This window comes from Salmo salar, chromosome 09, assembly GCF_965601325.2.
Source record: "Salmo salar chromosome 09, fSalSal1, whole genome shotgun sequence".
In the NCBI taxonomy this organism is placed as follows: domain Eukaryota; kingdom Metazoa; phylum Chordata; class Actinopteri; order Salmoniformes; family Salmonidae; genus Salmo; species Salmo salar.
In genome coordinates this window covers 80,931,130-81,003,218 of record NC_138299.1, presented here as the reverse complement: position 1 = coordinate 81,003,218, position 72,089 = coordinate 80,931,130, and the positions used below count along the sequence as shown (strand labels likewise).

Below are 72,089 nucleotides of genomic sequence, written 5' to 3'. Positions count from 1 at the left end.
TCAATGGGGGCCCCATGCCATGACAAAAAGAGCCCTGAAGATATAATTTTTATCATTTTAGATTCTCCCTGACTGTCTAGCTTTTATTTAAGTGATTAATAGTCCTCAAATATGATCTTATTGAAATAATACATAGGTCCATAATCTTTTCTACATACATTATATCTGGTTTTAGTTGTTTCAAGTGTACACTGAAAATGTCTTTCCATACAAATGATAATTTTTTATTACGTTTTTTTACTGTATGGACTTAGGCGACCCAAAATAACACTTAGGAGGCCCGGCCAAACTTTTCTATGCAGGAAGCGTGATCTACCTACCTATGATCTACCCTGTGATCTACCTATGCATAGAAAGAAGCTTGAACAGCTTGAGATGAATGCATGATTGAGAAGGCATTATTAGTATGATGATATTGTGGATAGCCGACAGTCCCCCACCTGGAAGAGAGTTGATCCCAGGTAGTACTCTATGAGGATACAGCCCAGACTCCACACGTCACAGGCATGGTCCCAGCCCAGATCTACACAGAGAGAGAAGCATTACAACCCAGACTCCACAGATCTACACAGAGAGAGAAGCGTGACATCAGCAACAGAGAAACAGGGATGCAGCCCAAATGGTTCCCTATGCCACCTGGATGCAGCCCAAGTCTGTATAACGTCGCTGTCTGATGAAAACCCTGGAACTCTGTTAATCCTCATTTTCAGTTTTGTACATTTAATGAAATCAGTAACTCCCCTTAATGTACTCTAAACATTTCAGGACTCTAAGACCAAGAAAATGTATTACAAATAGCTTCTGAAGTTTTATAATTGTATGTTTGTTAATGGGAAAATGTGGTAATTTTTTCAATTTCCTGAGAAGTTTCTGTTTTGAAGATGTTTTCATCAGACAACGACGATAAGTAGCATTAACACATAACATCAGTAATATCATGAATTAGCATTGAGGAAGTATGTGTCTTACCCAGAATGACCTCTGGAGCGCGGTAGTGGCGTGTGGACACTACGGAGGTGTGGTGGTTGTGTTCATAAGTGGCGTTGCCAAAATCAACCACCTTCACGTCCGGGTTCTTCAACGTCCTCTCGTCGCGCTTCTGTAGGGCAGATATGAGTCATGACAAATATTCATTTGATTGAGTCAGACAGTACACAAATTCAAATAGGGCTGACACAAACAAATCAGTGAACTTCACAGTTCATTCACGGTGAGTGTTTTGTCAGCAGAGATCAATGTGGGAGAGTGGGCAGGTAACAGACTCATACCATTTTGGCGTTGTACTCGATATCGTACTCTGAGTCCACAAACAGAATGTTCTCGGGCTTCAGGTCAGTGTGTGTCAGCTTGTTCTTATGCAGGACTGAAACAAACAGCCACCATGGAGAACACAGTCAACACAGGCAGGAGAGTAGACAACCCTTCCTTCTATTACACCATTTGTACAATGGAATACACTCTGAAGTCACCACTAGAACCCAACAGCTTTTCATTTACAGTGTCTGCCTCCCAAACGGTGACATGTTCCCCCCCAAAATTAAATACTTAGTGCACTATATTGAGAATAGGGTTCCATTTGGGAAACACACAACCTTTAAGTTGAGACATGTAACATTGCTCTTATCCAGTGTGGGTGGTGCTTACTACCACAGAGATACAATGAAATGACTATTCCAGTATGTTCTAATGTGTAACTCTATGGTAACTACTCACATCGTACGGCTCGGATGATCTGGTAGGCCATGATCCTGATGTGTTCTATCGGGAACGGCTGGAAGTTGTTCTCCTTCAGGTAGTCATAGGTACTGAGCCCCAGCAGCTCAAACGATATACACACGTGACCGTGGTGGTCGAACCAGTCCAGCATCCTCACACATCCACTGAGACGGAGGAGGAGAGGTGGAGGGAGGGGATTGAGGCAAGAGACAGAAAGAGAGAGAGGGGAGGAGAAGAAAGAAAGAGGGAGGAGAGAGAGGGGGAGATAAAGGAGGGATTTACATCTCAGTAATTTAGCAGAATCTTATTCAGAGCCAATCACAGTTAGGGATTAGCTAGCTAGGCAAGACAACCAAAGGTGTCTGATATTGATGACACACTGATCATTAAAGTGGGATATTTAAGTTCTATTCCATAATTAAAGTGTACGCCTGGCAGATAACCAACTACGTGCAGTAGTTGAGACTGCACATCATCCTCGTAATGGAAAGTCTACATGATTTCTGCTTACGTATGGGGCATGTTCTAATAACATGTCGTGACTTACTATCTCCGGTCACAGTCCAGAGAGTTCATCTGCTCCAGCACCTCCACCTCAGCCATGGCTGCCTCGCGGTAGCGGTCAATGTTTTTAATGATCTTCAGTGCCACGCGAGAACCAATTCTGGAATCACAGACGAGACACACATATCCAACTGTGAGAGAGATTGAGGCTTTCAGATTAGAACGAGAGAGAGAAACAGAGAGATTAAGTTTGAGAGCACACTGTGGGTATACAGAAGATAGCCCTATTTGGTAAAAGACCAAGCCCATATTATGGCAAGAACAGCTCAAATAAGCAAAGCGAAATGACAGTCCATCAATACTTTAAGACATGGAGGTCAGTCAATATGGAAAATGTCAAGAACTTTAAACATTTCTTCAAGTTCAGTCGCAAAAACCAAGTGCTATGACGAAACTGGCTCTCATGAGGACCACCACAGGAAAGGAAGACCCAGAGTTACCTCTAGGGCAGAGGATAGGTTCATTAGAGTTACCAGCGTAAGAAATTGCAGCCCAAATAAATGCTTCACAGAGTTCAAGTAACAGACACATCTCAACATCAACTGTTCAGAGAAGACTGCATGAATCAGGCCTTCATGGTCGAATTGCTGCAAAGAAACCACTACTAAAGAACACCAATAATAAGAAGAGACTTGCTTGGGCCAAGAAACACGAGCAATGGACATTGGACAGATTTCCATCGGTCTTTTGGTCTGATGAGTCCAAATTTGAGATTTTTGGTTCCAACCGCCGTGTCTTTGTGAGACGCAGTGTAGGTGAATGGATGATCTCCACAAGTGTGGTTCCCACCGTGAAGCATGGAGGAGGTGGTGTGATGGCGCTTCGCTGGTGACTTATTTAGAATTCAAGGCACACTAAACCAGCATGGCTACCACAGCACTCTGCAGCGATACGCCATCCCATCTGGTTTATGCTTAGTGGGACTATCATTTCTTTTTCAAAAGGACAATGACCCAACACACCTCCAGGCTGTGTATGGGCTATTTGACCATGAAGGCGAGTGATGTAGTGCTGCATCAGATGACCTGGCCTCCACAATCACCCGACCTCAACCCAATTGAGATGGCTTGGGATGAGTTGGACCGCAGAGTAAAGGAAAAGCAGCCAACAAGTGCTCAGCATATGTGGGAACTTCTTCAAGACTGTTGGAAAAGCATTCCAGGTGAAGCTGGTTGAGAGAATGTCAAGAGTGTGCAAAGCTGTCATCAAGGCAAAGGGTGGCTACTTTGAAGAATCTAAAATATATTTTGATTTGTTTAACACTTTTTGGGTTACTACATGATTGCGTGTGTGTTATTTCATAGTTTTGATGTCTTCACTATTATTCTACAATGTAGAAAATAGTAAAATAAAGAAAAACCCTTGAATGAGGTGTCCAAACTTTTGACTGGTACTGTATCTATCAACGAATTGGTGAGGGCTCTAGAACAGTCTGCAGCATCCAGTCACACCCTACTAGAATCTGAAGTCAAATGTCTACTGTTTGCTGATGATCTGGTGCTTCTGTCCCCAACCAAGGAGGGCCAACAGCAGCACCTATATCTTCTGCACAGATTCTGTCAGACCTGAGCCCTGACAGTAAATCTCAGTAAGACAAAAGTAATGGTATTCCCCAAAAAAGTCCAGTTGCCAGGACCACAAATACAAATTCAACCTAGACACCATTGCCCTAGAGAACACAATAACCTATACATACCTCGGCCTAAACATCAGCGTCACAGGTAACTTCCACAAAGCTGTGAACGATCTGAGAGAAGGCAAGAAGGGCCTTCTATGCCATCACAAGGAGCATAAAAATCAACATACCAATTAGGATCTGGCAGAAAATAATTGAATCAGTCCTAGAACCCATTGCCCTTTATGGTTGTGAGGTCTGGGGTCCGCTCACCAACCAAGAAATTCACAAATTGGGACAAACACCAAATTGAAACAGAATTCAGCAAAAATATCCTCAGCATACAATGTAAAACACCAAATAATGCATGCAGAGCAGAATTACGCCGATAGCCGTTAATGATCTTAATCCAGAAAAGAGACGTTCAACTCTACAACCACCTAAAAAGAAGCGATTCCCACGCATTCCAAAACAAAGCTATCATCTACAGAAAGATGAACCTGGAGAAGAGTCCCCTAAGCAAGCTGGTCCTCTCATGACTTGGTTGGGTCTAATTGTGTTGCTGTCCTGGGGCTCTGTGGGGTCTGTTTGTGTTTGTGAACAGAGCCCCAGGACAGCAACACAATTAGACCCAACCAAATCATGAGAAAACAAAAAGATAATTACTTGACGCATTAGAAAGCATTAACAAAAAAACATAGCAAACTAGAATGCTATTTGGCCCTAAACAGAGAGTACACAGTGGTAGAACACCTGAACACTGTGACTGACCCAAACTTAAGGAAAGCCTTGACTATGTAGACTCAGTGAGCATAGCCTTGCTATTGAGAAAGGCCACAGTAGGCAGACCTGGCTCTCAAGAGAAGACAGGCTATGTGCACACTGCCCATAAAATGAGGTGGAAACTGAGCTGCTCTTTCTAACCTCCTGCCAAATGTATGACCAAACTAGAGAAACACATTTCCCTCAGATTACACAGACCCACAAAGAATTAAAAAACAACCCATTTTGATAAACTCCCATATCTATTGGGTGAAATACCAGTGTGCAATGACAGTAGCAATATTTGTGACCTGTTGCCACAAGAAAAGGGCAACCAGTGAAGAACAAACACCATTGTAAATACAACCCATATTTATGTTTATTTACTTTCCCTTTTGTACTTGAACTATTTGCACAATATGACATTTGGAATGTATATTATTTTGTAACTTTTGTTCGTGTAATGTTTATTTTACTTTTATTTATTATCTATTTCACTTGCTTTGGCAATGTAACATATGTTTCCCCATGCCAATAAAGCCGTTAAATTGAATTGAAAGGGGAGAGGGGTAGCATTGTCACCGTGACATCCAGACGTTTCCAGTGAGCAACTTACTTAGAGTGATCGATGCATTCCACAACTTTCCCAAAGGCTCCTTCTCCTAGAGTGGACACAATCTCATCTACAGGGAATAAAGAGCATTAGTTAGAACCAGAGGAGTGATGACTGGCATCCACAACCATCACACCTGATCTGCCACAAAATGTCCTAGCTGCTTTGTTCGATATGGATTTAGCATTATACTGTCTAACTAGAACAGGACAGGGCTCCAAGCCAACAAAACATAATACACAGTACACACATCACACTAATAATGATGTTATGTAGCGTGGTGTAATAACTAATCCACATTTAACAATACAATGATAAACCCTACCCGCTCAAATACAAGTGTCTACAATAGAATAGTATTTTGCAACAGTACACCATATGAAAAAGCAACAACATAACAGATAGCTAGTTGACAGAGAGAGAAAAGGGATATATTCTATACATCTGGCTCTTAGCATGTCTCCCCTGTGATAGATCAGGTGACCCTCGTCATCATCCTCAACACTCCGGGATCTTTTCCTGCTCCTGCGATGATGGCTCCTCTGTTGTCCCATCACCACCACCATCAACCATCAACCACCATCACCGACCCAGAGAGAGCACCATCATCAGGCCAGGCCACCACAACGGGACGGAACGTGCCATTCATTCATTCAGCAGGCAGAGGGGGGGATCGGACGTGGGGGAGAGATTTCGGATGGATCGGCCCATTCAGAGTGGGTAGGTTGCGAACCAGGCAGCGCCAGCGGACCACAGCGGGAGCAGCACATTCAAATTCAGCCCCACCAGAGAAAGGCATAGGGGGCGTCACCACATAGTGGGTGTTACAGAAGAGAAACATGGCAACAACAAGGTTCATGTGAGAGACTTTCTCAAAGTAAGCGGTACAAAACATTATCAACCATCAGTCTAGTAGAATAGGCTAATATGCATTTTTGTGTCTTTCAAGTTACAGTTTTGGTTATCTTCTGACTTAAATGATAGATATAAAGTTTCCCTTGACTCTTCTTATTGAAGCCTTGTAAAGGTGTTTGCGCTTAGTCTGCTACAGTTATGCCTAGATGGTATTCAGTGAATTTTGGTACTAACATTGGATCCATAATTCTAACCCATCTGTTTTTCACTGTGGTACATATTGAAAAAGATCGACAAAGAAAAGCTAACACCACTAATAACCATATAGGGAGTTGGTTGGAAAGGAGAGAAGAGCGTGTAAGATGTTCTCATACCGAGTAAGAGGAGCGTTGATGAGAAGGGCTGCGTCGCCGCCCTCGGCGGCTACTGCGGCCACTCTTGCCACTCCGCCCGGATGACTTGCTGTAGTGGTGCCACTCCTTGTCCTTCTCCCTCTCGCGGTCTCTGTCCCTGGTGGCGGCGGCCCTGTTGTCCTCGCCGTAGCCCATCTCCAGGCTGGCTTCTCTGGCCCTCCTGTCCTTAGACTCTATCCTCTGCTGGTTCAGGCTGTGGGTCTCCAGGTAGTGCCTGAAAGGGAGAAACAACAAGACAGCTAAGTGACTGACTCCTCCTCCTGCCTACTTACCCACTGCTTGGTTCTAATGGCCAGGACCTACGTCTTCCCCGTCATCCTATCCCAAGGGGCTTAATATATAAAAAATTTAATTAGTAACAAGCTTATTTACAACTACAGAGTGCAACATCATCACTCCAAGGTTCTTGGTGTGAAAGCCTAACATAGTGGAGGATAGTGTAGATTCCTAGTTTTGGGGGTAAACTGACACAACAAACTGGACAGGCAATATGTCTCAAGAGCTGTTAGAACAGATCATGTAGCAACCTTTCACATGAATCTATCATATAAATATGAGCAGCCAGCTTGAATGTATGTGTGCTCAAGCACCCCCCCCCCCCCCCAATCCAGCAGAATCCCCTTCTACCTCTCACACACACCAACACACACAAATCGAAAGCACAGGTGTCTGCTACGACAGTTGTTTTGGCTCAGCGAGGAATCCGTGAAGCCCTTTCAGCAGAGGAATGTGATCCGAGTCTCTGGACCTCCAGAGCCCCAGAGTCAGAGAAAGCCATGATGGCACCCTGGTGGTGTCAGGTCTCTTCCAGGAAAAGGTCTGCGTTGCCGGGGGACTTATTATTAGAGCTTCCTTACCCGTTCTGCCCTGGAAACTTCCACTATAAACCTCCATCTCTCACAAAGCACAAGCTCAATCAGAGACGGACACAGAAACCAGACACGGTTTTACCTTCCAGCAATAAAATGTACAGTGAAATATTGTCAAATGACAGTGACTTCCAATAATAAAGACTTCAAACTTCCAAAATGAATTGTGACCACATCTGTCAAGGGCAGGGAAAGAGGCAGATTCTCCTGAAATAAACTTTGGCCTAAAGTATGCTGTGAGCTTGGATTTCACTCATTATTTATAAGATGATGGCTTGTCCTCACCACATTAATATATTGCTGTGAAAACATTTGGCATGTGTATAGCTGCTGGATCCTACAAACCTAATTGAAGAGACAGAAATGACCAGACAGATGTAAAAAGGATGATCTCGGGGTTGCTTGTGGATGGGTGGGGCCTATAATAGTTCTGTTGGGGGGGGGGGGGGGGGGGGGAATTGGGTCAGAATATTTACCCTTCATGTGTTTTGAGGGGTTGTTGACGTCTTCGAGATTTATTCTCCCTTACACTGCTATTCGAATCATCTCGTTTCTGGCGCTTTCGACTCTCCACCCAGCTGAACTCACTGAGCCAAACGCCTGGGGAACGAATTCGCTTTGCCTGTCGCATCTGCCACACAAGTGATAAATGTTCACATTAATAGCTAAAACGAGCTAACGTTACATGGCTAGCTGCAGTGCCAACAAACTGTAAAAAAAATAATTCAAATCTACATATAGATAGCGAGTTAACCTTCTGGATGACATGAAGTAAATTCAACCATACACCAGTAAATAGCGTACATTCTTTTCTAGCATTCGCTAGCTAGCTAATCATGGTCAATTTATCCTCTACAGACACCGACTGGTGTATTTGTTCTAACATGCTAGCTACGTTAATTTACCTAACGTTAACTTGCTAGCTAAATGAATAACAATCCCACGTGAAACCTATCTAGCTGCTTGACTAACTTCAGATAACGCTAGCAACATGCATCTGATAAATGTTAGCGTCATCAATTTTCAGAAAGTAATAACTAGCTATCTGTACATTGGCTAGCCAGCTTACTAACGTTAACTTCCTGGTTCGTCGACGAAACCTGAAGGCTAGCAAGATAATGTTGAACAGATGATATATTGTTTACATTGAAGTATTACATATTAAATCATCTGTCCTCACTTTATCTATCGAAGGATGTACCCCAAACAACTAATACGTTTTTTTTTAAATAAAAAAATAACCCAAAAAACGATGTTTTATCTGTACTTTTGTGTAGGAACAAAGCTGCCTTCCAAAATGGCGAACTCTGCTGCTGCTGCTGGAAGTTATTGTCATAGATAGAACAATGAGACAGATATTTCACCGGATGTATAAATGTGAAGCATCCGGTTGGCGTTTCCTAGCGCAACCAAATATATTAGTTAGAGGAAGCCCAGTGGGCAGCAGTGGGAGAAGATGGATTATGGCTGACATTCTGCTAATTTTCTCATCAATGAAACCTTTGATCTCGATTGATGTTTTCTGTTTCCAAAACATATGTAATCAATAAATACCATGTTTAATGTAAACTGTTCTCTGTTAGTTTGTTTAAGGGAGGGGAAGCAGTATAAAAAACGAATCATTATGCAAAGCTAATTTCCAGCTTGATTGTTAAATTGTTGAGCTGTAATCTCATGTGTTTGTTGTCAAAGATACTGATAACTATTACAATTATTACGGAGATACAAAGATGAAGCTATGTGCATTAATCGGCTGCAATACTGTGCAGAGCAAGGGAGGAAAATATTTTTTCCAGTTTCCAAGGTATGTAATAAATAACGAGAAGATGCATTTGGAGTAATTATTGCATGGTGAGGCACACGTCGTTGGCTGTGTAATCAGTAGTGTGCTGTATCCATGACTACCCATCGAATCAATCACCAAAGAAACGATCACTGATAGATTAAACCAACTAGCTACCAATAATGAAACAAAACTATAGCTGGGTTTAACACAGCTAGCATGAGGCAGCATGGCTAGTTAAAGTTTGTTTACCAATGTGTCCAGCTATATTACATATGAGGCTATCCCAGGGTATGCTGTACAATCAATAGAAGCCAGCATTTGTCACACTGAGTCATTGCAAAGTAATTTATCGAGTTGTAGAACACCATTAAGTACCTCCTTGAATGATGGTAGATGTCTGTAAAACATTGTATAGGAGACTACTTAAATACTGTTGCCCTATGATCAGATTAAGTCAGAATACCATAAAATATAGTCTACTATAATTATATGCATCTTCAGAAAATAGACAAAACTCAACAGGTTGCACATTTATTAAATGCGTCTGTGTCATAGGACAGGATAAAGTGTGGATCTTTGTTCTAATGTTTCATAGGACAGGATAAAGTGTGGATCTTTGTTCTAATGTTTCATAGGACAGGATAAAGTGTGGGTCTTTATTCTATAATATGTTCTTCATATTGGGGGTGTTGCTAATCAGGCAATGGTTGTTATGGAGGAATGAGTCAGTTTTAATTGAAGAGAATATATTGTAATGACCCGGCTGGGTCATAAAGGAAAAAGAGACGGACTCTAGGTGTGCAGGTCAGAACACAGGTTTATTCCTAAACTGGGCTATTGTTCAGGCCACAGCCCACGCCGCTAAATGCCGAACGTACACAATTATACCAAGTCTAATTAAGGGTTACTCCCATAGGAACAGATCAAGGCCCCGAACAGAAAAGAGAGAGAAGATGAGACAGTAATCCCTATTTATGCATTTCCAAATCCCGCGGGATTACCCATCATACCCCCCCAACCTTTCCCTCTGTCCTGACATATTTAACCCCTGTTAGTAGCCATGAGAACCATAACACACCCACAAACACAGAACACAATACCGGGTCGTTACATAGCCCCCCCCTTTCTAAACCCTAGCCCCTAGGGTTACACAACAAAATCCTTAAAACGACCCGGAGGTCGCATCAGTCTCTTGGGCCTCCCCGTGGCTCTCACCGGTGAACCCCCAGAACACTCATCTGCCCCAATGTCATTTCCAGCGCCCTCCGAAGAAGCAGCCCCCATCCCAGGCTCAGGTTGCGCTAGAGTCTCCTCGTTAGACTGTTCCCGTGGGCTCACATCAGAGACCTCACTCCCATTTCCTACCGTTTTCCTCCCTCTGTAGGGTGCCAATCGGTCCCGGTGGACCACCACCTTCCTGCTCCGTGGGGGGACCTCCACCCGGTACGTCACCTCCCCCACTCTCTCTATCACCAGACACGGCCCCACCCATGCACTGTCCAGCTTTGGGCACCGCCCCTTCTTGCGCGTGGGGTTGTGAAGCCACACACATTCTCCCGCTCCAAAGTGCCTCCCCCTAGCGCGCAAGTCATAGTGGCGCTTTTGGCGCACCCCTGCGTTCTCGAGTTGCTCTCTTGCGAAGGTGTGAGCCGCTTCTAACCGGTTCTGCAGACGACACACATAGTTCGGGCCAGGCAAAACCCCGTTGTCATTATCAGGAGGGTGGCCAAACGTCAGTTCGGCTGGGGTGCGCAACTCACGACCTAACATTAGTAGCGCTGGGGAGCACGCAGTCGATTCTTGAACAGCCGACCTATATGCCATAAGAATAAACGGTAAGTGGGTGTCCCAATCTCTCTGGTGTTTTGAGGTAACGATGGCCAGCTGCTGTGCTAACGTTCTGTTAAATCTTTCCACCAGCCCATCACTCTGGGGGTGAAGCGGAGTAGTGCGCGTCTTCTCCGCGCCTAACCGTCTACACAACTCTGAGAACACCCGTGACTCGAAGTTTCTCCCCTGGTCGCTGTGAATAGACTGTGGCACCCCAAACCGACTGATTATTCCCCCCACCAACGCATCAGCTACTGTCTCTGCCTCCTGGTCTGGGAGAGCGTAAGCCTCCGGCCACTTGGTGAAGTAGTCCATAGCGGTTAGAATCCACCTGTTACCTCTGTCTGTGGTTGGAAACGGCCCCACTATGTCTACCCCCAGTCTCTCCATGGGCTCCCCTACTGGGAATTGTTGTAGGAGGGCGTGTGACTGACCTGGAGGTCCTTTTTTAGCAGCACACTCGTCGCACTGCCTACAAAAGTCCTCAACATCCCTCCTGTGCCTGGCCCAATAGAAGCCTTTACGCATGCGCTTTAACGTTTTGGAGACCCCAAAATGCCCTGCGCCAACTCCCCCATGAAGCTGCTGTAACACGCTCCCCTGCAGCCTTTTGGGCACCACTACCTGCCACGTAATTTCTCCAGTCGCTGGCTTTTTCCACCCCCTCTGGAGCACTCCCTCAGCCACTCTAAGGACTGTGAATTTAGCCCACAGTCCCTTGGTGACTGGTGATAGAGGGGCTACTTCCCCCCACGGCGGTCGTCTTCTCTCTTCCACCCACCGCAGCACAGGACGCAGCTCTGCGTCCTCCTCCTGGCGACGCCTCCACTCCCCAACGTCCACAGCCTCAAGCTCCCGGCACTCTGTCACACTCAGCTGACTCACCGTGGCGGTGACTCCCTCCTCCCTGCACAGTTCTCTCTCTCGCTCCACCCGTTTGGCGCAGTACCCACAGCCATCCTCAGCACACGGGCGGCGGGACAAGGCGTCTGCATTGCTGTGGCGAAGGCCGGCTCTGTGCTCCACCTGGAAGTCGTAGGGTTGCAGCTCCTCCAGCCAGCGGGCAATCTGACCCTCTGGCTCCTTGAAGGAGAGAAGCCACTGCAGGGCGGAGTGATCCGTCCGGACCACAAACGGCAGGCCCCCCAGGTAGTACTTGAAATGGCGTACTGCTGCCACGACAGCCAAAAGCTCTCTCCTTGTCACGCAGTAGTGTTTTTCAGCCTTATCAAAAGTCCTGCTGTAATAAGGTACTACGTGTTCCCCATCAGGACCACGCTGAGCCAGCACAGCCCCCAAACCCTCATTGCTTGCATCGGTGTCCAGGATGAACGGACGGTTCGGGTCTGGTGAGGCCAGGACAGGGGCCTCCATCAGGGCACGTTTGAGAGCCTCAAACGCCCGCTGGTGCTCTTCGGTCCACTGAAAAACAGTGTCCTCCTTGAGAAGGTGGTTCAAAGGAGCCGCTACCCCCGCAAACCCCTTCACAAACCTACGATAGTAGGATGCCAGCCCCAGGAAGCTCTTAACCTCTTTTTTTCCCCCTGGAACTGGCCACCCCCTCACAGCCTCTACTTTGTCTGGCATCGTGCTGATGCCCTCACCACCCAGCTGATGCCCCAGGAACGCCACCTCCCTTTGCATGAAATGGCACTTTCCCGGATGTAATTTTAGCCCCGCCCCCGAGATCCTCTCCAACACTCGCCTAAGTGCCCCCAGTGCCCCCGCGAACGATGTGCCGTGCACCAATATGTCGTCTAGGTACACAACACACTCGTCTCTCGGAACCCCCGCCAGCACTCTGTCCACGAGCCTCTCAAAGGTGGCAGGAGCATTACAGAGCCCGAAGCACAGCACCTTGAACTGCCAATGGCCCCTATCTGTGGAGAAGGCCGTTTTTTCACGTGCCCCTGGCGAGAGGGGCACCTGCCAGTAGCCACTGCGCAGATCAAGGGAGGAGAACCACGAGGACCCTCTCACGTGGTCTAGCGACTCATCAATCCTCGGTAGGGGATAAGAGTCTTTAGTGGTGACAGAATTTAGGCCCCTGTAGTCAACACAAAACCTAAGTTTACCCCCTTTCTTAGGCACCATGACGACCGGCGCGGACCATGGGCTATCTGATGGCTCAATGAAATCAGCCCGCAACATGTCAACAATAGCTGTGTCTGCTGCTTCCCACCTGGCAAGGGGAATACGACGGGGCCAAATTTTAATGGGTCGGGCGTCCCCAGTGTCTATTTCGTGCTGAACTAGGTGCGTTTGTCCTACCTCATCTTCCCCCCAAGCGAAGCTATCTTTAAAGTCTTAACAGCAGCTGCTTTAACTGTCTCTGTTGTCTCTCATCCAGACCCTGACAGTTCTTCAGCCACACAGCCTCGACGGCGTCGATAGCTTCCTCCTTCCCCCCGTCGGGCTGATGGGGTGAAGGAGCCAGTGTGTTTTGGGCTACTGAGCTGCCTGTGCTTGCACCATGATGGGGAGTGAAGGCCGTCGCCGCCGGAGACAGCTGCTGGAATGGCACAACGACCAAGGGAGCAGCCGGGATGACCGGTGGAGTTTCTGCAAGCTTGGAGGAAGACGGAGGGACAGCCCTGCCCCCTGCTGGCTCTCCCGAAGGCGACATTCCCACTGTGGGCCCCCCCGACAGCCTCAAAGTGCCCGACGCTAAGTCCAACTGAGCCCCACAGTTTTTCAAAAAGTCCATTCCCAGTATACAGGGGTCCTGCACCGCTGCTACCCACGCCAGACACCCCACAGTTCTCCCCCCCCCCCACAGTCACAGATAGCTGACACTTCCCTAACATGGGGGCTAGCTCCCCCGTGACAGTCCGTAGCTGGACAAGGGTCGGCTCCACCCGCACCCCAACAGGTAGTATGTCTGGTCTCACCAGGGTTACTGTAGAGCCCGTGTCGACCAGGGCCAAACATTCCACCCCCTCTACCTTGACGATGACATTGCAGAAGTCCCCAACGGTGGTACGTCCCACCACAACTACCGGACTAGGAAACACGGCGGCAGCTACACCTTGGGGGAGCAGGTCCCCACCCTCTTGTCTGCGCTGCTGGGTACCTCTTTTGCTTACAGTGGGTTCGGGGGCGGGGGGGTGGGTCCGCGCTGCCCCCTGCGCGAGAACCCGCCGTCGTTTCCCTGGTGACGGGGGAATCTGCCACACTCCCGCTGAATGTGGCCAGGCTGGCCACAACCCCAGCAGACAATAGGAGTTGAGCTGACACTGCGACGCTGCCTGAAGCCCCTCTCCATGACAAGCGAAGCAGTCTTGACTAGCCCGCCCAACTCGTCGACCCACTCTGGTTTCGTGACCCCTGGCACCCCAGCCACCACTGCTCTCACCTCTGGTTGACTGGCGACGTCCACTCTCACTCCCTCACCCCAGATCAGCTCCCTCTTCCTGGCTATCTCCACTGCAGCCCGCAGAGATGGTGGGTCCGCCATCTGAACATGCTTACCCAGTTCGGTGGAAGAGAGCGCTCTAATAAAACTGTCCCGTGCCAGCTCGTCTTGCACCCCAATCGGCATAGTTGCATAAGCCCGCCTGGTCAGGCTCAGAATACCACTTGCCAACGCCTTTAATGATTCCCCCTGAAGTCTCTTTTTGTTACTCAGTTCAATCTGCAGCATGTTGGGCTGCGCGTCGCTGCCGAAACGGCCCCCCAATGCCTCCACTAGCGCACCGTAGTCGCCCCTCTCGTCGGGGGCTAGCGTTAACAGGCATTCCGACGCCTCCTCTGTCAGGCTCAGGGCAAGCTGTAACGCTTTCGTCTCGTCAGACCACCTCCCGGCTCTAGCCAACAACTCGAATTGAGTGAAAAAAACTTCCCATTTACCTTGTCCATTGAACTTTGGTAGTTTAGCCGCTACCGTGGCTAATGGCAATAGGCCGCTGCCATCTCTGTTTACATAAGCAGGCCCCGCCATTTCCGCACCCGGTGACGTTGATATCCTCGTCACCGTGACGTCTGCTCTCGAGCGGTGTGAAGGAAAACCCGCCAGTTCTGCCATCTTGCTGACTGACAATTTAACTCCCGCCATGTGGCCCTCCAGCTCTTCTACGGCAGTCGCCGCCCGAACCTCCCGACCGGGTACCCCCGAGCCCACAACGGACACATTGTCCGACTCTTCCTTAATTTTCCGCCTCGCCCCAAGCATCATGACCGTAGATGCGAGTCACGCTAAAGCTAACCCGGCCTATACTGAACAGCTAACTCGCCTAGTCTTGATCCCGTAGTTCGAAAGCACTTTTGACGCCAATGTAATGACCCGGCTGGGTCATAAAGGAAAAAGAGACGGACTCTAGGTGTGCAGGTCAGAACACAGGTTTATTCCTAAACTGGGCTATTGTTCAGGCCACAGCCCTCGCCGCTAAATGCCGAACGTACACAATTATACCAAGTCTAATTAAGGGTTACTCCCATAGGAACAGATCAAGGCCCCGAACAGAAAAGAGAGAGAAGATGAGACAGTAATCCCTGTTTATGCATTTCCAAATCCCGCGGGATTACCCATCATACCCCCCCAACCTTTCCCTCTGTCCTGACATATTTAACCCCTGTTAGTAGCCATGAGAACCATAACACACCCACAAACACAGAACACAATACCGGGTCGTTACAATATATATATTGCTCAAAATAATCTTATAAAATACTGTTTTCTTTACATAGTTGAATGTGCTGACAACAAAATCACACAAAAAGAATCAATGGAAATCCAATTTATCAACCCATGGAGGTCTGGATTTGGAGTCACACTCAAAATTAAAGTGGAAAACCACACTACAGGCTGATCCAACTTTGATGTAATGTCCTTAAAACAAGTCAAAATGAGGCTCAGTAGTGTGTGTGGCCTCCACGTGCCTGTATGACCTCCCTACAACACCTGGGCATGCTCCTGATGAGGTGGCGGATGGTCTCCTGAGGGATCTCCTCCCAGACCTGGACTAAAGCATCCGCCAACTCCTGGACAGTCTGTGGTGCAACGTGGCATTGGTGGATGGAGCGAGACATGATGTCCCAGATGTGCTCAATTGGATTCAGGTCTGGGGAACGGGCGGGCCAGTCCATAGCATCAATGCCTTCGTCTTGCAGGAACTGCTGACACACTCCAGCCACATGAGGTCTAGCATTGTCTTGCATTAGGAGGAACCCAGGGCCAACCGCACCAGCATATGGTCTCACAAGGGGTCTGAGGATCTCATCTCGGTACCTAATGGCAGTCAGGCTACCTCTGGCGAGCACATGGAGGGCTGTGCGGCCCCCCAAAGAAATGCCACCCCACACCATGACTGACCCACCGCCAAACCGGTCATGCTGGAGGATGTTGCAGGCAGCAGAACGTTCTCCACGGCGTCTCCAGACTCTGGCACGTCTGTCACATGGTCAGTGTGAACCTGCTTTCATCTGTGAAGAGCACAGGGCGCCAGTGGCGAATTTGCCAATCTTGGTGTTCTCTGGCAAATGCCAAACGTCCTGCACGGTGTTGGGCTGTAAGCACAACCCCCACCTGTGGACGTCGGGCCCTCATACCACCCTCATGGAGTCTGTTTCTGACCGTTTGAGCAGACACATGCACATTTGTGGCCTGCTGGAGGTCATTTTGCAGGGCTCTGGCAGTGCTTCTCCTGCTCCTCCTTGCACAAAGGCGGAGGTAGCGGTCCTGCTGCTGGGTTGTTGCCCTCCTACGGCCTCCTCCACGTCTCCTGATGTACTGGCCTGTCTCCTGGTAGTGCCTCCGTGCTCTGGACACTACCCTGACAGACACAGCAAACCTTCTTGCCACAGCTCGCATTGATGTGCCATCCTGGATGAGCTGCACTACCTGAGCCACTTGTGTGGGTTGTAGACTCCGTCTCATGCTACCACAAGAGTGAAAGCACCGCCAGCATTCAAAAGTGACCAAAACATCAGCCATGAAGCATAGGAACTGAGAAGTGGTCTGTGGTCCCCACCTGCAGAACCACTCCTTTATTGGGGGTGTCTTGCTAATTGCCTATAATTTCCACCTGTTGTCTATTCCATTTGCACAACAGCATGTGAAATGTATTGTCAATCAGTGTTGCTTCCTAAGTGGACAGTTTGATTTCACAGAAGTGTGATTGACTTGGAGATACATTGTGTTGTTTAAGTGTTCCCTTTATTTTTTTGAGCAGTGTATATATATATATATATATATATATATATATATATATATATATATATATATATATATATATATATATATATATATATATATATAAGCCAGTTAAGAACAAATTCTTATTTACAATGACAGCCTACACCAGCCAAACCCGGATGACGCTGGGCCAATTGTGCGCCACCCTATTGGACTTCCAATCACGGCCGGTTGTGATACAGCCTGGAATCTAACCAGGGTGTTTGTAGTGACACCTCAAGCACTGAGATGCAGTGCCTTAGACCGCTGCGCCACTTGGGAGTAGAGGTATAAGAGAACAAGGATTGAGGACACAACCATAAACTTTAAACTAAACACTGCCCTATACACACACTCTGGGAGTCCCAGAGAAAGAGGTTAAAAAACAACTGGTGTTGTAGATTCCTAGAAACTGCTGAGGCTCTTCTGCAGCTGGAAAGGGTAGAAGCTGCTCTTATAGGTCTTGGGAGAGACGAGAGTCAGTCATATTTCCATAAAATGGAAAACAAAGCATGTGTAATTATATTTTTTGTTTTTAATTCAATCAAATGTGAGATTAAACCTTACACACTTCTGCAACTGCTATGGAGGAAGATATGGCTGAGAAACATCAGGCGTGGGGACATCAGTCTGCAGAAGTCCTCCGAGGACCTGAAGAAAGGGGGTTGCTGAATGCGAGGAGCACTTTGAAGAGTGTTTTATTATGATTAAGGTACAGCTACTATCTTTGTTAATAAAAATATAATATAATCATATAATACTTTTGTGGTAAAAATGTCTCTTTCAACAGGGTTCACGGAAGACACTGTCCTCAGAGGCAGTACCTACCAGAATGAATTGCAGGAATCCACCCCATCAATCTGCAACAGATGCACGGCTTGGTAAAAAAAGAAGTAAGCCAAATATAAAGTTCATAGCAATTAAAGAAGCACCGTTATTGTTTTATATCAATACAACAGGTTTAAATTCTTGAATTGTCTATTTTTGAAGGAGAGGACAGGGAACATTAAAACATCTTTGTTCTTATGTTCTTCTTCTTCGGTGGGGGTTATCGGTGGTTGGCATCCAACGTTATGGTGCATTACCGCCACCTACTGTGGAAGTTCTTATTATACCCAGAGACACTTTTGCGGAGATGGGGAAACTCCATTGAAATCGTATTAGCGCACATTGTGTACATTGCACATGTGTCGCCAATGGGCCGCGCGGTGCATTCTGGGCTATTTTGGGACTAGGAGAGCTCTCCTTCATGGAGTGAATGGGAGGAAAGAAGAACATCAAGACGAAGCAGCTGCTTTACAAGTGGGATGCATTGTTGAGCACTGAATCCTGAGGGGTTTGTGTGCTGATTATACGGAGATTGTGACAGCCGGTTAAATGGCATCCCTTGAGAGGACAAGAACAAGATGTATGTCACGAGAAGTGCAGTATTACCATAAGGAGACATATACTGGGGCTTCTCGAGTGGCGTAGTATTTAAAACGGTGTTTGTTCTTCACTGGTTGCCCTTTTCATGTGGCAACAGGTCACAAATCTTGCTGCTGAGTTTATTAAAATTTGATTTGTTTTTCAAATTCTTTGTGTATCTGTGTAATCTGAGGGAAATATGTGTCTCTTATATGGTCATACATTTGGCAGGAGGTTAGAAAGTGCAGCTCAGTTTCCACCTCATTTTGTGGGCAGTGTGCACATAGCCTGTCTTCTCTTGAGAGCCAGGTCTGCCTATGGCGGCCTCTCTCAATAGCAAGGCTATGCTCACTGAGTCTGTACATAGTCAAAGATTTCATTAATTTAGGGTCAGTCACAATGGTCAGGTATTCTGCCATTGTGTGCTCTCTGTCTACGGCCAGACAGCTTTCCAATTTGCTCTGTTTTTTGGTTGATTCTTTCCAGTGTGTAAATTAGTTATTTTTTTTGCTTTCTCATAATTTGGTTGGGTTTAAATGTGTTGCTGTCCTGAGACTCTGTGTAGTATTTTTTGTGTTTGTGAACAGAGCCCCAGAACCAGCTGGCTGAGGGGAGTCTTCTCTGCGTTCATCTCTCTGTAGGTGAGGGCTTTGTGGTGGAACGTGTGGGCATTGCTTTCTTTTAGGTGGTTGTAGAATTTAACAGCTATTTTCTGGATTTTGATAACTAGTGGATATAGTCATAATTCTGCTCTTCATGCATTGTTTTGGGTCTGTACACTAAGTATACTTTCGCGGAATTCTGAACGCAGAGTCTCAATTGGGTGTTTGTCCCATTTTGTGAATTCTTGGTTGGTGAGTGGACCCCAGACCTCACAGCCATAGAGGGTATTTTTTGCCAGATCCTAATTGGGATGTTGAGTTTTATGTTCCTTTTGATGGCATAGAAGGCCCTTGTGGCCTTGTCTCTTAGATCGTTCACAGCCTTTTGGAAGTTACCTGTGGTGTTGATGTTTAGGCCAAGGTAGGTGTAATTCTTTGTGTGCTCTAGGGCAACAGTGTCTAGATACAATTTGGCCTGGCTAACAGTCGGCGTTCCTAATCATCCCAAAGGTGTTTGATGGGGTTGGGGTCAGGGCTCTGTGCAGGCCAGTCAAGTTCTTCCACACTGATCTCGATCAAACCATTTCTGTATGGACCTCACTGGACTCCAGCTGACGCTTGGCATTGCACATGGTGATCTTAGGCTCGAGTTCCAAACTTCCAGGGGCAGTTTGGAACTCGGTAGTGAGTGTTGCAACCGAGGACAGACGATTGTTACGTGCTACATGCTTCAGAACTCGGCAGTCCCGTTCTATGAGCTTGTGTGGCCTACCACTTAGCGGCTGAGCCGTTGTTGCTCCTAGACATTTCCACTTCACAATAACAGTACTTACATTTGACCGGGTCAGCTCTAGCAGGGCAGAAATTTGACGAACTGATATGTTGGAAAGGTGTCATCCTATGATGGTGCCACATTGAAAGTCACTTAGCTCTTCAGTAAGGCCATTCTACTACCAGTGTTTGTCAATGGAGATTGAATGGCTGTGTGCTCGATGTTTTACACCTGTCAGCAACGAGTGTAGCTGAAATACCCGAAACCATTAATTTGAAGGCATGTCCACATATGTTTGTATATATAGTGTATCTGTGGCTATCCTCAGTGCCCTGTGGCTATTGGCAGCACTGTTAGACTGTATTCACACGTATTGTCTCTTGGTATGGTCAACGTCCTTATTCTGCACATAGGAGGTGTGAAGAGCTGAAAACTACTTCCACTCCATAGCAACAGTGCAAACAACCAATGATGGAGAGGATGAGAGAAGAGCATAGATAAACACTGCTAGATGTTGTGGTGTTTGTCATTTAGCCAGAAGATGATAATATACATGTAGTTTTCACACATGGAAACAAAATGAACCCAATACCTTTACCACTTCCCCCTGAGTAGAACATCTTTAATTTTGACTGTGTTCTTAATAACCTCGTTGCCTCTAGTTGGTATTGTCAACTTCCTTATTCTGCACATAGGAGGTATGAAGACATTAACACTATTTCCACTCCATGGGCTAAAATGTTTCCCATCAGAACATGCCTCCCCTAGATCTGGGTGCATAAAAAGATTTTCATGAGACTACAATGTAGGCTACGGACTTATGGGCCTGCTACTATGAAATCAGCACACCGTGCAAGGATGCATTTTATTAAAAGCCATTTATTTAAGTCAGCCTCTTTTCAATTTGCTATCGATGGGGCCAGAATCCTGTAAACTGGCCAGTAAACAAAAAAGTATCAATGATCTGCCTGCTTCAGTGTGTCACACACGCAAACACTCTTCACTGAAAACACTGCACTGAAAACTGTTACCTTGGATGCCTCCTGATCCTACAAGACAGTGTGGCATGGCATGGGTGTAGGTAACTGTCTTCTCTGTGTTACAGAGAAGAGAGAGAGAGAGAGCGAGAGAACCAGCTTGTTGTTAAAAGAAGGACAGGGCTACGAGTGCATCACTTGAACATCAATCATATAAAATTGAATCAAACTGTCTCTTAAAAACATGGAATAACGCACATCCCTCTCCCACCATATCCCTCCTTTATGATAACCCCCAGGGATCACATGTGACTATCCCACAGGACAACAAAGGCATAAACAACAGCAAGTTTCAAGTTAAAATAACCTGGATAATCGTAACAACTAGTAGTGACAAACTGGCATAACTTTCCCTCTCCAACAATAGAAAGACAATGGCAGATGTTATTGGTGAAAGTATCCATTTGATCATTTAGCTCATATTCCAATGGCCTAAAACACCTCCAATATTTCAGTGGTGGAACCCTACATATAATGCCCCTTCAAAACACTGTCTTTAGCATGACATTTAGCAGACTTCATTTTCAATAGAGGAATAAAAGAAAATAATAACAAAACCATAAATATCAGACAACTGAACATCAGTCAGAGAGAGACTCTTCCTGGAGAGTAGAAAGATGTCAGGGGATACATGGGAAAAGTAGTTCTTTGTACACAATCTATACACAGGCCTGGCCCTTGACATGATTGATTGTTTTGCTGTCGTTTTCATGGCACAATACATTTTCGCATAGGAGTAGACAACGCTGATATCCCCAGCCCTCCACACCTACAATGTACAGGTAGACTAGATTCAGACATGGAGATGAAAATACCCTGGTTTCATGGTTTCAACAACAGTCTCTCCACTGAGGATGAGAGATTTACATTTTGATAAGAATAAGACCCTCAACTGAGACCACACACACACACACACACACACACACACACACACACACACACACACACACACACACACACACACACACACACACACAGTCAATGTATTTATGTATGTGGAATGATATAATGCAGGATGTCTCTCCAGTGGTTCCTGGTACTCAGTAGTAGTCATTAGTAGTAGTCGTCATCAATAGTAGTCTTTTAGAAGTAGTCTTTAGTAGAAGTCATCAATAGTAGTCTTTAGTAGTAGTCTTTAGTACAAGTCATCAATAGTAGTCTTTTAGAAGTAGTCTTTAGTAGAAGTCATCAATACTAGTCTTTAGAAGTAGTCTTTAGTAGAAGTCATCAATACTAGTCTTTAGAAGTAGTCTTTAGTAGAAGTCATCAATAGTAGTCTTTAGTAGAAGTCGTCAATAGTAGTCTTTAGTAGAAGTCATCAATACTAGTCTTTAGTAGTAGTCTTTAGTAGAAGTCATCAATAGTAGTCTTTAGTAGAAGTCGTCAATAGTAGTCTTTAGTAGAAGTCATCAATACTAGTCTTTAGTAGTAGTCTTTAGTAGAAGTCATCAATAGTAGTCTTTAGTAGAAGTCATCAATAGTAGTCTTTAGTAGAAGTCATCAATACTAGTCTTTAGTAGTAGTCTTTAGTAGAAGTCATCAATAGTAGTCTTTAGTAGAAGTCATCAATAGTAGTCTTTAGTAGAAGTCATCAATACTAGTCTTTAGTAGTAGTCTTTAGTAGAAGTCATCAATAGTAGTCTTTAGTAGAAGTCATCAATAGTAGTCTTTAGTAGAAGTCATCAATACTAGTCTTTAGTAGTAGTCTTTAGTAGAAGTCATCAATACTAGTCTTTAGTAGTAGTCTTTAGTAGAAGTCATCAATAGTAGTCTTTAGTAGAAGTCGTCAATAGTAGTCTTTAGTAGTAGTCTTTTAGTAGTAGTCTTCAGTAGTAGAGGACCAAACACAGTCCGGCAGCTAAGTGGGCAAGCCAGCGCCCTTCACATCATAGTTACTCTTACTTTTACAGGATTCTAACAGTACAATAGAAAACGTACACAAGGCTTTGGAGAGAAAGAAAGATGAGAGAGAAAGAAAGGAAGAGGGAGAGAAAGAAAGAGAGAGGGAGAGAAAGAAAGATGATAAAGAGTAAATAAACACCAAGATTGCGGGATTGATCTATCCCTTATGTACCCCATGTACAAAAGTCAAACCAAAGGTAATGACATTATACTCCCCCAGTTAGTGTCCATACAGTAGCTTCACTTTTCACTGCTTGTTGACCTTTGTTCTTTCATTGTGTTTTTACTGGTCAAGATGTTGATGAATCCTGTTCATCATTATTGTTTCATCACTTCTATTCTTCATGTGTAGAAAAACACCTCGGGTACCAGCTAGGCTCCTTCACAGTTTGTTTTAGTGCAATGAGTACACTCCCTCCCTCCCTCCCTCGCTGGGCTGGCCTGAGGGTTAGCTGCCATGGTGCTCTTTTAGCTCTTTTGTCTTCACCAGAATATTAGACCTGGAGAAAGATAGGAGGGAAAATACAGGTGGTTTTAACAAGCTAAGACTATGTCACTCATTAGGTTACATCACTGACTCATTAGGCTACATCACTGACTCATTAGGCTACATCACTGACTCATTAGGTTACATCACTGACTCATTAGGTTACATCACTTACTCATTAGGTTACATCACTGACTCATTAGGCTACATCACTGACTCATTAGGTTACATCACTGACTCATTAGGTTACATCACTGACTCATTAGGCTACATCACTGACTCATTAGGCTACATCACTGACTCATTAGGCTACATCACTGACTCATTAGGCTACATCACTGACTCATTAGGTTACATCACTGACTCATTAGGTTACATCACTGACTCATTAGGCTACACCACTGACTCATTAGGCTACACCACTGACTCATTAGGCTACACCACTGACTCATTAGGCTACATCACTGACTCATTAGGCTACATCACTGACTCATTAGGTTACATCACTGACTCATTAGGTTACATCACTGACTCATTAGGTTACATCACTGACTCATTAGGTTACATCACTGACTCATTAGGTTACATCACCGACTCATTAGGCTACTGACTCATTAGATTACATCACTGACACATTAGGCTACATCACTGACTCATTAGGTTACATCACCGACTCATTAGGCTACTGACTCATTAGATTACATCACTGACTCATTAGATTACATCACTGACTCATTAGATTACATCACTGACACATTAGGCTACATCACTGACTCATTAGATTACATCACTGACTCATTAGATTACATCACTGACTCATTAGGTTACATCACTGACTCATTAGGTTACATCACTGATATCTGTCATACCTGAGTGCTTTCCATCTGTCCTTCTCCACCTGGTTCTCTGGGCTCTCACTCTCATAGGATGCCAGGTAGAGGCCTAGGGATGAAATAAAGAAAGAAATATGATATGTGACTATAATGTTTAACTGTAATGTGTGATTAAATGTTTTTACTTCAAGACTCATGTTAGGTGAGACCGTGTCTTACCGTCCTCACTGAAGATGGGAGCAGTGTGGAGGTAGTGGAGGATGCTCCTGTCTGTCTCAAACGGACACTCTATCTGTTTCCACGTCATAAACTCTCCCACCTGGCGAGCCAATTCCACAAATTTCTGAAAACAAAATAAAAAAAGCAGAGAGAGAGTAAGAGAGAGAGCGAGAGATTGCTTTGGCAATGTAAACATATTTACCATGCCAATAAAGCCATTTGAATTGAATTGAGAGAGTACAATCCACATTTGTATGTATCAGTATGAACTTTTCAGCCTTACCGCAAAATGTACATGGCCATTGGGCAAGCGGTTGGCACATCCCTCATTCAGGAAGTAGATGTCTTTGATCAGTAGGCTGAAGAAGGGAATCACAATCTAAGAAAAAGAGAGAGACAGAGTTAATGATGTTTGTCCTTGGTTTCAGTGCACGAGTAGGGGTCAGGTAAGGATAGTTACAAAGTGAATGGTGGCCTGTACCTTCTCCCTGATGCTATTAGCAGTCTGGGACCTGTGGACGGCTCCCCTAAGTGCTGTTCTGTAGTTGTAGAAGTTTCCAGTAGGATCCATCTGATGCTGTATGGTAAAATAAAATAGTATATTAGTCAAATGAAATAAAAATGTATTTGTCACATGCGCCGAATACAACAGGTACAACCTTACCATGAAATGCTTACTTACAAGCCCTTAACCAACAATGCAGTTTTAAGAAAGTAGAGTGAAGAAAATATTTACTAAATAAATTAAAGTAAAAAAAGACAATAAAAGAACAATAATGAAGCTATATACAGGGACTCTCTCATGAGGACCGCCACAGGAATGGAAGACCCAGATTTACCTCTGCTGCAGAGGATACGTTCATTAGAGTTAACTGCACCTCAGAAGTTGCAGCCCAAATAAATGCTTCACAGAGTTCAAGTAACAGACACATCTCAACATCAACTGTTCAGAGAAGACTGAGTGAATCAGGCCTTCATGGTTGAATTTCTGCAAAGAAACCACTACTAAAGGACACCAATAATAAGAAGAGACTTGCTTGGGCCAAGAAACATGAGCAACGGACATTAGACTGGTGGAAATCTGTCCTTTGGTCTGATGAGTCCAAATTTGATATTTTTGGTTCCAACCGCCATGTCTTTATGTGATGCAGAGTAGGTGAACGGATGATCTCTGCATGTGTGGTTCCCACTGTGAAGCATGGAGGAGGAGGTGTGATGGTGTGGGGTTACTTTGCTGGTATTTAGAATTCAAGGCACACTTAACCAGCATGGCTACCACAGTATTCTGCAGCGATACGCCATCCCATCTGTTTTGCGCTTAGTGGGACTATCATTTGTTTTTCAACAGGACAGTGACCCAAAACACACCTTGAGATGGTTTGGGATGAGTTTAACAATTCATCCCAAACCAATGAACAATGAACTTTAACAACTACTGTTTTATAATAATAACAACAATGAAATAATACAAATTCTAACAAGGTATCTAAGGCTGTGCTGGTTGGCTAGTCTTACCTCCAGGATGAAGAACTTGGCAGTCTTGGCTTTACCCCACGTCTTCTTCAACCGAGACACAGGACTCATATTCATACCAGCTAGAGGAGCAGACACAAGTCAAATATCGGTATTTTGCTAAATATCAGTATTTGGGTCATGTATGATGTACTCACAGATGATGGCCATGAGGGAGTTGAAATTGCCAATGTTGAAGCACTCTCTGGCCACGTCGATGAAGAACTCAATCACCTGGGCTCTCTGTTTCTTCTTAGCAGGCTGAGAGGAGATAGACACAGGCTGCTAGTAGGATATAATAGATGTAAATGACATGCAAAATAATACAGTATTTGTCCCAGGTTGCCCAGGCCGGCGGAGATACAATCTTCGGCAAAATCATTCGCAAGGAGATTCCTGCAAAAATATTATTTGAAGATGAAGTGCCTTTTAGATCATAATGAATAAGATTATATGGAGAGGTTGGGACCTGATCCTAGATCATCACTCCTACTCTGAGATGCTTTGTGGATACAGGCCCTGGTCTGGGAAGAAAGTATCAATGCCTCACAATGGGTATAGGAGTGTAGTAATGTCACATGGCCAGCAGGTGACACTAAAGAACCATGAATGAATCATCAACCTCAGTGAGGGAAGACTGGCATAATATAATATATCATAATACATGCCATTTAGCAGACGTTTTTATCCAAAGGGACTTATAGTCATGCATGCATACATGCTTAATGTATGGGTGGCCATGGGAATCAAACCCACAACGCTTACATCACAAACACCATGCTCTACCAAATGAGCAATATGGGACCAGAACGAAGAGAATAACGTGAAATAATTTACCATACAGATCTCAGTAGCTACCAGGTAGCACAGCCTGTTGAACCACCTGACGTAAGCCTCCAGGTTAGTGGTCTTCTTCTTCTGCTCACTGAAACACGGCTGCTGGGACACAAACACAGAATACTGCAAATCAGGACCAGAGAGGGCCTCTCTCTCTCTCTCTCTCTCTCTCTCTCTCTCTCTCTCTCTCTCCTCTCTCTCTCTCTCACACACTTTCCTTCTCTTTTCAAAAAGTAAACAAATGATTTACACAACGGTGTACTATAATGTTATTCCCAGTGAAAAAGTTTTGATATGCAGTATATTATACTATACCTGAGTGCTATCTAGCGGGTCTTTCTGAACAAAGGCTTGGACAAACTCCTCAGGACCGATATGACTGAGATGTTCCTGAAACAGAGAGAGCAGAGTTGAGCAACATGGCCGTGCATATTAACTAGATTCATCTCAGTAATAGAAGCCAACCAATACAGGAAGTCATGAATCATTGAGAAATCTCACATTCCATTGACGCAACAGCTGACCCCTGGTATGCACAGGCTAAGCAACGCAAATCAAAAATACACAAACATAAGAAAACACACATGCTATGTCACTGTTGTCATATCAACAAAGAGAATCACCCTCAGCTACAGTACATCTTCACCCACAGATTGACCCAAACTCTGATAGGAATGTAGCCAAGAGATGAGTGGTGTCTGTGTTTCACAAATCTGTCCCAACATTTAGCGGGAGCCCACAGTAAGCTGTGTGTGTGTGTGTGTGTGTGTATGTGTGTGTGTGTGTGTGTGTGTAAAACTGTCAGGTCACATATATCAACTGTGGATCTATTCCCTTAAAGGCACCAGGCAAACCACTGACTTTGAGATGATGACCAGAATACATGCTTACTCATGCCTACGGAGGATGGCCCTTACACACACACACACACACACACACACACACACACACACACACACACACACACACACACACACACACACACACACACACACACACACACACACACACACACACACACACACACACACACACACACACACACACACAGCACTACCATCAGTGAGAGTAGGAGCTCCTTTGTTACTCAGCCCTGTCTGTTTCTGTGTCTGTAGAGCACCTTTCAAAGTCTGTTACTCAGCTGTAGGCTAGAGCTAACAGAGGACCTTTCAAAGTCTGTTACTCAGCTGTAGGCTAGAGCTAACAGAGGACCTTTCAAAGTCTGTTACTCAACTGTAGGCTAGAGCAAACAGAGGACCTTTCAAAGCCTGTTACTCAGCTGTAGGCTAGAGCTAACAGAGGACCTTTCAAAGCCTATTACTCAGCTGTAGGCTAGAGCAAACAGAGGACCATTCAAAGGCTGTTACTCAGCTGTAGACTAGAGCTAGCATAGGACCATTCAAAGTCTGTTACTCAGCTGTAGACTATAGCTAACATAGGACCATTCAAAGCTTTTTACTAAGCTGTAGGCTAGAGCTAACAGAGGACCATTCAAAGCCTGTTACTTAGCTGTAGGCTAGAGCTAACAGAGGACCTTTCAAAGCCTATTACTCAGCTGTAGGCTAGAGCTAACAGAGGACCTTTCAAAGCCTATTACTCAGCTGTAGGCTAGAGCTAACAGAGGACCTTTCAAAGCCTGTTACTTAGCTGTAGGCTAGAGCTAACAGAGGACCTTTCAAAGTCTGTTACTCAGCTGTAGGCTAGAGCTAACAGAGGACCTTTCAAAGCCTGTTACTTAGCTGTAGGCTAGAGCTAACAGAGGACCATTCAAAGTCTGTTACTCAGCTGAAGGCTAGAGCAAACAGAGGACCATTCAAAGTCCGTTACTCAGCTGTAGACTAGAGCTAACATAGGACCAATCAAAGCTATTTACTTAGCTGTAGGCTAGAGCTAACAGAGGACCTTTCAAAGCCTATTACTCAGCTGTAGGCTAGAGCTAACAGAGGACCTTTCAAAGCCTGTTACTTAGCTGTAGGCTAGAGCTAACAGAGGACCTTTCAAAGTCTGTTACTCAGCTGTAGGCTAGAGCTAACAGAGGACCTTTCAAAGCCTGTTACTTAGCTGTAGGCTAGAGCTAACAGAGGACCTTTCAAAGTCTGTTACTCAGCTGTAGGCTAGAGCTAACAGAGGACCTTTCAAAGCCTGTTACTTAGCTGTAGGCTAGAGCTAACAGAGGACCATTCAAAGTCTGTTACTCAGCTGAAGGCTAGAGCAAACAGAGGACCATTCAAAGTCCGTTACTCAGCTGTAGACTAGAGCTAACATAGGACCATTCAAAGCTATTTACTTAGCTGTAGGCTAGAGCTAACAGAGGACCATTCAAAGCCTGTTACTTAGCTGTAGGCTAGAGCTAACCTAGGACCATTCAAAGCTAATACAGCTGGTAATCAAGCAAATGTTAGAACTAAATATCCCCTGGGTTGTTTGGAAGATTTACATGCTGCATCTCTTTCTCTCTCTGTCTTGATTCTACATCTAGCTTAATCTCCACTTCATTTCTGTGTCTATTCCTTTCTCCCCTCTGCTTCCTCTCTCTCCTATTGTAATTTATCTCTCATCGTCTTTCTCTGTCTTTGTCTGTTAGTCTTCCTCTTCCCTCCGCCTCTCTCCTCTTCTCATCATCTCTCCCTTCGATCACACCCTTATCTCATTCTCTTTCATCTCTCCTCTCTCTCCTTTAATTCCTTCTTCACATCCTTCCTACCACTCTTCTTACCAGTTCCACATGGGTGAGTTGCTGTGCCAGTGTGTATGGGTCGTTGCAGATAGACAGTATATCCTTCTGGATAGGTGGAGGCTTGGTCTTGAAGCCCACCAGCTTGTCTGAGATTGAGGAGACTGAGGAGGCATTCACTTTGACAATGCTCTCCTCTCCCTGGGCGATGGCTGCCAGCTTCTGGTTCAGCGTCTGCAAAACCTGGTTCAGTGTCTTCCAATACGCCTGGAAAGGACATATAGATTTTAGAATGATTAGACAACTAATAATAATCATGATCAACACCATCATCATCATTCTCACCCTCCTTATCATCATCATCATCACCATCACAATCATCATAACGACCACTGTCAAACGCTTCCTAAAACACTTCAGCGAGCAGGCCTTTCTAATCGACCTTACCCGGGTATCCTGGAAGGATATTGACCTCATCCCGACAGTAGAGGATGCCTGGTTGCTCTTCAAAAGCACTTTCCTCTCCATCTTATATAAGTATGCCTCATTCAAAAAATGTAGAACTAAGAACAGATATAGCCCTTGGTTAACCCCAGACTTGACTGCCCTTGACCAGCACAAAAACATCCTGTGGCATTCTGCATTAGCATCGAATAGCCCCCGCGATATGCAACTTTTCAGGGAAGTCAGGAACCAATATACTCAGTCAGTTAGTCAGTTCAAACAGAAATTTGCTTCCTGTAGCACTAATTCCAAAAGGTTTTGGGACACTGTAAAGACCATGGAGAATAAGAGCACCTCCTCCCAGCTGCCCACTGCACTGAGGATAGGAAACACTGTCACCACCGATAAATCTACAATAATTTCAATAAGCATTTTTCCACGGCTGGTCATGCTTTCCACCTGGCTACCCCCACCCTGGCCAACATCTCAGCACCCCCTGCAGCAACTTGCCCAAACCCCCCCCCTGCTTCTCCTTCACCCAAATCCAGAAAGCTGATTTTCTGAAAGAACTGCAAAGTCTGGATCCTACAAATCAGCTGGGCTAGACAATCTGGACCCTCTCTTTCTAAAATTATCAGCAGAAATTGTTGCAACCCCTATTACTAGCCTATTCAACCTCTTTCGTATCATCTGAGATCCCTAAAGATTGGAAAGTTGCCGCGATCATCCACCTCTTCAAAGGGGGAGACACTCTAGACCTAAACAGTTATTGACCTATATCCATCCTGCCCTGCCTTTCTAAAATGTTCAAAAGCCAAGTTAATAAACAGATCACCGACCATTTGGAATCCCACCGTACCTTCTCCACTATGCAATTGGGTTTCAGAGCTGGTCATGGGTGCACCTCAGCCACGCTCAAGGTCCTAAACGATATCATAACCACCATCAATAAAAGACAGTGCTGTGCAGCAGTCTTCATCGACCTGGCCAAGGCTTTCGACTCTGTCAATCACCACATTCTTATCGGCAGACTCAATAGCCTTGGCTTCTGAAATGACTGCCTCGCCTGGTTCACCAACTACTTCTCAGATAGAGTTCAGTGTGTCAAATCGGAGGGCCTGTTGTCAGGACCTCTGGCAGTCTCTATGGGGGTGCCACAGGGTTCAATTTTCGGGCTGACTCTTTTCTCTGTATATATCAATGATGTCGCTCTTGCTACTGGGGATTCTCTGATCCACCTCTAAGCAGACGACACCATTCTGTATACAGCTGGCCCTTCTATGGACACTGTGCTAACAAACAACCAAACGAGCTTCAATGCCATACAACTCCCCTTCCGTGGCCTCCAACTGCTTTTAAATGCTAGTAAAACTAAGTGCATGCTCTTCAACCGATTGCTGCCCTCACCCTCCCGCCCGACTAGCATCACTACTCTGGACGGTTCTGACCTAGAATATGTGGACAACTACAAATACCTACGTGTCTGGTTAGACTGTAAACTCTCCTTCCAGACTCATATTAAGCATCTCCAATCCAAAATTACATCTAGAATCGGCTTCCAATTTCGCAACAAAGCATCCTTCACTCATGCTGCCAAACATACCCTCGTAAAACTGACTATCCTACCGATCAATTGACTTCGGTGATGTAATTTACAAAATAGCCCCCAACACTCTACTCAGCAAAATGGATGTAGTCTTTCACAGTGCCATCCGTTTTATCACCAAAGCCCCATATACTACCCACCACTGCGACTTGTATCTCGTTGGCTGGCCCTCACTACATATCTGTCGCCAAATCCACTGGCTCCTGGTCATCTATAAGTCTTTGCTAGGTAAAGCCCCGCCTTATCTCAGCTCACTGGTCACCATAGCAACACCCACCCGTAGGACACGCTCCAGCAGGTATATTGCACTGGTCATCCCCAAAGCCAACACTTCCTTTGGCCGCCTTTCCTTCCAATTCTCCGCTGTCAATGACTGGAATGAATTGCAAAAACCTCTGAAGCTGGAGTCTTATATCTCCCTCACTAGCTTTAAGCATCAGCTGTCTGAGCAGCTTACCGATCACTGTACCTGTACACAGCCAATCTGTAAATAGCACACCCAACTACCTCATCCCCATATTGTTATCTATCCTCTTGCTCTTTTGCACCCCAGTATCTCTACATGCACATCATCATCTGCATATATATCACTCCAGTATTAATGCTAAATTGTAATTATTTTCACCTCTAATGCCTATTTATTGCCTACCTCCCTACTCTTCTACATTTGCACACACTGTACATAGATTTTTCTATTTTTCTTTTTTTGTGTGTTATTGACTGTACGTTTGTTTATGTGTAACTCTGTGTTGTTGTTTTTGTTGCACTGCTTTGCTTTATCTTGGCCAGGTCGCAGTTGTAAATGAGAACTTGTTCTCAACTAGCCTACCTGGTTAAATAAAGGTGAAATAAAATAAATAAATAATCATCATTATCACCATCATCATCGCAATCATCATCATCATCACCATCACAATCATCACCCCCAATATCATCAGCATTCTCATCCTCATCATCATCACAATCATCATCATAATCATCACCCTCATCATCTCTCCAGACGACATCCCTCTCCTTCACAGTTTACACCCCTCTTTCACACCATCGTGCACGTGCGAGCATGTGTCCCTTTTCATCTGTGTGTGTGAGTGTGTGTTGTGTTCCCCCCAGTGTGTGTGTGGTGTGTGTGTGTGTGTGTGTGTGTGTGTGTGTGTGTGTGTGTGTGTGTGTGTCCCTTCCACGCTGAGCTGTGTGGCTGTAAGGCTGGTGGTTGGGGCCGGCAGGTCGAGTCTCAGTAAATCACCCGTAGCGTGTCATAAATGACCTGAAGCCAGAACACTGCCTGGGCCCTGCTCTGCAACCACAAATAGCTGCAAATTCATCACCATCACCCTCCTCTTGCTCTCTCTCCATCCCTCTTCTTCCTTCTTCGCATCCACCCCCTTTCATCCGACTCCACTTCCCCTCCCTGCTCTTCCTCCGCTTCCTGCTCTCCATCTTCCATCCCTCTCTACCTCCCCCTCATCCCCATGCCCCCCTCATGCTTCATCATCATCCATTTCTTTCTCTCTCTCTCTTTCCTTGAGGCTGCAGAGCCAATGCAAGAACCCCTCCCCTCGTCGCTCTTTCTATTCTCTTTCTCTCTCTCCCTCTCAATTTCAATTTAAGGGCTTTATTGGAATGGGAAACAATTGTTAACATTGCCAAAGCAAGTGAAATAGATAAACAAAAGTGAAATAAACTATGAAAAGTAAACAGTACATATTACATTAACACAAGTTCCATAACAATAAAGACATTTAAATTGTCTTATTATGGCTATATACAGTGTTGTAACAAATAGTTAAAGTACAAAAGGGAAAATAAATAAACAGAAATATAGGTTATTTTACAATGGTGTTTGTTCTTCACTGGTTGCCCTTTTCTTGTGGCAACAAGTCACACATCTTGCTGCTGTGATTGCACACTGTGGTATTTCACACAATAGATATGGGAGTTTATCATAATTGGATTTGTTTTCAAATTCTTTGTGATCTGTGGGAAATACGTGTCTCTAATATGGTCATACATTTGGCAGGAGGTTAGGAAGTGCAGCTCAGTTTCCACCTCATTTTGTGGGCAGTGTGCACATAGCCTGTCTTCTCTTGAGTGCCAGGTCTGCCTTCGGCAACCTTTCTCAATAGCAAGGCTATGCTCACTGAGTCTGTACATAGTCAAAGATTTCCTTAATTTTGTGGTCAGGTATTCTGTGACTGCGTACTCTCTGTTTAGGGCCAAATAGCATTCTAGTTTGCTCTGTTTTTTTGTTAATTCTTGTCAAGTAATTACCTTTTTGTTTTCTCTTGATTTGGTTGGGTCTAATTGTGTTACTGTCCTGGGGCTCTGTGGGGTCTGTTTGTGAACAGAGCCCCAGGACCAGCTTGCTTAGGGGACTCTTCTCCAGGTTCATCTCTCTGTAGGTGATGGCTTGTTCATGGCTTGTTTGGGAATCACTTCCTTTTAGGTGGTTGTAGAATTTAACGGCTCTATTCTGGATTTGGTAATTAGCGGGTATCAACCTAATTCTGCTCTGCATGCATTATTTGGTGTTTTACGATGTACACGGAGGATATTTTTTGCAGAATTCTGCATGCAGAGTCTCAATTTGGTGTTTGTCCCATTTTGTGAATTTTTGGTTGGTGAGTGGACCCCAGACCTCACAATGGGTTCTATAACTGATTCAAGTATTTTTAGTGTATAGTGTTAGTGATTTGTCATAGTGAAGGTGTAGATCCAGGTTTTCTGGGTCTGTATCTTTTTGGTTGGATAGGTTAATCATTTTATTTGTTAGGTTTTTGCATTCTTCATCAAACCATTTGTCATTGTTGTTTATTTCCTTATAGGGGTGTTAGTGGGCTGACTGTGAACGCCCTGAGAGACTCTGGGTTGAGGTCAGTGATAAAGTAATCTACAGTACTACTGTCAAGGGATGAGCTGTAGGTGTACCTACCATAGGAGTCCCCTCGAAGCCTACCATTGACTATGACCAGACCCAGCGTGCGACAGAACTGCAGGAGTTGTGACCCATCTCTCTCTCCCTCACTCTCTCCCTCTCTCCCTCCTCTCTATCTTCTCTCGCCCTCCTCTCCCTCTCCTTTGCTCTCTCTCTCTTTCTCCTTCCTCTCTCTCCCTCTCTCTCTCCCTTACTCTCTCTCTCCTTCCTCTTCTCCCTCTCTCTCTTCTCTCTCTATCTTTCTTCCTTTCTATCTTTATCTTCTCTCGCCCTCCTCTCTCTCTCTCTCTCTCTCTCTCTCTTCTCTCCGTCCTCTCGCTCGCTCTCTCCCTCCTCTCCCTCCTCTCTCGCTCTTTCTCCCTCTCTTCTCTCTCCCTCCTCTCTCGTTCTTTCTCTACTCTTCTCTTTCTCCCTATCCCGCTCTCTCCTGTAATGCAGTAGAACAGGAATGCATAACATTGCACTGTTTTGTACATTCAGAGTGCATCACCCCTTCACCCGACTGTCCCTCCCTCCCTCCCTCCCTCCCTCCCTCTCACCTCATCACAGGGTGCTATCCTGTGGATGATATCTTTGAAAAGGCCCACCATCTTCTCCTCTCTGAAGTCTGTGGGGAACGTCTCTGTCCACTCAGTCAGCAGCTGCAGGATCTTGGGACCAAACTTCCTCACTTTAGCCTGTGAGGAGACACAGTCAGAGTCACTGGGATGGAAAGTTTGTGTGTGTGTGTGTGTGTGTGTGTGTGTGTGTGTGTGTAAGCCGTGCTGACCGTGTCCAGTGGACTCTGGTCCAACTGCTGTTGTTTGATGCAGGTGTCACAGAGTCTGACCAGCAGCTCAGGGGGAGAGATGAACAGACGAGCACTCAGCAGGAAAGTAAACACATAGGCTTTCTGTGGAGGGAAACAATGGGTTAAACACATAGGCTTTCTGTGGAGGGAAACAATGGGTAAAACAAATCCAGTATTTCCATTATCATTAACATTATATTCCTACTACTATTTCTACTTCTGAGGCTGGGGCCACTACAACCAGGGTAGTGTTTACCTCTGGGTAGTAGTCTGCGGTGGGCACCAGGTGCTGGATGAGAGTGTCCAGAGAGGCGGAGGTAATGGGGGGTCCGTCGGCCGCGCAAGCCCCAGGTCCTCTGGCCTCCTCGGGGCCTTCCTCCTCCTCAGGGTCAGCCTCAGAGCAGGTGGAGGCCAGGTGGGGGCTGAAGCCACTGGGGGTGAACATGGTGCCTGCTGCTGGGAACACAGTCTGGGGCATTCCTCTCCTGGCTGGGATGAACAGACAGAGAGATACATTCAGCAGGCTAGCTGTTTACTCTCTCAGAGCATTATCACTAGTTCAGTCTCCACTACACACTCATTCCATCCCAGTGACTTTACAACCTGCCAGCCACGGCCTCCGTTGTTGGGGGAAATGGAATATCCCCCCAACCCCCAGCAGGCCGTCTCCAAGGACGATGCAATACAAGAGGGGAAATGTGTGTCATACTGTCGCCGTCGAGACCTTTGCCGTAAGAAAGTGTTCCGTTTCCTCTCTCCCTAACCCTCATCTCTCTCTCTAACCCTCATCTCTCTCTCTACCCCTCATCTCTCTCTCTCTCTGTACCCCTGGTCTCTCTCTCTACTCCTCATTTCTCTCTCTCTACCCCTCATCTCTCTCTCTCTACCCCTCATCTCTCTCTCTCTACCCCTCATCCCTCTCTCTCTACCCCTCATCCCTCTCTCTCTACCCCTCATCTGGCTCTCAAGACATCACTCTCTATTTTTCACTCTCTCTCTATAAGTCGACCTTTAAAGTAACTGCCCAGTGTTTCCAGAGTTCTATGAAATATGGTCTTAATTAATTCCATTATGATTGAAATTGTAATGAAGTATGTTAAAAGGCAATTTTTTGGTGTGGGTGTACCCCAACAACAGAATGTTGTGGGCATATATTGGTCATTAAAAATATTCATGCTGATTGGCCAGCTCATCCTCCTCAGGAGGATGACATCATCCTGTATGAGGAAATAGCAAGCATTTTTTTAAATGGTCTATTTGAGATACAAGTTTGAGGTGTTTTAGAAATAATAAAACATCTCCAATGTATGCTTTGGCCACAAATACGAGTTTAGGATGAATCAACAAAATAATTTGGGTGTGAGTCCACAGAATATAAACTTTATGAAGTGAGACTTTCAATGGACAGTTACTTTAAAACTGAAACATTTTCTCTCAGCCTCAGGGCAAAACGTGTAGAGTAGCAGGAATTTAGCTTTAAAACTGCAAAAAAATTATAAGACATATGACAAAATGACTTATGACAAAATAGCATTATAAAACTGAAATTGTTTCTCTCTGCACCATGGCAAAATGTGTTGAAATGCAGGAAGTTGCAAATCTGTTTTCCCTAAAAACTAAATTACTTATACTTTTTTAGCGGGTTGGGGATGGACCTTCCACTTAAACTGTGTTTTCAAAATACCATTCCATATACCCCTTAAAATACCACTCGAGAGGCTTAATAGATGTTAAACTGTGTAGAATTGCAGGAAATGTGTTGTACCTCCGGACCCCGTCTACAACACCTAAGAGGTGAGATGTCAAGCCGACGTAGCAATGTGAGATTGTGACGCTTCTCAAGTTTCCTCTCCAAGACTTCCTCTTCCCTTTGTTTCTTTGCACATATTATACATGCAAACACAAACACAAACACATACAAACAAACAAACACACACACACACGCACACACGCAAGCAAACACAACACAAACATGCACACACACACACACACACACACACAGGGTGGGGGAAGGGTAAGCGGGAGAGGGTGGCTGTCATTCTACTTTGCCTGCATCATCTCTGATAAAAGGTTCTTTAAAGCAGCTGACATTTCCTTGTCTTTGTCTTTGGTTGAAAGGCAGAGGTCATGGTAATCAGCAGTTCAGTGTGTTCAGACTGTGACACAGTGACATAAATAACAGCATCCATTGAGGGGAGAAAGGAGGTATTTAGGCCCGCAGTCAACACCCCACTCCTTTCATTAAGCTGTCACATTCCACCTGTCTGGGACCTAACAACATTCTAGTCTTCTGACGTAACTCTCCTCCTCTGACAGGGTGCATCTATTTCACAGCATGTACACGTATAGGCACACACACAGGCAGGCTGGTACACACACTGTCACCACTTTAGTCTCTGACCTTTTTGACTGTTTGGTGATAAATGACATGAAAAAGCAACAGGATTTAGCAAAGTGAATTAAAACAATGGATTGTGAGGTCTGAGATATATTCTGACCCAATTAGAAGCCATTATCTGCATTGTGGTTGTACTGTGTTTTTAAATTGTCCAATAAAATCAATCAATAAATATCTCACTTTTCCTCAGTATTTTACGTATATAATTGTCTAGATCTGATTATGCTGGGGAAAGCCCAGTGTGTCCTTGCAGTAGCACTGCTGTGGTATAGATTACCCTGGCACTGCCAGCTCTATGCTGTCCTAGTGGGGTCCCTACAGTAAGCATTTCCTATGTAAGGCAGGGCTGACTGTCTGGCTGAGTGACTGGCTGGCTGACTGGCTGACTGCCTGGCTGACTGCCTGGATGACTGCCTGGCTGACTGACTGGCTGAATGACTATGACTGGCTAACTGTCTCTCTGGCTTGCTGACTGGCTGACTGACTGGCTGGCTGGATGACTGGCTGGCTGAGTGGATGACTGGCTGACTGACTGGATAACTAACTGGTTGATTGACTGGCTGACTGGTTGACTGTGTAGTTAGGCCTGTACAGCTCTGTGGCCATGATGGATGTGGCAGGACATCTGTGAGTTCAACCATGTGTCACCACTGTTTGTAGAAACTAATCCCCTGTATTAGCCCAGAGACGGATGAGCATGAGTGTGCGTGTGAGTGTGTGGGTGCTCAGTTGGTACCTCTGTTACACACGGACGCAGGCACACACACGCACACACACGCAGAAACACACAAACCACCCCCATCATTTATTCATGACATGACGACATCGCCAGGTGATGCATCATGGTCTAGCAGTATAGGAAACAATAATACACACATCTACAGTATCAGACACATCTTTAGGAACTATTCTGCAATGCTTTTTTTGCACGATTTCCAGCAAAATAGGTGAGATCCCCCTGCAGACACACTCATAACCTACTGTAGAACCAACCTGCTTTTAACATCTCTAAAAGTCAAAGGGAGGTTCAGTATTTATGTATTTATATCGGTCTGCTAATACAGCACTATTACAGGCCCAGTGCACTACTTTTGTCATAAAATATAAAAAATAAAACATAAAAAAAATATATATAATGATTTTTCAGCACGCCTACTTCCCACGGCTATACCTGTAGATATAACACTTTTGTAGTTATTTGATAAAATATTGAATTTGGGCAATACTTCTATAGCCCACAGAAATGCATTGAATAACACATTCATAAATGGAAAAACAGACTGTAAAAAAATCTATCATACGGAAGAAGGTTTTGAAGTGTCTGCCCTATGTCTAGGAGATATAAGAAAGCTCAGGAAACATTTTTTAAATTTTTTATACATATTTAACTACTTTTTTGTTGGCACAAAATTACCTCCATTGAATTGAATTGAATTGATTTTGGGCAGCAGACATATACAACAAAATGCACAATGTGGACAAAGAGGATATCACTTGAAAGTATTAATTAAAACACTTATTTCCAAAGTGGTCCTCGATGGTTAAAACAATAACACATAATGATTAAAAGACAAGACAAAATGAAAAACAACCATAAATACATTAATTTATATTGACATCCTAAAAAGTGGCACAATTCACTGCACTTCTCCCTAACCTTAAAAATCAACTACCATTCATTTCATATTAAAACAATCTATTAATTACACATCATACCGATCCTTCAGATCAATACACCTGACCAGCAGTAGGGGCACAAGGGTCAGTGGAGTGGTTTCCCTTACTTAGACAACCTTGTCCAAATGAAAAACATTTTACTTTTTATTTGCTTGATCTCCAAGGGAAGGCTATTCCATTCTTCCATTCATTTTAATCGGTACTGCGATTACCTTCAGACAAGTCTTGTGACAGTTGGGGGGGAGTCATTGCAAACGGAGAACATGATTGTGTTCATTGATAGTCTCCCCTTTCCATAGTGGGATCATATTAGTTAGTAGGCCAAACCAGTTCGGACCAGTGGCGGTCGGTGAAGTTTAGGATGAGGGAGAATGACTATTTTCTTTATGAGCATGGCCTTATTTATATTACAGCATATTGGATGACTGTCATTTATATTCCATTCACCCAGTTCAATGTTTAGGCTACTACATGATACTCACATTTTACCTATACCCATCATGAGGTTGCTACAACCTAGCCTATGAATGAAAGTTTACAATGTAGGTGCACAGGTCGAGAGAAACATGTGTAATCAAGGTGACAGTTAGTGCCACATTCAAAACAGCCTTGCACAATCTTGCCTGCATCAAGCTGATCTAGGGTGTAATCAGCTATGTTTATCCTCGTTTCATTACGTTTGCATCCGTTTAAGAAGCGTTTTTCAACAGACTCGGCAGAATGAATACACCCCTGATCACATGCGAACACAGTTCATAGCATAGCAACATAGCAGCCACATACAAACAGCATGACATCCTGTGATTGTTGTATAATTCCTTCTCTCATCTGCGTGCTCTCCTCCTCTCACCTTTTACATTCGCTTGTGGACTTCAGTGCACAACTCATCAGCTGTATGTGACCAGGCGAAAAAACCTTTCCAAGCCAAACCTTCATAACATAACCGCAAACCGCTATACACAGCCTACATTGTTATTAGCTATTAGGTAATGTTAGCTAATGTCATAGACAACATAGCTAATAGACAATTAAGGATTAAGATTTTCTTCCGTCATATTCCCATAAGGCCTGGAACATCACATCAACTAAAACACAGTAGGTGTTTATCATACTACCTGGCCGAGACCAACAGCAGCAGCAAAAGCGTGTGTGTGTCTAGAATCTTGACAGATGTAAGTCTCATTGTGCAGTGGAGTAGATATACAGCCACCTACAGACAACCTTTTGTTCCAGTGGGGCTGCTATCCTTACCATCATGGGGAGCCGCTTGCTTTGTTCTGTCAGGATTAACACAGGGTGCCACTGTCTGCAGAGATTTACAAACACACGCACACACACATACCGCCCGTGAGCACACACACTCCGCCCTTGAAAGAAAGGCATTCGCTTGACTGAGGCGGTCAGACTCCTCCCTCCATATCTTTCTCTTTTTTCACCTGTTCCCTTTCTTTCTTTCTTTCTTTCTTTCTTTCTTTCTTTCTTTCTTTCTTTCTTTCTTTCTTTCTTTCTTTCTTTCTTTCTTTCTTTCTTTCTTTCTTTCTTTCTTTCTTCCATTGTCGCTCTCATACAGAGACACACTCTCCTCTCTACAAAAGGGAAAAGAAAAAAACATAAATATGGGTTGTATTTACAATGGTGTTTGTTCTTCACTGGTTGCCCTTTTCTTGTGGCAACAGGTCACAGATCCTGCTGTGATTGTACACTGTCGTATTTCACACAATAGATATGGGAGTTTATCAAAATTGGGTTTGTTTTTGAATTCGTTGTGTGTCTGTGTAATCTGAAGGAAATATGTGTCTCTAATATGGTCATACCTTTGGCAGGAGGTTAGAAAGTGCAGCTCAGTTTCACCTAATTTTGTGGGCAGTGTGCACATAGCCTGTCTTCTCTTGAGAGACAGGTCTGAGTCTGTATATAGTCAAAGCTTTCCTTAATTTTGGGTCAGTCACAGTGGTCAGATATTCTGCCACTGTGTACTCTCTGTTTTGGGCCAGTATTCCAGTTTGCTCAGTTTTTTGGTAATTTTTTTCCAATGTGACAAGTAATTATCTTTTTGCTTTCTCATGATTTGGTTGGGTCTAATTGTGTTGCTGACCTGGGTCTCTGTGGGGTCTGTTTGTGAACAGAGCCCCAGGACCAGCTTGCTTAGGGGACTCTTCTCTAGGTTCATCTCTCTGCAGATGATGGTTTTGTTATGTAAGGTTTGGGAATCGCTTCCATTTAGGTGGTTCTATAATTTATCTGCTCTTTTCTGGATTTTGATAATTAGTGGGTATCAGCCTAATTTTGCTCTGCATGCATTATTTGGTGTTTTACGTTGTACTCTCTCTGTCTCTCTTCACCTCTCTCACCTCATCTCTCTCTCCCTCTCTCTCTACCCCCTCTCTCTCTCTCTCCCCCTTCTCTCTCTACTCCCCCCTTTCTCTCTATCCCCTCTCTCTCTACCCTCTCTCTCTACCCACCTCTCTCTGCCTCTGCCCCCTCTCTCTACCCCCCTGTCTCTACCCACTCTCTCTCTACTCCCCCTCTTTCTCTCTAACCCCACTCTCTCTCTACCCCACTCTCTCTCTACCCCCTCTTTCTCTCTAACCCCACTCTCTCTCTCTACCCCCTCTATCTCTCTCTCTCTCCTCCTCTCTCTACCCCCCCTCTCTCTCTCTCTCTCTCTCTCTCTCTGTCTCTCTCCCCCTCTCTCGCTCTACCCCCACTCTCTCTCCCTCGCTCTCTGTGAAACCTGTTCCCCAACCTGAATGACTCACACCTGCCAGTCTGTCAGTGAGGCAGAAAGGAGAGGAAGGAGAGAGAGGAGAGACACAGCTACCAGCCTGGTCTCTCAGACACAGAGGTTCGAGGTCAGGGGAGTTGTGTAATTGGGGACAACTCTAAAATCAGACTGTAGTGTAGTGGAGAGAGGAGTGGGAGCGGCTGGCTGAATCAGTGAGGTAGCAAATCTCTGTCTGGATTCTTAGACATATAGGATTAAGGGGCCTGTTGGGGTTAAAGGGTTATTAATGAGTAGGGCCATTGAGGACAGATTCACAATAGACCAGCTGATTCAGTCAGGCATTAAATCTCAGTCTGCCCTCTCAGACACAGAGATCAAGGGTTAGAGGTCAGGGGGTAAGATCCACTGCTTCCTGAGTACAGTTAGGGCTTTGTTTACACCAGGGTCAATCCAAGGTTGAGAGCCCCTCTTCCAACTTTTATTCAGCCTGGCCCAGGCTGTTTTAGTGTCTTATTCAGAGACCTTGGAAGCTGTATAAAAGCCTAGAGAGGCTGTGGCAGTATAGACACCCGGGCTGTTTTACAGTGATTCATGTCAATTTATCACTCCCAAAGTCAGAGTGAAGCGAGGACAAGACCAGTTGTGTCTCTGTACAGCAGCAGGCAGAGATCCTAGCTGTTATCCTATGTCTGAGAGACAGTATCTAGCAGGGAGGAGACAGAGGATTTATTACAAGTATTTAGTCTGTCATACAGCACATGACCAAAAGTATTTTGACACCTGCTCGTCGAACGTCTCATTCCAAAATCATGGGCATTACTATGGAGTTGGTCTCCGCTTTGCTGCTCTAATAAGGGGCTCCAGAGTGGCGCAGCGGTCTAAGACACTGCAGCTCAGTGTTAGAGGTGTCACCGCTGCATCACATCACATTGCACGGCGCACAACTGGCCCAGGGTCGTCCGGGTTTGGCTGGGGTAGGCCGTCATTGTAAAATAAGAATTTGTTCTTAACTGACTTGCCTAGTTAAATAAAGGTTACATATAAAAACATTGCTGCAGTGACTTTCTTCCGTTCAGCCACAAAAGCATTAGTAAGGTGGTGCACTGATGTTGGGCGATTAGGCCTGGCTCACAGTTCGGTGTTCCAATTTATCCCAAAGGTGTTAGATGGGGTTGAGGTCAGGACTGTGTGCAGGCCAGTCAAGTTCTTCCACACCGACCTCGACAAACCATTTCTGTATGGACCTGTCTTTTTGCATGGGGGCATTGTCATGCTGAAACAGGAAAGGGCCTTCCCCAAACTGTTGCCACAAAGTTGGAAGCATAGAATGTCATTGTATGCTGTATTGTTAAGATTTCCCTTCACTGGAACTAAGGGGCCTAGCCCGAACCATGAAAAACAGCCCCAGACCATTATTCCTCCTCCACCAAACTTTACAGTTGGCACTATGCATTGGGGCAGGTAGCGTTCTCCTGGCATCTGCCAAAACTAGATTAGTCCGTCGGACTGCCAGATGGTGAAGCGTGATTCAGCATACCAGAGAACGCCTTGACACTGCTCCAGAGTCCAATGGCGGCGAGCTTTACACCACTCCAGCCGACGCTTGGCATTGCGCATGGTGATCTTAGGCATGTATGCGGCTTCTTGGCCATGGAAACCCATTTCATGAAGCTCCCGACAAACAGCTATTGTGCTGACGTTGCTTCCAGAGGCAGTTTGGAACTTGGTAGTGAGTGTTGCAACCGAAGACAGACAATTGTTACGCACCATGTGCTTCAGCACTCGGCAATCCTGTTCTCTGAGCTTGTGCGGCCTACCACTTCGCGGCTGAGCCGTTGTTGCTCCTAGATGTTTCCACTTCACAATAACAGCACTTACAGTTGACCGGGGCAGCTCTAGCAGGGCAGAGATTTGCTGAACTGACTTGTTGGATAGGTGGCATCGTATGACCATGCCACATTGAAAGTTACTGAGCTCTTCAGTCAGGCCATTCTACTGCCAATGTTTGTCTATGGAGATTGCATGGCTGTGTGCTCAATTTTATACACCGGTCAGCAACAGGTGTGGCTAAAATAGCCGAATGCACTAATTTGAAGGGGTGTCTACATACTAGAGGTCGACCAATTAATCGGAATGGCCGATTAATTAGGGCCAATTTCAAGTTTTCATAACAATCGGTAATCTGCATTTTTGGACACCTATTATGGCCGATTACATTGCACTCCACGAGGAGACTGCGTGGCAGGCTGACTACCTGTTATGCGAGTGCAGCAAGGAGCCAAGGTAAGGTGCTAGCTAGCATTAAATGTATCTTATAAAAAACAATCAATCTTCACATAATCACTAGTTAACTACACATGGTTGATGATATTACTAGTTTATCTAGCTTGTCCTGCGTTGCATATAATCGATGTGGTGCCTGTTAATTTATCATTGAATCACAGCCTACTTCGCCAAACGGGTGATTTAACAAGCTCATTCACGAAAAAAGCACTGTCGTTGCACCAATGTGTACCTAACTATAAACATCAATGCCTTTCTTAAAATCAATACACAAGTATATATTTTTAAACCTGCATATTTAGTTAATACTGCCTGCTAACATGAATTTCTTTTAACTGGGGAAATTGTGTCACTTCTCTTGCGTTCTGTGCAAGCAGAGTCAGGGTATATGCAGCAGTTTGGGCCACCTGGCTCGTTGCAAACTGTGTGAAGACCATTTCTTCCTAACAAAGACAGCCAACTTCGCCAAACGGGGATGATTTAACAAAAGCGCATTTGCGAAAAAAGCACAATCGTTGCACGACTGTACCTAACCATAAACATCAATGCCTTTCTTAAAATCAATACACAGAAGTATATATTTTTAATCCTGCATATTTAGTTAAAAGAAATTCATGTTAGCAGGCAATATTAAATTAGGGAAATTGTGTCACTTCTCTTGCGTTCATTGCACGCAGTCAGGGTATATGCAACATTTTGGGCCGACTGGCTCGTTGCGAACTAATTTGCCAGATTTTTACGTAATTATGACATAACATTGAAGGTTGTGCAATGTAACAGCAATATTTAGACTTATGGATGCCACCCGTTAGATAAAATATGGAACGGTTCCATATTTCACTGAAAGAACAAACGTTTTGTTTTCGAAATGATAGTTTCTGGATTTGACTGTATTAATGACCTAAGGCTCGTATTTCTGTGTGTTATTATATTATAATTAAGTCTATGATTTGATAGAGCAGTCTGACTGAGTGGTGGTAGGCAGCAGCAGGCTCGTAAGCATTCATTCAAACAGCACTTTACTGTGTTTGCCAGCAGCTCTTCGCAATGCTTTAAGCATTGCGCTGTTTATGACTTCAAGCCTATCAACTCCCGAGATTAGGCTGGCAATACTAAAGTACCTATTAGAACATCCAATAGTCAAAGGTATATGAAATACAAATGGTATAGAGAGAAATAGTCCTATAATAACCTCAACCTAAAACTTCTTACCTGGGAATATTGAAGATGTTGTTCTCATGTTCTGAGCAAGGAACTTAAACGTTAGCTTTTTTACATGGCACATATTGCACTTTTACTTTCTTCTCCAACACTTTGTTTTTGCATTATTTAAACCAAATTGAACATCTTTCATTATTTATTTGAGATTAAATTGATTTTATTGATGTATTATATTAAGTTAAAATAAAAGTGTTCATTGTTCATTCAGTATCGTTGTAATTGTCGGCTTTTTTTGGTCCTCCAATAATCGGTATCGTTACCGGCATTGAAAACATCGGCGACCTCACACGTCGGTGCCGACCTCTACGTACGTGAGCTCGTCTCCCGTACTGGATTAAGTGTATCAGCTCCCTCTGGACATCTATATAGTAGAACATGTTATAACTGACAGCCAATTGGATCGGCAATATCCTTATATTCAAGTGGGTTATGAATGAGGAAGATATTACAAAAACCTTTCAGAGTCACCTCTCAGATGCCAATGGTGACATGAAACATCCTCTATGGGTATGGTACCACGCTTTGTTTTGTTGTTGTCATTTCCTAGTTCAAAGGTAATTCAGGAGGTGGGGTGAGGAAGAGGTAAGAAGGGATGAATAGGGGTGAGAAGAAGAATGAGAATGGGTGAGAACCTGTGAGTAGGAGACATTCCACCCCAGGGCAGGAAGCCTGAGGCCATCTGTCTGAGGAAACCTTCTCTTACTCGTTCGGTCAGAGACACTTTTCTTCCTCAGCCTCTCCTCTTCCCCTCCTCTCCTCTCCCTTCCCTCTAACTCTCTCCTCCCCCTAACTCCTTCCTCTCCCCATACCCCTATGTCCCTCCTCTCCTCTCCTCTCTCCTCCCCCTAACACCCTGCTCTCCCCTCCCCCTAACTCCCTCCTCTCCCCTCCCCCTAACTCCTTCCTCTCCCCTCTCCCTAACTTACTCCATTCCCCTCCCCCTAACTCACCCCCCCAACCCCCTCCCCTAACTCACTCCCTCCTCTCCCCCCCTAACTCACTCCCTCCTCTCCCCCTAACTTCATCCCCTCCCTCTAACTCTCTCCCCTCCCCCTAACTCCCTCCTCTCCCCTCCCCCTCCTCTCTCCTCTCCCCTCCCCCTGACTCTCTCCTCTCCTCCTCCCCCTGACTCTCTCTTCTCTCCTCTCCTCTCCTCTCCCCCTAACTCTCTCCTCTCCTCTCCCCCTCCCCCTGACTCTCTCCTCTCCTCCTCCCCCTGACTCTCTCTTCTCTCCTCTCCTCTCCCCTCCCCCTAACTCTCTCCTCTCCCTTCCCCTAACTCTCTCCTCTCTGAACATCTATAACACTTGTCATCTAATTTCAGCTCCGCTTGTTAACTCTATTAGCAAGTTCATTATTTTAGCGCCTTTTCCATTTTTAGGAACTGCTCTAAAAAACATTGGCATACTTGTAGTGCTGACACTGTTTTGGGGCGTAGTGAGAGTGAGAGTGCTTCAGAGCGTTGTAGCACTACTGGCCTATATCGGAGCTGTTCTTTGAAAGTTGTTTGCTTTGTGGTGATTCTGTGGGCTTTATCTCAATTTGAGCCCAGACGTGTTTTTTAAATAGGATGTCATCTGAGCGCAGTAGTTATTGATCATCACAATAATAAATCATTCTGTTTTCTCTCCCTCCACCATATCGCATCTTTCCCCTCCACTAGTCCATCCATTCCTTTCCCTGCCCTACTTCCCAACCCTGCATGTCAGGATGCCTGTACAGATGGCCCTTCAGCAGCCTGTCCTCCCAGTGGAGACTGCTGGCATGGGAGCCATTTTGGCTCACCATTCTCCACAGTCACAACAGGACCCCAAAAGTCTATTGGCGTCCAGCACTATGCCTGAGGAGAATGAGTAAGGCCAGGGCCGCTTCTGCCAAGTTGAGTAGAGTTAACGCCAACATAGAGAGCGAAAAATACCAAGCTTATGTCTCAGCGCGCTTTCTAACAAACCATAAACCGCCTTCCTTTGTTTGTGGTGTGGGGGATTCAGCTACAGACAAATGAGTGTATTGTGTTACACACATGCACACACACACACACACACACACACACACACACACACACACACACACACACACACACACACACACACACACACACACACACACACACACACACACACACACACACACACACACACACACACACACAACTATCAAGTTACCGTTGCAGTATTCCATTTCTCAACCCATACGCCACCCGCCCTCTTTCTGTGGTAAGGCATATCAGTGAGAGAGAGAGAGGCTAAGCATAACATGAACCCTTTCCCTAAATCCCTCTGTTGAACAGCCACCACCATCCTGGACCAGCTTCATCAATCCCCAGCGCAAACCTCTTTGGGAATATTCTTCCAATAAACACTACCTGGGAGTGTGTCTAAAATGTGCAGTTTTGTCACACAACACAATGCCACAGATGTCACAACTTTTGAAGAAGTGTCCAATTGGCATGCTGACTGCAGGAATGTCCAACAGAGCTGTTGCCAGATAATTTAACGCCGCCTACAACGTTGTTGAAGAATTTGGGAGGAAGGGTTCTAAGGAGTATTTCTGTCTGTAATAAAGCCCTTTTTTGTGGAAAAACTGATTCTGATTGGATGGGCTTGGCTCCCAAGTGGGTGGGCCTATGCCCTCCCAGGCCCACCCATGGCTGCACCCCTGCCCAGTCATGTGAAATCCATAGATTAGGGCAAAATGTATTTATTTCAATTGACTGATTTCCTTCTATGAACTGCAACTCATTAAAATTGTTGAAATTGCTGCATGTTGCTTTTCTATTTTTGTTCAGTAGGGTGGTTCCTCTGTAGCTCAGTTGGTAGAGCATTAGTGCCTGGATAGAATAAATAACTCTCTAGTTACCATAGGATCTTTTGGTGCGAATCAAAAAGGATTGTCAAATGTTCTTTACATTGATTTTGCATAATCATGCAAAAAGAATTGCCGCATAACGCAATCAACTACAAGTAATTGGCAACCGATTCAAATCTAATATCGCTGCATTACTAATTTCATAATGTCTGTCAAGATTCTGATTTAATTTAACTGTATATCTTATTACCCCTACTGGACAGTGGAGTGACAGAGGAATGATGTGAAATGAGAGACAGAGACATGATGTGACATGAGAGACAGAGACATGATGAGACATGAGGGACAGAGACATGATGAGACATGAGAGACAGAGACATAATGTGACATGAGAGACAGAGACATGATGAGACAGGAGAGACAGAGACATGATGAGACATGAGAGACAGAGACATGATGTGACATGAGAGACAGAGACATGATGAGACATGAGAGACAGAGACATAATGTGACATGAGAGACAGAGACATGATGAGACATGAGAGACAGAGACATAATGTGACATCAGAGACAGAGACATGAGAGACAGAGACATGATATGATATCAGAGATAGAGACATGAGAGACAGAGACATGATGTGACATCAGAGACACGATGAGACTGTCACTGAAGCATAAAGATGTTCTGTGACAGGATCAGAGACAGCCAGCCAGCCAGCCAGCCAGCCAGCCAGCCAGCCAGCCAGCCAGCCAGCCAGCCAGCCAGCCAGCCAGACAGACAGACAGACAGACAGACGACAGACAGACAGACAGACAGACAGACAGACAGACAGACAGACAGACGACAGACAGACAGACAGACAGACAGACAGACAGACAGACAGACAGACAGACAGACAGACAGACAGAATTTATCACAGGTGGACTCCCATCAAGTTGTAGAAACATCTCAAGGATGATCAATGGAAACAGGATGGATCTGAGCTCAATTTCGAGTCTCATAACAAAGGATCTGAATACCAAGGTATTTCTGTTTTTCTTTTATGTTTCTCGCTTTGTCATTATGGGGTATTATATGTAGATTGTTGAGGAAAAAATTTATTTAATCCATTTTAGAACAAGGCTGTAATGTAACAAAATGTGGAAAAAGTCAAGGGGTCTGAATACTTTCCAAATGGACTGTAGCGTAGAGGCAACTATCACATTTTACAGACTCTGCTTGAATGACATCACTAATGCTGCGCAGCATTCCAGAGAGCTAAGATTAACTGAGGGCTGAGCGTTGCCATGGCGTCCATAGCTACCATGTTGTGAGGTAATTAGAAGCCTGTTGACTGTGGACTGTGACACTCTCCCTTCATCATTTCATCACTATCATCACTATCATCATATGACATGAGACAGACACATGAGAGACAGAGACATGATGAGACATGATAGACAGAGACATGATGAGACATGAGAGAAAGAGACATGATGAGACATGAGAGACAGAGACATGATGAGACATGAGAGACATGAGAGACAGAGACATGAGAGACAGAGACATGATGAGACATGATAGACAGAGACATGATGAGAGATGAGAGAAAGAGACATGCTGAGACATGATAGACAGAGACATGATGAGACATGAGAGACAGAGACATGATGAGACATCAGAGAAAGAGACATGATGTGACATGAGAGACAGACACATGATGAGACATGAGAGACATGATGAGACATGAGAGACAGAGACATGATGTAACATGAGAGACAGATACATAATGTGACATCAGAGACAGAGACATGAGAGACAAAGACATGAGAGACATGAGAGACATGAGAGACAGAGACATGATGAGACATGAGAGAAAGAGACATGATGAGACATGAGAGACAGAGACATGATGAGACATGAGAGACATGAGAGACAGAGACATGAGAGACAGAGACATGAGAGACATGAGAGACAGAGACATGATGTGACATGAGACAGAGACATGAGAGACAGAGACATGATGAGACATGATAGACAGAGACATGATGAGACATGAGAGAAAGAGACATGATGAGACACGAGAGACAGACATGATGAGACATGAGAGACAGAGACATGAGAGACAGAGACATGATGAGACATGATAGACAGACATGATGAGAGATGAGAGAAAGAGACATGATGAGACATGATAGACAGAGACATGATGAGACATGAGAGACAGAGACATGATGAGACATCAGAGAAAGAGACATGATGTGACATGAGAGACAGACACATGATGAGACATGAGAGACAGAGACATGATGAGACATGAGAGACATGAGAGACAGAGACATGAGAGACAGAGACATGATGAGACATGATAGACAGAGACATGAGAGACAGAGACATGATGAGACATGATAGACAGAGACACTCTCCCTTCATCATTTCATCACTATCATCACTATCATCCCGCTCTTCTTTCATTTCGCTGTCTCCTCACTCCTTTTCTCTGGACACAGAACATTCAAGACCATGACGTTTGTATTCCACTGCACGATCATGTCTGTGTCTCAAATGTGACAAGAGAGACAGAGACATGATGTGACATGAAAGACAGAGACACAGTGTGACATGAGAGACAGAGACATGATGAGACATGAGAGACAGAGACATGATGTGACATGAGAGACAGAGACATATTGTGACATGAGAGATAGAGACATGATGTAACATGAGAGACAGAGACATGATGTGACATGAAAGACAGAGACACAGTGTGACATGAGAGACATGACTACGCACTACCCAACATGACCTCACATTCTGGTCTGTGGCAAGCCCCTTTCCATTTGACGTTACGTCAAAGTAAATTATGCCCTCGTTAGGCGCACACCTGTTTCTCTCTCTAGACCGGGCCTGGATTGGAGGATTGGGGCACATGTGGTGCAGGAGTCCACCTGGAAGATGTTGAATGACTACCCTGGCCATGATGACTCACAGGAACCCTTATCAAAGAGGAACTTCAGCCCGCAGAGCCTGTGTCCACAAAGCGTCTCAGAGTAGGACTGCTGATCTAGAATCTGTCCATATATTCTTATAATTATCTGAAAGGCAAAACTGATCCTAGAACAGCACTCTTACTCTGAGACGCTTTATGGATAAGGGCCCAGGTTTCACTTTACAACTTTAAAGTGAAACTACATAAACTCAGCAAAAAAAGAAACGTCCTTTCACTGTCAATTGCGTTTATTTTCAGCAAACTTAACATGTGTAAATATTTGTATGAACATAACAAGATTCAACGACTGAGACATAAACTGAACAAGTTCCACAGACATGTGACTAACAGAAATGGAATAATGTGTCCCTGAACAAAGCGGGGTCAAAATCAAAAGTAACAGTCAGTATCTCATGTGGCCACCAGCTGCATTAAGTACTGCAGTGCATCTCCTCCTCACGGACTGCACCAGATTTGCCAGTTCTTTCTGTGAGATGTTACCCCACTCTTCGACCAAGGCACCTGCAAGTTCCCGGACATTTCTGGGGGGAATGGCCCTAGCCCTCACTCTCCGATCCAACAGGTCCCAAACGTGCTCAATGGGATTGCGATCCGGGCTCTTCGCTGGCCATGGCAGAACATTGACATTCCTGTCTTGCAGGAAATCATACACAGAATGAGCAGTATGGCTGGTGGCATGGTCCTGTTGGAGGGTCATGTCAGGATGAACGTGCAGGAAGGGTACCACATGAGGGAGGAGGATGTCTTCCCTGTAACGCACAGCGTTGAGATTGCCTGCAATAACAACAAGCTTAGTCCGATGATGCTGTGACACACCGCCCCAGACCATGACGGACCCTCCACCTCCAAATCAATCCCGCTCCAGAGTACAGGCCTCGGTGTAATGCTCATTCCTTCAATGACAAACGCGAATCCGACCATCACCCTTGGTGAGACAAAACCGCAACTTGTCAGTGAAGAGCACTTTTTGCCTGTCCTGTCTGGTCCAGCGACGGTGGGTTTGTGCCCATAGGCGACGTTGTTGCCGGTGATGTCTGGTGAGGACCTGCCTTTACAATAGGCCTACGAGCCCTCAGTCCAGCCTTTCTCAGCCTATTGCGGACAGTCTAAGCACTGATGGAGGGATTGTGCGTTCCTGGTGTAACTTGGGCAGTTGTTGTTGCCATCCTGTACCTGTCCCGCAGGTGTGATGTTCAGATGTACCGATCCTGTGCAGGTGTTGTTACACGTGGTCTGCCACTGCGAGGACAATCAGCTGTCCGTCCTGTCTCTCTGTAGCGCTGTCTTAGGCATCTCACAGTACGGACATTGCAATTTATTGCCCTGGCCACATCTGCAGTCCTCATGCCTCCTTACCGCATGCCTAAGGCACGTTCAACCAGATGAGCAGGGACCCTGGGCATCTTTATTTTGGTGTTTTTCAGAGTCAGTAAAAATGCCTCTTTAGTGTCCTAAGTTTTCATAACTGTGACCTTAATTGCCTACCATCTGTAAGCTGTTTGTGTCTTAACAACCGTTCCACTAGTGCATGTTCATGAATTGTTTATGGTTCATTAAACAAGCATTGGAAACAGTGTTTAAACCCTTTACAATGAAGATCTGTGAAGTTATTTGGATTTTTACGAATTATCTTTGAAAGACAGGGTCCTGGAAAAGGGATGTTTTTTTGTTGTTGCTGAGTTTAGTTGCAGCGAGTGCATAGAGTAGCGATATCATGTTGGTAAATGGATGTTAACAGTAAGAAGCTCAAGTTCTTGGCAGTAGAGGAGAGGAGCCTCAGAAGACGACTTTTACCTTTCCCTATGACGCACTTACTTAAATAAATGTGCCATTGTGAGAGAGGACACAGAGGTAAGGGCTTCTGCCCTTTTCCCAAGGTGTCATCAGAGAGATGGAGAGATTGAGAGAGAGAGTTAAATAGAAAGAGTGACAGAGAACAGAAAAGGCCCGAGGGCTGCATGCAGGGTTCTGGTGGTTACAGAAGGCTACATGCAGGGGTCTGGTGGTTATAGAAGGCTACATGCAGGGTTCTGGTGGTTACAGAAGGCTACATGCAGGGGTCTGGTGGTTAGAGAAGGCTACATGCAGGGTTCTGGTGGTTATTGAAGGCTACATGCATGGTTCTGGTGGTTATAGAAGGCTACATGCAGGGGTCTGGTGGTTATAGAAGGCTACATGTAGGGTTCTGGTGGTTATAGAAGGCTACATGTAGGGTTCTGGTGGTTATTGAAGGCTACATGCAGGGTTCTGGTGGTTATAGAAGGCTACATGCAGGGTTCTGGTGGTTATAGAAGGATACATGCAGGGTTCTGGTGGTTAGAGCATCTCTGTGTGAAAAGATCAGCTACAGTAGCATTAGGTCTACTGGGGAGGATCTCTGAGGCTGGAGCTCCATGCTGCCTGCCTGAGTGGGTAGGGGAGGGTGGGAAACCTGAACCCCCTCACTCCCCCTCAGACCCTGGGGTCCTGGGAGGGGCAGGGTGGGGGCGAGGGGTGGAGGGGACTGGAGATGAGGGTGTGGGAAAGTTGTAGCAGGGCTAATGCCTTTGGTGTGGATGTCAGCCGGAAGGTCTTGAGTGTCTCTGCCCACCTAACAGGTTTTCTAAGCCAAGTATAATCATAATACCTCATAGAGGACTCATCCATGCACTACAAACTCAAATACATCCTGTATCAAGGAATCCATCATTTATAGATTGTGACAGAGTGAATGTGTGTTCAGTGAGAGGTGGCTGAGGCTCTATAAAAAGTTGGGATACTGTCCGCATTCACAATGAAATGAAAATAATAGGTAACATGCCACTGGGGCCACATCTCCAGCATGTTTCCTGCTCTAGTACCTCTGTATGGTTTGAATATTCAATAACTGTTGATTTATGACTATTACGATATAGAGAATAAATTTGCCTACCTGGGATACACACGTCCCTCAGAAGCTCTCTACGAAATCATCCTACACACGTGAGAAATTTACGCAGGGGCTATGATGATCCTCAGACCTCAAAACCATAAGCTGTACACTAGGCTACACTGTATGAATATAATTCTAACAAAATAATGGTGTAAGTCCAGGAACTGCTAAATAGCATTTAGCCTGTTATGCTACTAGTGCTGTGAAGAGCAGAACAGCAACACCCTGTTTAAGGAAGTAGTCGTTTACAGTGTATCCCCGCACGGTTAATGATTACACAGAGGCAAGATAAGAAAGGTAAGTTTAGCATACAAGTCATGTAGTTTAAATGGAATGAATTGACATTATTTAGGATAGCTGTGTATTTCTTACTCTTTCCTCATGTTTACTTATTGCTGTTGCTCTAAGGTGGCAACTCAGTGGGAATGTTACAATTGAATCTCAGCAAGGAAACTCATGGTTGTATTTGATTCATGTTTTATAAAAAAGTATGGATTTCAGCAAACAATGAAAGGCACACATCAACAGAGGACAAACATAGGTACATGGTAAGGGTTTAAGAATGTACATGTTTGAAGTATTAACTGCATAGTGACTAGAAGGAGCCAGGAGGTTCATTTAAAAAACTCTAGTCTGCGCTCAACTCTGTGGATGATATCATCTTGGAGTTGAGGTAGTTGGCAACACTGACTCATTCTGTCACTGGGTTTCTGATCCAAACATGGTAGTAGAGGCAACGTGACCAGTGTAGTAGATCCAATGAGATGCTGCTCGGGAATTATTATATAGGGGTCAACTTTTGACCAGCACTCTGCAGAACACTCTGCACAACAATAGCTGTGTAATCTATTGAACTCATTTGCATAATACTACAAAGTTAAATTGTATTAGAGATTGAGAATGTACACTCTCCTACTTATTTTATTTGGATGGTGAAGCTAAAACGTTTAATTTGGCTCTATACTCCAATATTTTGGATTTGAGATCAAATGTTATGATATTTATGCCTCTAAAAACGTATCACTTATCATTATTCACGATTCATTCATGATTATCCGTAATCATGGTAGCATCCACATTAATGTCGAAGTGTTCAGAAACAGTTACCAGTGACTCCAAAATGTGACTAGATACTTAAAGTGCTTTCATTTCTAAACGATAAAACATATGTATGAAAATACCCTCAAATAAAAGGTGACATTCTGTACTGTCACCTCGTTTAAATCATTTGATCTCAAATCCAACATGCTGGAGCATAGAGCCAAACCAAACGTTTTACCTTCACTGAACAAATAAATATGTATGCTATAGGAGAGTGTAGTTACAGCCAACAATGACAAGTGAATTTAAGCTTCAGTCATGCACTATTTTATTTCTGACAGCATGTTGACGTTTTAATGCTCTGTCGTTGATTGGATAGACAAAGATTGACATATGCCACAAGCATATTTTAATGCAGATAAAGTCATTCTTAAACACTCTCGCACACACACACACACACACATACGCATGTGTGCGTGAATGAAATTTAAATCGATTATTCTGTTTATCATATAGTAACCTCGCTTCACTTACCAGTTCTAGACACTGTTCCCCATCTTTCCTCTTGGTGAGTATTCCCTGTATTATATTAATTCTACAGTTCTGCTAATCCAAAGATCCGTGGGGAAAAATATATATTATGCAAAAATACACTAACCAAAAACAAAAGTAAGATCCAAGGAAGCTGATTTGTGTTAAGCCACAATGGAATGACTTTAGGGTCTACTCGGGCAATGTCTTGGTTTACAGTAGCACATCTATTCGTGTGGTCATTCACTTGCCTTGATCTTCTAAAACGCCCTTATTCTTGAGCAAGATCCGTAACCTTCACAGAAAAATACGCGTAAAATAAAACCCAACCATTCATGAGTCTCTTCGTTCGCGGAAAGTCCCTTGACTGTTCATATAGTGTCTTCAACGCGCAACAAAGGTGTGGTAATGTACCAGCTCCTTTTAAAAAAACAATCACGGCTGTCCAGTCCAGTCTGTGTCCACCGCCAGACAACCCCGAGAGTGACAGGCTACAGCAGGGCTGGTCAGCGCATCAGACGTCCTCAGAGAGCTGGCAGAGAGGAAAGAGAACTAACGACGATGAATAGAGAAATCCAATATCCTCAGCAAACAAGTCACCCGCGAGTCTCTCTCTCTCTCTCAATACACACACCTACCTGCACGAGTCCTCATCTCCGCCTCTCTCAACATTAGCCTACTCGGCCTCCAGCAAGCAATTTCTTTCATCCTATGTATCTATTGATAGTGTGAATTAAGCGTTTGATTCACTGCATGAATAGGTCATAGCACATGTATAGAACATCAAAGCACATTGTTTGCCTTTGTATTTACACACACTCTTTTTAATAAAATAATGACACAATTAATAATAATATTATTTGTTAATTATTTACTGATTTGACAATTAGTCACTGTTGTCAAATTGAGTTTATGAGTGTGTTGATACACTACATGACCAAAAGTATGTGGACACCTGCTTGTCGAACATCTCATTCCAAAATCATGGGCATTAATATGGAGTTGGTCCCCCTTTGCTGCTATAACAGCCTCCACTCTTCTGTGAATGCTTTCCACTAGACGTTGGAACATTGCTGCGGGGACTTGCTTCCATCCAGCCATAAATGCATTAGTGAGGTCTGGCTCGCAGTCGACATTCCAATTCATTCCAAAGGTGTTTGATGGGGTTGAGGTCAGGGCTCTGTGCAGGCCAGTCAAGTTCTTCCACACCGATCTCAATAAACCATTTTTGTATGGACCTCGCTTTGTGCAAAGGGGCACTGTCATGCTGCAACAGGAAAGGGCCTTCCCCAAACTTTTGCCACAAAGTTGGAAGCACAGAATTGTCTAGAATGTTGTCGTGCGTTGACTTTAACATTCATCTGAAGACTGTTATTTATCTAATCAACTAACTATGTTTCGTTGTTGCCCGATTAAATGAATCATGTAACGATTAACTCATTATGATCTTGGGCACCACGAGAGCGACTTGTCGTGTAGTCCTGAACAGAACTACAGAGTTGATTGTTCGTTCCATTCGCTCTTGAAGATGCTTTTTTGAAGATCGGCTAGCCAGCCGTATCGATGGTTCCCAAATGGGGTGATGATGGAAGCGTAATAAGATGGTTTGAGCACAGTAACAGGATGGTCCTACTTGCTTTCTAAGATACTTTACTTAGGACAGCTAACCAGCCATACCAGCGATTGTCCGGCAGGTGAGTTTATCTTCTCCATCTCGCGTTGATCCGCTGTATTAAATTCTTAATCCATAATTTTGCTCGAAAGGGGCGGTTCTGGCGGGCTGACACGCTCTCTAACCTCACGTTGGGGAGGTGACTACTCACTGTGCAAAGTTATGGATAACAATGATCTCTTATAATTTATCAAATCATATCCCTATCTTAACAAAAACATTTTCATCATTTTTCATATTAAATGCACAACCCATGGTATGGAAACTTCAGCTATGTAATATGTGTATTTCCTTTATAACATTTCTAATGACATCACAAAATAACAAACAAAATGATATTAGTGTTCTATAGATCGCCTCGGACCATTCCCCACGTTCTACGTTAGAAATATTGTTCCAGTATTCCCTTTTGAACGTGTTAGAGTTTCAACGGGAAAAGGTCTGTTGAGACAAAGCACATTCTTTTGGTGAATTTGGAGAGCACAGGCCTGGAACTTCTCCCTTGATTTACAACAGAATGTGAGTGTCAATCCCCACTAGTTCTATCCTCCCCCTCTACGGGTGAAAGGGGGTCTGATTGAAGTTAGTCATTGCAAACCTGATCTGACCTATTTGGATTCTCGTGGTCAGTCATGACAATGTCATTGTATGCTGTATCGTTAAGGATTCCCTTCACTGGAACTAAGGGCCTAGCCCGAACCATGAAAAACAGCCACAGACCATTATTCCTCCTCCACCAAACTTTACAGTTGGCACTATGCATTGGGGCAGGTTGCGTTCTCCTGGCATCCACCAAACCCAGATTTGTCCGTCGGACTGCCAGATGATGAAGCTTGATTCTTCACTCCAGAAAATGCATTTCCTCTGCTCCAGAGTCCAATGACGGTGAGCTTTACACCACTCCAGCTGACACTTAGCATTGTGAGTGTTACAACAAGGACTGACATTTCTTACGTGCTACATGCTTCAGCACTTGGCGGTCCCGTTCTGTTAGCTTGTGTGGCCTACCACTTTGCGGCTCAGATTTTGTTGCTCCTATACGTTTCCACTTCACAATAACAGCACTTACAGTTGATTGGGGAAGCTCTAGCAGGGCATACATTTTACAAACTGACTTGTTGGAAAGGTGGCATCCTAAGACGGTGCCATGTTGGATGTCACTGAGCTCTTCAGTCAGGCCATTCTACTGCCAATGTTTGTATATGGAGATTGCATGGCTGTGTGTTCTATATTATACCCCTGTCAGCAACGGGTGTGGCTGAAATAGCCAAATCCACTAATTTGAAGGGGTGTCCACATACTTGTGTATATATATTGTATGTGTATACTGAGTCAGTAGACAACACCACCCAGTGGTAAAGAGGGTTCAATAGGGGACATTGTTTCTCTCCAATAAGTCACATAGCATCCACATCTCACCAATGTAGCCTACTGAATTGATAAAAAAGGCCTGATAGAGAGAGAAAGAAAGAAAGAAATACTACTATTTTAATATCTGCTGTCTCAGGTTGATCTTTGAGTTCAACAAGGTTACCCCAATAGCTCTCTCCAGACTCATTATGTCAGACTATAAGATGTTCTCTCCTAATCCTCATCAAAGCCCTGTAAAAGACAGAGCAGAGCAGGGCTCAGCGCAATTAATCCGTTGCTATAGGAGAGGCATGCTAGCTCTCTCTAGCCATGACCCTCAGAGGCCTATGCTCGCTCCTCAATATAATATTTGACATTTAAAGTCACTTCCGATAAAAAAAAAGATAATTAATAGCATTAAACCACTTAAGGATGACAATGGTGCAATGGTTACAACCGCTCTCTTGTGCCAGGGCCAGGGGTTGGTTGTAATGATATACTTGGATGTTGTCATTGACACCATTGGAACAGATTTCAGCATGGTTGAGACACACACATTGGGGCATGTTTCCAGAAGATTAAGGGATGTACTTTTACTTCTGATGTTTTTTATTGAACCACACAGAGACCTAGAGAGAAAGAGAGGGGGAGGCAGAGAGAAATAGAGAGAGGGAGAGAAGGAGAGAGACTGCAATTAAAAGGATTGATATCCATGAAAAGGTCCTTGCTGAGTTGTAAAGGCAGGGGGAGAGAATTTTAAAGCTCTGGGCTTCTGGGGCTGTTTTTGGGCCAGAGGGGTGTGTGTCTGACATTGGAGGACAAACACAGAGCCACACTCCTTCGGTTGCTTGTGCATATGCTGTCTGTCTGTCTGTCTGTCTGTCTGTCTGTCTGTCTGTCTGTCTGTCTGTCTGTCTGTCTGTCTGTCTGTCTGTCTGTCTGTCTGTCTGTCTGTCTGTCTGTCTGTCTGTCTGTCTGTCTGTCTGTCTGTCTGTCTGTCTGTCTGTCTGTCTGGTACTTTTTATGATTTTTTTTTTTTATCTGGTCATTTCTTATTAATCCAGTTGCACCCTATAAATATTAAACCAGTGAACGGAACCACATCACGTTTTCCAACTAAGTTCCTCCTACATTGAGGACGTGATCCTGTCCTCAAATCATTGATTCTTTCACACATCCTTGACTGCAGTTCACAATGTCCACAGCCTTTAAATGTTCTTCTATTTTTCTGTCTTATTGGATCATGTTGTCAGGCATGGTTTGTCTGATAGAAATAACATCTATGTAAAATATTCTGTAACAAGTGTTGTTTTTGTGCTCAATGGCGGATCTATTCATAATTATTTAAGAGATTGAAGGGGTGTCCACACGGACGGACGAATGTCCGTCCGTCCGTCCGTCTGTCTAATGTATCTCTCTGTCAGCATTTTGGTGTGGTTGATCTGTGTCTCCCTGTACAAAAGAGTGCCACAAATGCTGATTACACAACAGGACTGTGGCTGCCTCAGTCTCTCTCTCCTCTCTCACGCTCTCTCTCTTTCTCTCTCTCTCCCTCCCTCTCGCTCACTGTCTCTCTCTCTCCCTCTGACTCTCTCTCTCAATTCAATTCAATGTCAATTTAAGGGCTTTATTGGCATGGCATATGTTAACATTGCAAGTGAAGTGAAGTAGATAATTCACAGTAAACATTACACTCACAGAAGTTCCAAAATAATTAAAACATTTAAAATGTCATGTCTATATACAGTGTTGTAACGATGTGCAATCGCTCTCTCTTTCTCTCTCTCTGTCTGTCTCTCTCTCCTCTCTTTCTCTCTTCCCCCTCTCTCTCTGTCTGTCTCTCCCCCCTCTCTCCCCCTCTCTCTCTGTCTGTCTCTCTCCCCTTCCCCTCTCTCTTTCTCTCTCTCTCTGTCTCTCTCTGAGACAGCTCTTGTCACTATTTCCAAACAGCGTGTTGAAAATAGCAGAAGAAGGCAGATTCACAGTTATTGCTGCCGACAGCTATCCAGCCACTATTTGGCCACATCATAACGCGACAGTGTCACTAGGTTTTTTCTAACAATGTTAATATGAGTGTCAGTAAAAATGTAATCGAACTGGGTGGCGCATATTTTAAGCTATAATTCTTAATTCCCTATGGGTCCTGGTCAAAAGTAGTGCACTATGTAGGGAATAGAATGCCGATTCGGACACATTCCTAGAGGTGAGCCCTCAGAGGTAGATTTCCACATCACTAAGACTTCTCCTGGCAGCACAATAACGGCCTAGTGCTTTCTTAATCGAACCTGACCCTGTCCCTAGAAACTCCCTCTTCCAAAAGCAGCCATTTTCTCCCCCTTATTGATGCCCTTGGACTTGACTGTTTTAGACTCACTCCTTCCTGCTGTGTATCCGACTGTGTTCCTATGACATCATTCTAAGCATCCTGATAATGAGTCTCACAGCACTTTATATTGTGTATTTCCCTCCATCCTTTCTAACCCAGGACATGCACAGCAACTACTAAGAAAGCTACAAACCACCACACAGTACCTAGTAGTGATGGGCAAAAAATCTATACAGTTACGTATTGGGATATTATTTTGACGATATATCATATCTGTCACGCCTGCTCCCGCTCCCCATCTCTGGTGCTTGAGGGCGCCAGGCTGCCCATCATTACGCACACCTCTCACCATCATTACGCACACCTGTCACCATCATTATGCACACCTCTCACCATCATTACGCACACCTCTCACCATCATTACACACACCTGTCACCATCATTACGCACACCTCTCACCATCATTACGCACACCTCTCACCATCATTACGCACACCTGTCACCATCATTACGCACACCTCTCACCATCATTACACAAACCTCTCACCATCATTACGCGCATTAGCACTCATTGGACTCAACTGGACTCCTTCACATTGTTGATTGCCCTTCTATATCTGTCTGTTCCCCAGTTTGTTCCCCGTGTCAGCATTGTTGTCGTTATGTTTCCCCTGTCCAGACACTGTCCTTATTAGTTTTATGTTGGTTCTTTATTAAATGTTCACTCCCTGTACTTGCTTCTCGTCTCCCAGCGTCTGTCCTCACAGTATCGTACGGTTTTGACAATATGGCAATACTATTTTTGCATTAGTGATGTGGGAAAATCTATACAGTTACGTACAGTTGCAGGTACAGCCAGCATTAGTTGGCTGTACCTGCACCAAAACTCCAGTATTTTTCCTTCTTAGCTTGTTCTCCATCTTATTTTTAAATAGAGAGCCAATTTGTTTTCAGCACTTTTATTTCACTTTTATTTCTCTCTCGTGTCTCTCTGCAGCAGACATGATGGGAAATATGGTGGGAAATATCTTTTTAACATTCAATCGCAATAAAATCACAGTACCGAAACACAATACATATAAAATCGTAATAATTGTGAGAATCGCAATACATGTTGTATCGGCACCTAAGTATGGTGATAATATCGAATTGTGTGGTCCCTGCCAATTCCCAGCCTTAATGCCTATCCTGTCAGACAACAGGGCTAGCAGCGAGACCATTGGCCAGTCATGTCCAGAGCTATATACACTGAGTAATACCAAATATTAGGAACTATTTTCATGTAATAGACTGACCAGGGGAATCCAGGTGAAACCAGGTGAAACCTATGATCCCATATTGATGAAGGGGAGGAGACAGCTTAAAGAAGGATTTTTAAACCTTGAGACAGATTAGACATGGATTGTGTATGTGTGCCATTCAGAGGGTGAATGGGAAAGACAAAATATTTAAGTGCCTTTGAACGGGGTATGGTAGTAGGTGCCAGGTGCACTGGTTTGAGTGTGTCAAGAACTGCAACGCTGCTGGGTTTTTCACGCTCAACAGTTCCCTGTGCATATCCACCACCCAAGGACATCCAGCCAACTTGACACAACGGTGGGAAGCATTAGAGTCAACATGGGCCAGCATCCACATGGAACTCTTTTGACACTTTGTAGAGTGTGTGTGAGAGAGAGAGAGAGAGAGAGAGAGAGAGAGAGAGAGAGAGAGAGAGAGAGAGAGAGAGAGAGAGAGAGAGAGAGAGAGAGAGAGAGAGAGAGAGAAGGATCCAAGACTTAAGACAATAGATTCTGGGGGTCTGGTTCGTGAGGACTAGCTGTCACACATCATTGGCCAACATAATGGCTGTGTGGTAGTGATGGCAGCGGTACAGGTGTATAGGCATGGGGCTCAGCTAAGAGGTGTTTGTGCCCCTGCCACCCTCTCGTCACCCTCCTGACCTGACCGGCGTTGCAATGTTCCCCCCAGGTGCCTCTCTGTCGCTTCCCCTCCCTGGATTGCTGAGTCTGCACCAATCAGCCCTCAAAGAGAAGAGGGGGGACAAACAGAGAGAGGAGAGGAAAACAAGAGTTCTCTGTGGAGGAGGAGAGGGTCTGAAGAGTACAGGAATTACAGAGCTCCCTCTGCCAGACAGCTGTGAACTTTAGGCCTTGACCAATGCTCTATTCACTGGACCGAGAGTAAAAAGTATTGGCTGATCAGAGAAGTCATGATTGATTTTAAGATTGTCAGAGTAGTGTTTTCAGCACTGGGATTTAGGGGGGATGGGGGAGAGAGAGCAACCTGTTTAGATTGGTTTTATGAACTGTTTGGAACTGATTTTCGCCTGCTTTCAGCTTAATTTAAAACCTAAAGAGTATGTCTGAATTAAGAATTTTTTGTCTGCTTATGTTTGCCGTAGTTGAGTGTCTATACTGAAGATGCTCAAAAGTAACTCAAAACACCCACACTTTCCTTCATTGAGTGATAACTTCTAAACCGAAGCTATTTTTGGTTTCTGGGGCATCGAATTTTCTACTTTTCAGTCTTTTAGAAACCCTTCCAAGTTGATTTTCTGGCAGAAAACAGTAGCTACCCGATCTCTGTGACAGCTCAAATAGATCCCTTCAGTGTTTGTTGCGTTGTTGGAGAAAAATAAATTCAGCAAAGTAGTCAAAGGTTTCTTTTGTCCTGGGCTTAGTGGTATTTCAGCCTTTATACTCTCTCCTTTCTTCATCCTCAATCCAATCTCTTCTCCCTCTATCAAGTCTCCTCTCCTCTCCTCCCCTCTCATTTTCCCTCTCATTTTCCCTCCCTCTCCTCTCCTCTCCTCCCTTCTCCTCTCCTCTCCTCATTCCGGTGCAACAGGGTGATAGATCGATTACAGGATAGGTGTAGAACATGTGGTATTGACTGAGCTATAATTGCGTTGCAGTAAAAGTGACTGAAGTGCCCACTGATTATATAGTTCTTATTGAGAAATGCATAGCTGACTGATATTGGCGGAGCTTAATCACACCTGCTGGCATGAGGAGAGGGGGAGAGAGATGAAGAGAGTGAGAAAAGGAGAGAGATATGTAGTGTCAATGGATTTCCAAAGCGAGTGTCAATGCTTGCCTTGAAATAGCCAGGGTGATTGAGCGTGACATATAACATTTAACTCCTCAGGCGATGATGGTGGCTGTCTACGGCACAACTCTACAAGCCATGTGGAGCCATACCACTGGGCACAGATGTCACTTTCAATGTGAGATCAACAAAACATTGGATATAGGTTCAAAGTTGGGTAAAAAAAAGAAATCCCCTTATGTTGATGACTTTTTATAATTCCAATCAGTTTTCCACGTTGATTCAATGTCATCACATATATTTTTTTAGTTGTTGAAATGACATGGAAACAACGTTGATTCAACCAGTTTGTGCCCAGTGGGGTAGTTCTCACCTGGACCTGATGACATCACCCATAACCTATCCGCAGGTACCATGATGTTTAGCTTCCTGTTTTACATTCAACCTTTTCTTCATTATTTTTGCTAACAAAGTGGAGGTAACTATCTTGTCATTTGGATGTCATGCCCACTCGAGTCAATCTGCTCACACATTATAATTAGCCTACTGTTCCTACAGTTAGAATCTTCTCTCCTCTTTAAATCAGTTTGGATTTAACACCAAGATCAGACACCTGATAGGATCCTCACTCTTCCCGCTAGCTCCCACTGTCTTGTTGTCTGCCATGGGACACCCAGGGAGGTGGGGTCTGTCTGTGATTAGTCTGCCCAGGATTGGGCTCCTCTGCTGGGCTACAGGCCTCCGCTGCTACCCCCGTGGAGCGCCACACAGCAGGATAGGGGATTATACAGGCAGACAGACTGTTGCTGTACTTCCCACTCAAGGATGTGGCTCCAAAGAGGGCTGGAATTATGGAATTATTGAATGAGGAAATGAAATGGCTATTAGATTAGAAGGCAGATCACATCAGTGTAGAGACTGACTTGTAGAGATGGGTCTGCAGACAGTATCCCTGTCCCATAAGATATGTCCTCAATTGATGTCAACATGCGCTGTCTCTCTCAAACACACACACGCACGCACACACACACACACACACACACACACACACACACACACACACACACACACACACACACACACACACACATTGGTGTCAACTGAAATATTAGTGAATATTTATCATGTCTGAGGGATGAACATCTGTCATCTGATTTGTAAACCAACAACATATATGTATTACATTAGACAGAGATGGAAACAATGAGAGAATGACAGAAACAGAGAGATAGAAAGAGTGGGAGAGAGAGAGAGAGAGTGAGAGAGAGGAGTGAGAGAGAGGGGAGTGAGAGAAAGAGAGAGAGGTGGTGGGAGAGAGAGGGAGGACTGAGAGAGAGGAGTGAGAGAGAGGGGAGTGAGAGAAAGATTGAGTGGTGGTTGGAGAGAGAGAGAGAGAGAGAGGGAGGACTGAGAGAGAGGAGTGAGAGAGAGGGGAGTGAGAGAAAGATTGAGTGGTGGTTGGAAAGAGAGAGAGGGAGGACTGAGAGAGAGAGAGAAAGAGAGAGGGGAAGTGAGAGAGAGAGGAGTGAGAGAGAGGGGAGTGAGAGAAAGAGAGAGAGGTGGTGGGAGAGAGAGAGAGGGAGGACTGAGAGAGAGAGAGAAAGAGAGAGAGGGGAAGTGAGAGAGAGAGAGGAGTGAGAGAGAGCAGAATTCCATGATCGGCAGATTACATTATTGTGTTTGACATCCCACTGGGCACACACTGGTTGAGTCAATGTTGTTTGCACATTTCAATGAAATGACGTTGAACCAATGTGGAATAGACATTGAATTGATGTGAGGTGCCCAGTGGGATCTTATGACATATGTGATGTCTACCATCTTACACATGACTACAGGTCCATGGGTGGTTTCTGTGACCTAGCAATGAGCGTTGACAGTTTTGTTTTTCAATGTCTCCCCTGCCATCAGAATATGTAGTAGGACATATCTCAATCCACATCTGGCTCTGATCAGTGGTAATGCACTATGGGGAATATGCTAGAGCCCTGGTCAAAAGTCGCTCTATAGGGAATAAGGTATAATTTGAGACAGATCCGTAGTTTTCTTGTCTGAAACATGGCACCGCACATCTTTATGATTCACTGAGATCTTATCATGCTACGTGCTGCTGTCTCTATATGCGGTGTCATATGAAGGAGTCTTCAGAAAGAGAGGGGTTTAAATAGGAAGAACTGGCGTTGATCTAAAAGCTATCAAGTCTCTTGTTTAATGTCTGCCTCTCTTTGAGAATGCTATTCATTATTCACTCCTCCCTGCCATGCTCCACCAGTCTGTCTGTCTGTCTCTTTTTCTCCATCCTCCTCTTCTAACATGCTGCATGATGAAGAGTTCTTCAAATTCTTCCAATCGTTGGACTGGAGGGAGGATAAGTCTAAAGCCTCTATTCCTTCGCTCAGGCTCTCCTCTCTATCCCTCTCCTCTATGCTCTTGTCCATCCGTACTGTATCTCTCCTCTATGCTCTTGTCCATCCGTACTGTATCTCTCCTCTATGCTCTTGTCCATCCGTACTGTATCTCTCCTCTATGCTCTTGTCCATCCGTACTGTATCTCTCCTCTATGCTCTTGTCCATCCGTACTGTATCTCTCCTCTATGCTCTTGTCCATCCGTACTGTATCTCTCCTCTATGCTCTTGTCCATCCGTACTGTATCTCTCCTCTATGCTCTTGTCCATCCGTACTGTATCTCTCCTCTATGCTCTTGTCCATCCGTACTGTATCTCTCCTCTATGTCTGTCTTTACCCTCTTCTTTTCCTCTCTTTATCTCTCCTCTCTGTCCTCTTCCTCTCTTTACCTCTCCTCTCTGTCCTCTTCCTCTCTTTACCTCTCCTCTCTGTCCTCTTCCTCTCTTTCCCTCTCCTTGTCAGAGTGTGTGCAACTGGTCGAAGGAAGTCAGGTGCAGGAGAGCAGAGATGAGTGAACAGGCACACTTTATTCAGGCAGAGGAAAACAGCCGGACGCAACTGCGTCACAACACTCCGGCCCAAGGGAAAAAAGCGATAGCGCACAAATTACACAAATAGGTACAAATAACAAAACCACGGGTTACAACAATACCCGGCGCAAAACCAGCTTGTAACGTCACACATGTAACGAACGAACAATACCACACACAGACATGGGGGGAACAGAGGATAATATACACGTAGAGTGATGAGGGGATGTAAACCAGGTGTGCGGGAAAACAAGACATAACAAATGGAAAATGAAAGGTGGATCGGCGATGGCTAGAAGACCGGTGACGTTGACCGCCGAACGCCACCCGAACAAGGAGAGGGACCGTCTTCGGCGGGAGTCGTGACACTCCTCTCTGTCCTCTTCCTCTCTTTACCTCTCCTCTCCGTCCTCTGCCTCTTTCATTTCCATAACTGTCTTCCGTAGTGATCTCTAATATCTCCATCCTTTTCCTCTCTCCTCTCTCTCTGTCCTCTCTGCCTCTCCTCTATTGATTCTTATCACCTCAATCTCTCTACTTTCCATCATTCCAAGTTACCTCTCTTCCTCTTTTCTTTATGTCCTCCTTCCGTCTCCCTCTCTGACATTGATCCTCTCACCTCTCTCTCACCTCTCCATTGGAGACTCCGGGAGAGAGAGTTTGAGTGACAGGCCTGTTCTCTGTCACCACTGGACACGGTCCCTCCCACCTACCAGTTGCCAGGGTGATGGATGGGTTCTCACTGCTGAAACATTCTGTCTCCATCTCCATCACCTCTCAGTGGAAGAGATAATTTAGTTTAGTTTATTAGGATCCTCATTAGCTACTGCACGTGCAGGAGCTACTCTTCCTGGCTGAATACCTGACCACTGTGCCTGACCCAAAATTAAAGAAAGCCTTGACTATGGTCAGACTCAGTGAGCATAGCCTTGCTATTGGTAGCCTGTAGGCAGACCTGTCTCTCAAGAGAAGACAGGCTATGTACACACTGCCCACAAAATGCGGTGGAAACTGAGCTGCACTTTCTAACCTCCTGCCAAATGTATGACCACATTAGAGACACATATTTCCCTCACATTACACAGATACACAAAGAATTAAAAAACAAATCAAAGTTTGATAAACTCCCATATCTATTGGGTGAAATACCAGTGTGCCATCACAGCAGCAGGATTTGTGACCTGTTGCCACAAGAAAAGGGCAACCAGCCCATATTTATGTTTATTTCTTTTCCCTTTTGTACTTTAACTATTTGCAAGTCATTACAACATTGTATATAGACATAATATGACCTTTTAAATGTCTCTATTATTTTGGAACTTTTGTAAGTGTAATGTTTACTGTTCATTTTATATTGTTTATTTAACTTTGTTTATCTATTTCACTTGCTTTGGCAATGTAAACATATGTTTCCCATACTAATGAAGCCCTTTGAATTGAATTGAGAGAGCGAGAGGGGGGCAGGGAGAGAGACTGAATATCTCTCAGAGATGGAGAGAAGTGGTGAGGTGCAGAATAATTAGGCTGATGTGTTTCAAGGGCCAGGAGATTGTTCTGAAAATGAACTCGTAATGAACTCTCTCCTTTCTGTCTGTTTCTCTGTAATTTTCTCCTTCTCTCTCTCTCTCTACTCCCCATCTCCTCTTTCTCCCACTCATCACATTTAGTGTGATGCTATTAGCAAACCTCATCACTCAAACATGCAAGACTCATGATGACACATTAGGCTCATTAGCTCCCAACCAGACGACATCACATGAGATGAAATCATACATGGTTGATGGCCCTTCAATTATGATAATAACCATGGAAACAAACTTTGATATCTTTAGCATCGCCGTAGCTACATAAGAGGACACAGAGGGATCTGTTAGCAGAACAAGTATTTTATAATCAAAAGGAAAACAAATACCTTTTCTTTACATAACCTTTTTTTGTGCAGTTTACAACTAATTTATTTATTGTTTAGGAACTCAGTCGGGGTCTTAACTTACTGTTACGAGTTAGAATAGTAGAATACACAAGGTGCAATTTGGAAACTTGGTTGTGCATCAGCAGTTTTCCTGTTTTTATATGTCAATCACTGTCAGTCACTCAATTAGTCCACGTTAATATTATCATTTTTTGATTGGTTAATTAGTCTAGTTAGTCTAGACAGCTAACTAAACTTGAAGTATTCATGGCCAAATTACAGACCGGACATGCATGGCATATGCCCAGGGGCCCTGACCTCCAGGGGACACCCATTGATTTTGTTAGTCACTTTCACTCAGATATAATATTGACATGGCATACGTAATGGAACAATGTGTAGAATTGCAGGAAATTAGCTGTACAACTGCACAACAATTGTTTTTATGTAAAGCAAACGTGTTTGTTTACCTTTAGTTTATAAAATACATTTCCCGCTAACAGATCCCTAGGTATAACATTATAGTTTTTTTGAGAGTTAATGTGAGTTAATGTGTAGTGGCTAATTGTATAGCTAACAGGCTATGTGTTTGTAGATCATCTGAGCTGAATGAAGCTACGTCAACCAATGTGATAATTGCTGGGGTCATTTTGGCTTGCTGTTGCTGTTCTCTTAATAGCATTTTAGAGTTTTTAAATGATCATGGCTATGAATGGGTTATACTGTAGTATCCAAGAAATGAAATGAGGTCATGTGGGAGTCAGTGAGAGAAAGTTTAGCACCCTCAATGTCCTTACATGTCTGCACATAGCTAACACATGTAATCATAGGCCTTGTCTGCTCTGAATGGGTTATAGCAGTCAAGATAAGCATTGAACCAGGTGTGCTGAGAACGATTCACACGCACACACCACCAAGTTCATTTACAGTAGCCCAAAGAGTGCTGTAGTCTCCTAGCCGGTGTGTGAGTAGTCAGGATTGGGTCTGGGGTTAGTGTGAGTAGTCAGGTCTGGGGTTGGTGTGAGTAGTCAGGTCTGAGGTTATTGTGAGTAGTCAGGTCTGGGGTTGGCGTGAGTAGTCAGGTCTGAGGTTATTGTGAGTAGTCAGGTCTGGGGTTGGTGTGAGTAGTCAGGTCTGAGGTTATTGTGAGTAGTCAGGTCTGGGGTTGGCGTGAGTAGTCAGGTCTGGATCAGGGGTTGGTGTGAGTAGTCAGGTCTGGGGTTGGTGTGAGTAGTCAGGTCTGGGTATGGGGTTGGTGTGAGTAGTCAGGTCTGAGGTTAGTGTGAGTAGTCAGGTCAGGGGTTGGTGTGAGTAGTCAGGTCTGAGGTTGGTGTGAGTAGTCAGGTCTGGGGTTGGTGTGAGTAGTCAGGTCTGGGGTTGGTGTGAGTAGTCAGGTCTGGGGTCGGTGTGAGTAGTCAGGTCTGGGGTTGGTGTGAGTAGTCAGGTCTGGGGTTGGTGTGAATAGTCAAGTCTGAGGTTAGTGTGAGTAGTCAGGTCTGGGGTTGGTGTGAGTAGTCAGGTCTGGGGTTGGTGTGAGTAGTCAAGTCTGAGGTTAGTGAGAGTAGTCAGGTCTGGGGTTGGCGTGAGTAGTCAGGTCTGGATCAGGGGTTGGTGTGAGTAGTCAGGTCTGGGGTTGGTGTGAGTAGTCAGGTCTGGGTCTGGGGTTGGTGTGAGTAGTCAGGTCTGGGGTTAGTGTGAGTAGTCAGGTCAGGGGTTGGTGTGAGTAGTCAGGTCTGAGGTTATTGTGAGTAGTCAGGTCTGGGGTTGGCGTGAGTAGTCAGGTCTGGATCAGGGGTTGGTGTGAGTAGTCAGGTCTGGGGTTGGTGTGAGTAGTCAGGTCTGGGTCTGGGGTTGGTGTGAGTAGTCAGGTCTGAGGTTAGTGTGAGTAGTCAGGTCTGAGGTTAGTGTGAGTAGTCAGGTCAGGGGTTGGTGTGAGTAGTCAGGTCTGAGGTTAGTGTGAGTAGTCAGGTCAGGGGTTGGTGTGAGTAGTCAGGTCTGAGGTTGGTGTGAGTAGTCAGGTCTGGGGTCGGTGTAAGTAGTCAAGTCTGGGGTTGGTGTGAGTAGTCAGGTCTGAGGTTAGTGTGAGTAGTCAGGTCTGGGGTTGGTGTGAGTAGTCAGGTCTGGGGTTGGTGTGAGTAGTCAGATCTGGGGTTGGTGTGAGTAGTCAGGTCTGGGGTTGGTGTGAGTAGTCAGGTCTGGGGTCGGTGTGAGTAGTCAGGTCTGGGGTTGGTGTGAGTAGTCAGGTCTGGGGTTGGTGTGAGTAGTCAAGTCTGAGGTTAGTGAGAGTAGTCAGGTCTGGGGTTGGTGTGTGTAGTCAGGTCTGGGGTTGGTGTGAGTAGTAAGGTCTGAGGTTGGTGTGAGTAGTCAGGTCTAAGGTTAGTGTGAGTAGTCAGGTCTGGGGGTTAGTGTGAGTAGTCAGGTCTGGGGTTGGTGTGAGTAGTCAGGTCTGGGGTTGGTGTGAGTAGTCAAGTCTGAGGTTAGTGTGAGTAGTCAGGTCTGGGGTTGGTGTGAGTAGTCAGGTCTGGGGTTGGTGTGAGTAGTCAGGTCTGAGGTTAGTGTGAGTAGTCAGGTCTGGGGGTTAGTGTGAGTAGTCAGGTCTGGGGTTGGTGTGAGTAGTCAGGTCTGGGGTTGGTGTGAGTAAGGTCTGGGGTTGGTGTGAGTAGTCAGGTCTGGATCAGGGGTTGGTGTGAGTAGTCAGGTCTGAGGTTAGTGTGAGTAGTCAGGTCTGGGGTTAGTGTGAGTAGTCAGGTCTGGATCAGGGGTTGGTGTGAGTAGTCAGGTCTGAGGTTAGTGTGAGTAGTCAGGGCTGGGGTGTGAGTAATCAGGTCTGGGGTTAGTGTGAGTAGTCAGGTCTGGGGTTGGTGTGAGTAGTCAGGTCTGGGGTTGGTGTGAGTAGTCAGGTCTGGGTCTGGGGTTGGTGTGAGTAGTCAGGTCTGGGGTTAGTGTGAGTAGTCAGGTCTGGGGTCTGGGGTTGGTGTGAGTAGTCAGGTCTGGGGTTAGTGTGAGTAGT

The 72,089-nt window shown here is 44.8% G+C and overlaps 2 protein-coding genes across 7 annotated transcripts in view; both read right to left on the bottom strand.

Annotated features, from left to right (window-relative positions):
- The window catches only part of clk4a (CDC-like kinase 4a), a 10,286-nt gene extending 1,521 nt beyond the window's left edge, over window positions 1-8,765 (bottom strand). The window contains exons 1-10 of one of the 3 annotated variants that reach the window (XM_014212577.2): window positions 8,675-8,765; window positions 7,884-8,038; window positions 6,500-6,752; window positions 5,713-5,812; window positions 5,274-5,340; window positions 2,264-2,380; window positions 1,714-1,880; window positions 1,269-1,363; window positions 970-1,099; window positions 441-523 (exon numbers count right to left, since the gene is read on the bottom strand). In XM_014212577.2, the coding sequence (XP_014068052.1) occupies window positions 441-523; window positions 970-1,099; window positions 1,269-1,363; window positions 1,714-1,880; window positions 2,264-2,380; window positions 5,274-5,340; window positions 5,713-5,812; window positions 6,500-6,752; window positions 7,884-8,038; window positions 8,675-8,743 (1,236 nt within the window). In that variant the 5' untranslated portion in view covers window positions 8,744-8,765. 3 annotated transcript variants of the gene reach the window in all.
- A 12,072-nt stretch (window positions 8,766-20,837) lies between these two features.
- LOC106611945 (ras-GEF domain-containing family member 1C) lies at window positions 20,838-56,467 on the bottom strand. Of its 4 annotated transcripts, none has more exons than XM_014212642.3 (14): window positions 55,838-56,467; window positions 35,506-35,738; window positions 35,229-35,351; window positions 34,999-35,136; window positions 29,520-29,744; window positions 27,119-27,193; window positions 26,804-26,905; window positions 26,125-26,227; window positions 25,970-26,049; window positions 24,936-25,031; window positions 24,738-24,833; window positions 24,455-24,578; window positions 24,272-24,344; window positions 20,838-23,415 (listed from the first exon to the last, which is right to left on the bottom strand). In XM_014212642.3, exons 2-14 carry the CDS (start codon window positions 35,725-35,727, stop codon window positions 23,364-23,366), a joined length of 1,509 nt encoding a protein of 502 aa, XP_014068117.1. In that variant the 5' UTR covers window positions 35,728-35,738; window positions 55,838-56,467; the 3' UTR covers window positions 20,838-23,363. The 4 variants fall into 4 exon arrangements, with proteins under 4 accessions (XP_014068117.1, XP_014068121.1, XP_014068119.1 ...); XM_014212646.3 differs by having other exon boundaries at window positions 26,804-26,902; window positions 55,838-56,466; XM_014212644.3 differs by lacking the exon at window positions 55,838-56,467 and adding an exon at window positions 54,263-54,506.
- Between the last annotated feature and the right edge of the window lie 15,622 nt (window positions 56,468-72,089).

Excerpts from the sequence above, each read along its gene's own strand:
- LOC106611945 (XM_014212642.3), bottom strand. The coding sequence starts at position 35,727 with ATGCCCCAGACTGTGTTCCCAGCAGCAGGCACCATGTTCACCCCCAGT. Across the intron at positions 25,032-25,969 it reads CCAAGTTCTTCATCCTGGAG|CATCAGATGGATCCTACTGG; the intron begins GTAAGACTAGCC and ends TTTACCATACAG. Across the intron at positions 24,579-24,737 it reads ATGGCCATGTACATTTTGCG|AAATTTGTGGAATTGGCTCG; the intron begins GTAAGGCTGAAA and ends TTTTGTTTTCAG.